A 71,856-nucleotide genomic window follows, 5' to 3' on the forward strand; every position below is an offset into this window, starting at 1 on the left:
TCAACAGCTGTGAAACACTCTGTTAAACAGCTGTCTTTTTTCAATTTCATTCTCTTTCCACCATCATTCATCACGTATTTGACACAATTCCAGCCCAAACACAAACATTATTATGCCAAGAACAACAACAACAACAAAACACACGTTGTTGTGTTTTTGTTATTTTATGTTTTCGAGTTTAGAGTAGATTTCTATAACAACAATTTGACAGTTTAACATTTTCTACGTTACGTTAAGGTTCATTCATAAAATACTTTACCGAATTCAAAATTTCTTTTGTATACATTTCAAATACGATTTGTTTTTTTTTTTCGTTCTTGTTCTTCGTGTTGTTTCCTTTTGAAAGCGAGAGTTTGTGTAACAGTGTGTGTGTGTGTTTTTATTCCTTTTCGTCCTTTTTATTTTTTCTAACTACAAATTGAGTAACGCGTTTTACGGGAAAATCAAAAAACATTTTACTATTATTTATTTATATTTAATAACAAGAACTGTTTTTTACAAAACTTAAGAAATGTATATTTTGTAAATAGTTTCTTAATTTTTTTTGGTGTTGTTATTTTTCCAATACTCAGTGCATTTTTCCCCAAACACATTAAGTAATTAATTATTAAACAACAAAAAGCAAAAAAATATTGTATATGAAAAGAAATATAAAACAAAATTCTCACGAAATTGTGAATTTTTGTAAAATGATGTCATTTGTTTGTTTGTTGTATGAATGATGTAGTGAAAATGTGAATATATAAAAAAAGAATTAAATAAAATTATGAATTTAACAAAGAACCAACAGTGTCTGATTATAAACAAGCTACAATAAAACAAAATAATGTACAAAAATAATAATAAAAAAAAAATAAAAATTGTATAGTAAAAAATTTCTTAGAAGTCGAATCGCAGTTCAGCCATCCAAACAACCAACCCAACATCTGTGAATTCATTTGTTGAGTGTTTGAGAGTTTGTATCTGTGTATATTTTACTGTGTATGTGTGTTTCTAAGAGTGTCTTGTACGTCAAGATTAAATTGAAGTGTTTCTCCTCCGGGCTATACCAGACCATCAACAACATCAGCAGTACTAGGCAGCAGCATCTGCACTACTTCACCATTTCCATCTACATATTTTAAAAATTTGCTTATTAACAATTTAAACACCATTTTTTTCGTACTTTAGTTCAGTTCTAGTTTAGTTCTAGTTCAGTTCTAGTTCAGTTCTAGTTCAGTTCTAGTTCAGTTCTACTTCAGTTCTAGTTCTGTTCTAGTTCAGTTCTAGTTCAGTTCTAGTTCAGTTCTAGTTCAGTTCTAGTTCAGTTCTAGTTCAGTTCTAGTTCAGTTCTAGTTCAGTTCTAGTTCTAGTTCAGTTCTAGTTCTAGTTCAGTTCTAGTTCAGTTCTAGTTCAGTTCTAGTTCAGTTCTAGTTCAGTTCTAGTTCTAGTTCAGTTCTAGTTCAGTTCTAGTTCAGTTCTAGTTCAGTTCTAGTTCAGTTCTAGTTCAGTTCTAGTTCAGTTCTAGTTCAGTTCTAGTTCAGTTCTAGTTCAGTTCTAGTTCAGTTCTAGTTCAGTTCTAGTTCTAGTTCAGTTCTAGTTCAGTTCTAGTTCAGTTTTAGTTCAGTTCTAGTTCAGTTCTAGTTCTAGTTCTAGTTCAGTTCCAGTTCAGTTCTAGTTCAGTTCTAGTTCAGTTCTAGTTCAGTTCTAGTTCAGTTCTAGTTCAGTTCTAGTTCAGTTCTAGTTCAGTTCTAGTTCAGTTCTAGTTCAGTTCTAGTTCAGTTCTAGTTCAGTTCTAGTTCAGTTCTAGTTCAGTTCTAGTTCAGTTCTAGTTCAGTTCTAGTTCAGTTCTAGTTCAGTTCTAGTTCAGTTCTAGTTCAGTTCTAGTTCAGTTCTAGTTCAGTTCTAGTTCAGTTCTAGTTCAGTTCTAGTTCAGTTCTAGTTCAGTTCTAGTTCAGTTCTAGTTCAGTTCAGTTCAGTTCGTTCTAGTTCAGTTCTAGTTCAGTTCGAGTTCAGTTCTAGTTCAGTTCTAGTTCAGTTCTAGTTCAGTTCTAGTTCAGTTCTAGTTCAGTTCTAGTTCAGTTCTAGTTCAGTTCTAGTTCCGTTCTAGTTCAGTTCTAGTTCTCAGTTCTAGTCAGTTCTAGTTCAGTTCTAGTTCAGTTCTCGTAGTTCAGTTCTAGTTCAGTTTAGTTCAGTTCTAGTTCAGTTCTAGTTCAGTTCTAGTTCAGTTCTAGTTCAGTTCTAGTTCTAGTTCAGTCGTGTTCTGTTCTAAATTTGAAAATTTGTGACAAATATTGGAAATGGTGTAAGTTTTAGAATTTCTTTCTACTTCATCGACCTTCAGAATTGAAAATAATTGTCTTTTGTTGTTGTTTCTTTTAGTTTTTACTAAGGTTGCAAGGCAATTGAAATACAATGTAGTTGAAAGTCAACTATGTTTATTACAAAGGGAGGAGCCCCATTCCGATTTGAACGTACAAAGATGCTACGTAGTTACGCATAGTTGGAAATTTGTGTTAAAGTGTATTTAAAGCAACAACCATAAAGAAAATATAACTAAAAATAATTAAAATAGAAAGAGCGGAAAATTAGAAACAATTTCTGATAGAAAGCTTAAAACATAAATAAAATAAAAATCCAACGAAGAATATTTATAAAAAATTACAAAAAACCATCGAAATAATGAAATCTAAATTTTATTATTTTAGTTAAACTAAAAAAGTGTTTTGTTTCCAAAAATATAAAGAAAATAAAAATGCCTGCAGCAAATTCTCAAATATACCAAAAATTTTAATTTTAGATAAAAATCTTGAACTGTAACAGATAAGACAGTCGCACATATCTTAATTTTTAACGGCATTAACAGAACTAAAATTTATAATTTCATATTTTTTTTATTTTCTTCTAAAAATCGTAAGTTTTTGTTTATTCATTTATTTTTTATAATTTATTTCAACAACTAACACATCAAATATTTAAGATAAATAATAAAATAAATGATTAACTTACTAACGAATAGTATTTAACTGCATGTGGGTTTTAATTAATAAAAATGCAAACAACATTTAACTGATTCGTCATCTTTAACCACACATTGTGAACAAATTTTATTAACATTTCGTAAAAAAAAAAATAAGTCATGGCAAATATTTAATTTTTGATATGTGCATAAAATATTTAAATTGAAAAACATTTTAATAAATGCAAATTTAAATGTAAATAACAAATATAATGTTCAAAATCTTAAAAAGTGTTTCCAAACCACTTGAAGTGTTTAATATTAAGGACATTTTTTAGATGTACTTCTTAAAAACATCGTAAATATATCAAACCAGTAAGCAGATTCTCAAATAAAGTCTACTTGATTAAAGAAAAGTAGGCGATCTAATCTCTGAAATACCTATGATAAAAGTTCAGAAGAACCTACTTATTTTTACATTTCACATAAACTGCAGAATCATGGAAATGATTTGTTGTAATTTCAAATGTTCTTCGTTTGTACATACATATTTACAATTTAATTATTTTTCATTTGTTTTCTGCAAATATTTTATTTTTAAATTCGTGCAACAAAATGCTCTTGTTTCTTTATTACTACTGTTGACTGATTGAATTAATGTCTTTAGTTATTTTGTTTCAGTTAACACACTAACCCACTACTGTTAATACTTATCAAAACACAAAAATCTACAGCTTAAGACACTCTCACTTTGGCAAATACTTATGTGGAACTCCCACTATAGCCAATAAAACCTGAGAGGAGTATAAGTATATTATCAAATAGTAAACACCAGAAAATAATGTTATTTAATAATAGTGTAGTACAAAAGTTTATTTGGGAATTTCACAGTTTACTATCACATGTGAATAAAGATGGCCAAATTTAAATTACGTAAAGTAAACTTGTTAAATCCTGTCACTAGTTCAAGTTGAGTTCAAGGTTGAGTTCTAGTTCAATTCTAGTTCAGTTCCAGTTCAGTTCTAGCTCAGTTCTAGATCAGTTCTAGTTCAGTTCTAGTTCAGTTCCAGTTCAGTTCTAGCTCAGTTCTAGATCAGTTCTAGTTCAGTTCTAGTTCAGTTCTAGTTCAGTTCTAGTTCAGTTCTAGTTCAGTTCTAGTTCAGTTCTAGTTCAGTCAGTTCTAGTTCAGTTCTAGTTCAGTTCTAGTTCAGTTCTAGTTCAGTTCTAGTTCAGTTCTAGTTCAGTTCTAGTTCAGTTCTAGTTCAGTTCTAGTTCAGTTCTAGTTCAGTTCTAGTTCAGTTCTAGTTCAGTTCTAGTTCAGTTCTAGTTCAGTTCTAGTTCAGTTCTAGTTCAGTTCAGTTCTAGTTCAGTTCAGTTCTAGTTCAGTTCAAGTTCAGTTCTAGTTCAGTTCTAGTTCAGTTCTAGTTCAGTTCTAGTTCAGTTCTAGTTCAGTTCTAGTTCAGTTCTAGTTCAGTTCTAGTTCAGTTCTAGTTCAGTTCTAGTTCAGTTCTAGTTCAGTTCTAGTTCAGTTCTAGTTCAGTTCTAGTTCAGTTCTAGTTCAGTTCTAGTTCAGTTCTAGTTCAGTTCTAGTTCAGTTCTAGTTCAGTTCTAGTTCAGTTCTAGTTCAGTTCTAGTTCAGTTCTAGTTCAGTTCTAGTTCAGTTCTAGTTCAGTTCTAGTTCAGTTCTAGTTCAGTTCTAGTTCAGTTCTAGTTCAGTTCTAGTTCAGTTCTAGTTCAGTTCTAGTTCAGTTCTAGTTCAGTTCTAGTTCAGTTCTAGTTCAGTTCTAGTTCAGTTCTAGTTCAGTTCTAGTTCAGTTCTAGTTCAGTTCTAGTTCAGTTCTAGTTCAGTTCTAGTTCAGTTAGTTCAGTTCTAGTTCAGTTCTAGTTCAGTTCTAGTTCAGTTCTAGTTCAGTTCTAGTTCAGTTCTAGTTCAGTTCTAGTTCAGTTCTAGTTCAGTTCTAGTTCAGTTCTAGTTCAGTTCTAGTTCAGTTCTAGTTCAGTTCTAGTCAGTTCTAGTTCAGTTCTAGTTCAGTTCTAGTTCAGTTCTAGTTCAGTTCTAGTTTCAGTTCTAGTTCAGTTCTAGTTAGTTCTAGTTCAGTTCTAGTTCGTTCTAGTTCAGTTCTAGTCAGTTCTAGTTCAGTTCTAGTTCAGTTCTAGTTCAGTTCTAGTTCAGTTCTAGTTCAGTTCTAGTTCAGTTCTAGTTCAGTTCTAGTCAGTTCTAGTCAGTTCTAGTTCAGTTCTAGTTCAGTTCTAGTTCAGTTCTAGTTCAGTTCTAGTTCAGTTCTAGTTCAGTTCTAGTTCAGTTCTAGTTCAGTTCTAGTTCAGTTCTAGTTCAGTTCTAGTTCAGTTCTAGTTCAGTTCTAGTTCAGTTCTAGTTCAGTTCTAGTTCAGTTCTAGTTCAGTTCTAGTTCAGTTCTAGTTCAGTTCTAGTTCAGTTCTAGTTCAGTTCTAGTTCAGTTCTAGTTAGTTCAGTTCTAGTTTCAGGTTCTAGTTCAGTTCTAGTTCAGTTCTTAGTTCAGTTCTAGTTCAGTTCTAGTTCAGTTCTAGGTCTAGTTCGTTCTAGTTCAGTTCTAGTTCAGTTCTAGTTCAGTTTTCTAGTTCAGTTCTAGTTCAGTTTCTAGTTCGTTCAGTTGTTCTAGTTCAGTTTCCTAGTTCAGTTCTAGTTCAGTTCTAGTTCAGTTCTAGTTCAGTTCTAGTCAGTTCTAGTTCAGTTCTAGTTCAGTTCTAGTTCAGTTCTAGTTCAGTTCTAGTTCAGTTTTCTTAGCATTTCTAGTTCTAGTTCTAGTTCTTAGTTCAGTTCAGTTCTAGTTCAGTTCTAGTTCAGTTCTAGTTTCAGTTCTAGTTCAGGTTCTAGTTCAGTTCTAGTTTCAGTTTCTAGTTCCGTTCTAGTTCAGTTCTAGTTCAGTTCTAGTTCAGTTCTAGTTCAGTTCTAGTTCAGTTCTAGTTCAGTTCTAGTTCAGTTCTAGTTCATTTCTTAGTTCAGTTCTAGTTCAGTTTAGTTCAGTTTAGTTCAGTTCTAGTCAGTTCTAGTTTCAGTTCTAGTTCAGTTCTAGTTCAGTTTTCTAGTCCTTCAGTTCTAGTTCAGTTCTAGTTCAGTTCTAGTTCAGTTCTAGTTCAGTCTAGTTCAGTTCTAGTTCAGTTCTAGTTCAGTTCTAGTTCAGTTCTAGTTCAGTTCTAGTTCAGTTCTAGTTCAGTTCTAGTTCAGTTCTAGTTCAGTTCTAGTTCAGTTCTAGTTCAGTTCTAGTTCAGTTCTAGTTCAGTTCTAGTTCAGTTCTAGTTCAGCTCTAGTTCAGTTCTAGTTCAGTTCTAGTTCAGTTCTAGTTCAGTTCTAGTTCAGTTCTAGTTCAGTTCTAGTTCAGTTCTAGTTCAGTTCTAGTTCAGTTCTAGTTCAGTTCTAGTTCAGTTCTAGTTCAGTTCTAGTTCAGTTCTAGTTCAGTTCTAGTTCAGTTCTAGTTCAGTTCTAGTTCAGTTCTAGTTCAGTTCTAGTTCAGTTCTAGTTCAGTTCTAGTTCAGTTCTAGTTCAGTTCTAGTTCAGTTCTAGTTCAGTTCTAGTTCAGTTCTATTTCAGTTCCAGTTCAATTCTAGTTCAGTTCTAGTTCAGTTCTAGTGCAGTTCTAGTTCAGTTCTAGTTCAGTTCTAGTTCAGTTCTAGTTCAGTTCTAGTTCAGTTCTAGTTCAGTTCTAGTTCAGTTCTAGTTCAGTTCTAGTTCAGTTCTAGTTCAGTTCTAGTTCAGTTCTAGTTCAGTTCTAGTTCAGTTCTAGTTCAGTTCTAGTTCAGTTCTAGTTCAGTTCTAGTTCAGTTCTAGTTCAGTTCTAGTTCAGTTCTAGTTCAGTTCTAGTTCAGTTCTAGTTCAGTTCTAGTTCAGTTCTAGTTCAGTTCTAGTTCAGTTCTAGTTCAGTTCTAGTTCAGTTCTAGTTCAGTTCTAGTTCAGTTCTAGTTCAGTTCTAGTTCAGTTCTAGTTCAGTTCTAGTTCAGTTCTGGTTCAGTTCTAGTTCAGTTCTAGTTCAGTTCTAGTTCAGTTCTAGTTCAGTTCTAGTTCAGTTCTAGTTCAGTTCTAGTTCAGTTCTAGTTTAGTTCAGTTCTAGTTCAGTTCTAGTTCAGTTCTAGTTCAGTTCTAGTTCGGTTCTTGTTCAGTTCTAGTTCAATTCTAGTTCAGTTCTACTTATGGAACAGTTCTCTTCTATTTAATTCTAGAATAATAACAGTTTTGTCATTTAGATACATTTTATTTCATTTAGAGCTTTGTAGGAAAAACCATTATAGTATATTTCCACAATTTCATTTAGTGTTGTGTCTTCCATACGCATAAAGTTCTTATTATATACGAATATAAATTCAGATTTATGATTATCCTTCTCTTAAAGTATAAAACAGAAAAATCAATGCTTCTCTACTATTAAGAACTTTATTCAATCCTTTTGCAAAGGTGCGGTTTGTAAGCTTAGAAACCTGAAACAATTCAATCTAATTTTAATGAAGTCAATATAAACCAATTTATACTTCCGTTTGCTAGTTGGTTTCTATTTCGTACGCTTTTTTATTGTTCTTTCAGCAATGAAATCTAATAAATATTGAAAATGTGCCATAATAAAAGAACTAATGTTCCACAACACTGCTGTTGTCGTTGTTTTTTTGCTTCTACTTTTATTTGATGTTTTGTAAAACATTTCTAAGTTTTATATATTCGTGAATTCTTTTTTTGTCGTTTTAATTCGAACTTTCTTCTTTTCAAATTGTCATTTGTCACGTTTAAAAAATCTGGTGGCACTTGTTGTGGCTTTTGATTCACAACCTTTACTTGCACAAACAAAACTATTTGTTTGTTTTGTATGCCCGGCAGTTTGAGGAGTTATAATTGTAAAGTTTCTACTCTTCCCTATTTTACATTAAGTCCCCTTGAGACATCAAAAGTAGAGTACTGAGTAATTTTTCTTGTATTGGTTTATTTATACTAGTATCCGCATGACCTGCCGGGTTTTTACATATGCATTTAATTACCATACACACACTTTAACACATAACCTCCGTATAAGTGAGCTTAGGAAATGTTTACATGTGTGTGAGTATAAATATATGTCGGGTATAAGACCATTTGGGAATTCTTGATTTTTAATGTGTTCTTTGACTTTTGTCGAAGGAATGTGTTTTAAGGTTTTATTTTTAAAATGTTCTCTTTTATTTCAGTTCACTCAAGTATTTGCGGTTAGTTTGGTTGTGGTAATGTTAAAATATTGTTGTAGTTGTTGCATTCACTGTAATTTACATTGTCATTATTATGCCTGATTAAATTTCATTATTAAGTGTATGAATTGTGAGAATATTTTTAATTACATGAAAACTAACTAGTGAAGTAAGAAATTGCTACCGTTGTTATAACATTTCCTATATATTTTTATTTCCTACAAGGGTCTTTTGGGTATCATTTAAATTGAATGACATTTATTTAAATGTTGTTTAGAGGTTTCATAAAAAAACAAATAAAATTTGTATTCAGTTTCCTTCATTATTATTGCATGAGGTTTTGCCTTTTAAGAAGATGTAAACAGTTTTTTAACTAAACACTTGTTTAGGAAATCATCAATTTTAAATAGTTGCGGCCTCAAAGTTGCCTATAACATAAAGGCGTCATATTTAGAGTAATTTTGACGTTTATATAGATCCCCTTTATTCCAATGCCAAGAACGCCTTTACCTCAGTTTTTTTCCGAGTTTTTGCCTCTTCGGGCTCATCGGCTTAAACCATTCCATGTAGCACATGTCATAGCGATAAATTTACTAAAATGTCTTTCAAGAACTTGAGCACAGTTGATATGGATAGTTGATAGCTAAGTTGGGCTCGATCATGGGGTTGTTCGCACGATTGACTCGCTATTTATCAGAGTTCCACATAAACCTTTAATAAAGGGTCGTGTGGTGATTTTGGGTCCAGAAGAGATACTTAGATTTTCTTCACTTACGTGATTTACTTCTATATTTCTGGAATTGGACCTAGATGTACATATTTAGGAAAGCATACATATATATCTACCAGAGTATAGTACTAGGGTCGATGTTATTTTATTCATAAATATCAGCCTAAGGTCAAAATCATCACAGGCTCCATCTTATTTAGACAACTTATCCAAATATTTGATTATTATGATGGTCGAAACAAAAGGCTTAACTCCAAATTCTGTCCAGCACTTATTATCTTTAATGAACTCACAATACCATGTACAACCCCGGGGCATGTTTCTTTGATGAAAGACCCTTATCTTGGTGCATTGCAATCCCAGGGTAAAGAGGTGCTACCAGTACCTCTAGTCTGCCGGGATTATAAACTGGTGATGTCATTTCACTCCTCGGCTAGTCCTTGGAATGATTTGACATGGGGTTTTACCAGAGAACCACATAATGTGGTACTACGCGTGGCCAGTTAGTTGCCCGCTGGACTTGTCCTGTCTGGCAAGTTGGTTGAGGTTCCTTCGAGATCCACGTAGTTGCTGTGGTTTAAAGCCAAATTCGCTGGAAGAGTAAGTTGTGGTTAAAAAACTGCTGGATTTATGGATAAGTTCGATGCTGTTGCCGATTGACAATAGATACCCCACAGAGGTGTTACTGTGGGACTAAGCGTTGGAAATGAGTTGGTGTTAATTGTATATGATACAGGATGAATCTAGGGGTATACGGAACTTGCCCGCCCGTATGCCTAGAATGGTTCTGTCGTATGTTGTTCTCTTATGAGTGTGTCTAATAAGTGAGAAGTGTACTGGGTTGGATGAAAGGTATCTTATATAAGTGATACCATTGAATTTTTCTTCCTTGTCCAGGTATGTTCGGAGTAAACTCTGTTCATACCAAAATTACCATACTGTGTCACTGTGAATAAGTATAAGTATCGGCTTATTTCATGGATTTATACTTCGGTTTACCGGTTACATTTCTAGGTGCTGTTGCCAACTCAACAGAGATCTTCCTATCTGTGTCCGGTTGTAAACAGAAGTATTGTTTTTGCATCTCCGAAGTTAAGAAACGGGGCAGCAATTGTCAGAGATTAGATAGCTCAAGTACTTGAGGAAAGTGCACGAAACGGAAATTCCATATACGTAAATTGCCACCTGCGTGTAAGAAGCACAATGGGACGGTGGTGATTAGTTACAAAAGCTGACTGTGAAATAGGTCAACACGGCAGGTGTTCACGTAAAGCACTTCGACATTCAGTTCCATGTATAAGCACTTTTCATGAGTAATTAAGCTTATTTCTCAGATGCTTCAGAAGCATCACTTCCTCTTATAATCGCGCAGATGGAACTGCCTCTGTTGATTCGAAGATATGTTCCGTGGTAAGTCTGGTATGAACAGAGTAAACCCTGAACATACCGTGATATAAAAGGATCATTCTTTAAATCAACATTCTATTCTTGCTGTTTAGGTTGGGGATACTCTTTTAAGCAATTTGTCACCATATGAGATAAACTATTTTTTTGGATCTCCACTCAATCTCTCCAATACTTTCCAGTCCTCACTGGTTCATTTATAAATATGAAATTGAGGCATTTAGTTCTAAGAATATCTTTCAGACTCTTCACCCAATTATGTTTTTTTCTAACTATTCTTCATTATCTTGCAAAAATTGACAGATATTTATTTTTTTATCATTAATTATTTAGTATTACCATTGAATTTAAATTCTTTTGGCTTCAAAAGGGCTTAGGAACACATCCACTCCAAAGTTAATTGACTTTTATTTAGCATTATACAAATTTATAGCCATGCAAAACTCATAAATTATTATTAGGCCTCTTGATACACATAATGAGTCAAGAGATCACTATACAAAGTTATAGCAGGTTTTCTATATAAAAACAAAAACTATTTGATCTTGATCTTACCACAACAGAATACAAACAGCAACTCACGTATTATATTAATATGAATGAATGTGTTTAGAAATTAAGAGAAATATATATGGAATATACACTTGACTCTAGAAAAAAAAAGTAAAAACTAAAAGCAAAATAAACAAGTTAATGATCAAACCATACGTGTGCACACTATCACACACACGTACAAAGCAATAAACATGAATGAAAAAATTGTGACAGGTGTATAGAGAATTTGTTATGCCTTACGTGTTCCAAAATAAAAACGATATCTGGTAGAACTATTTTAAGGGTATTAAGATCGTGCGTGTCGTGTTTTAAACCACAATCGACCATGATCTAAAACATAAGTTATCCTAGAGGCCAATGCTAAAGTTTATGCGGATATTTGGGGGCTATTTAAGCGATTTTATAAATGCATCTTAATTAAAATATGATTTCTGAAAAATGGTCCTAGACTGAATATGGTGCAATCAGATTAATTAGTAAAATTTTTAATTTCGCAGATATATCGTTGATCGTGCGATCTATTAATTCGCACTATTCGAGTAATTTAAAAAGAAAACTTCATTACTGATTAATATATGAAGTGAAAATAAGGAATCATTCCTGAAATGCGATCTGTTAAGAGTGTTTCCCCATTTTGCTTAAATTGCGTATAAAGAATGTGAAGATCACAAAGTGCTACTGACAGTTTTGTAATAATATTCATATTCAACAACAAATTTTAACTAACAGACGGTGCCCATAAAATGCTCTGATGACGTTATCATTAACAATTTGATAAAGCTTTAGGCGTTCGCCAGAACAAAAAGAGCGAGAGAGGGAGAATAAACAATGTAGCTGGATCATTAAGAGTCTACGATTCACTGAAGGCCGGTAAAAATTCTTACTCATTTTTTGGCTGTTTTCTAATAAAACAACAAAAACATCACATAAAAACGAAAAAAAAAATTAAGTGATACAAACCATAAACGTCCAAAGAGGTGTAATAAACAAAATTCTCCATGAGAGCACTTTAGTTCATATTTTTTTTTTTCATTTGTGGTATTGAAATATGGGAGGGAATTGAAACATTTGAAATATTTTTGTTTGTTTGTTTTCAATATTTTAGTCTAATTCTAAACGTGAACGTGTGAACGCACTTTTTAAATGATTAACGAAAGCGATATGTTTAATACGAAGCGAATTAATTTATAACAAAAAAAGTAAAAAAAAAAATTATTAAAAAATAAATTAGTATCAACTGGTCTGCATACGTCAGAAAAAAATATATAAAAAAAAATCAAACAAGATTTGATAACGTGGGAGAGCTAAAAGTTCAGTGTTTAAATAAATATTAAAAAAAGTGCTAATAATGATAATTTGTTTATAATAAAAATTTTTGCCTAAAATTTTATATAAAAATAAAAAGAAATTTAATTATTTGAATAAAGTAAAAATAAGTTTATTGGGTCATGCATTTACTCAGCAACAAAGTTACTGACCCTTTAACACCAACAACAGAAACCATCTGTTATGATTAAATAACGGTATACATTTCAAAAAAATATACACAGATACTAATGGAAACCTACTTACTGATGGCATAAAGTGTAAATTGTCTATTTAGATTTCATTTCCGTTGCAAACTGTTACAAAAATAGAGAGCAAGTAGCAGCAACATTATTTGTGTGGCATGATAATGATGATGATGATTACAAAATTACTGACACTTAGTGATGTTTATTGTACATAATATTAAAACAAAAGAAAAGAGTAAAAAAAAAATACCAAACAACTACATCAAACAACAATCAACCTAAAATTTTAGTATTTTTTATAGAAAAAAAAAAAAAAAAAAACAAAATAATTTTATTTACAACATTGTATTTCTCTTCTTTTTTTCCCTTATATACAACAGCACGTTTTATATCAAAAAGAAGTAACAAAAACTGTAAAATAGTTATAAAAAAATATATAGAAAAAGTTTCACAGTATTTAAGTTCCAGTTTTAGTTTTAAACTTTTTTTGTTTAATTTCTTTTCTACCAAAATTCTACCACCAAAAGAAAACCACTGCTTTTTTTATATTTCTTTTAACAAATACTTGACTACATCATCACTTCTTAAAAAAGACTACCAAAAAAAAAAAAAAAATCTAAATAAATTTATTTTAAACAGCCGAAATAAAAAACAATATAATCAAACATGTATTCAGCCGGTAATTAATGCATAAATATAAATATATTTTATTTTTCTGTATTGTATTGTATTCATTCTAATACTAAATTTAATATTTGTACGAGAAGTGTGTGTTTGTCTACGAGTATTAAACACTTTAGATGTTCGAATTTGTTATTGTCTGACACCAAATCATTTTATTTTTTGCATTTATTTTTTTATTATTTATAACTCTTAATAGTCGATTGTTTATAGCTACATACATACATATGTATGTTTGTATGTAAGAATATATTATAATCTTGCGGTTATACTAGCAGATGTGTTGGAAAAGGTAGCACATTTGATTTATTAGTAGATAAATTTTTATATATTGATAGACTGATATGTTTTCCAGACTATAGATTTATTTAGTCCACACTAAAAACTACAGTCTCGATAACCTATAACCTGTAACATAGATTAGTCTATAGTCTGGACTATTGATTAGTTCATAGTTTAGGCTATAGATTAGACAATAATCCGGAATATAGACAAGTCTAGGGTTTGCAGTATGCACTATACATCAATCTGTAATCTGCACTATAAATCAGTCTACATTCTACACTAAAGATCGGTTAGTAGTCAGTCTATAGATCGGCACTTGGTCTACACTGCAGATTAGCTAGAACATGTATCTGTCTGTAGTCTTCAGTCTAGACTAAAGATCATTATACAGTTTGACTGTAGATTAGTATATTGTTTATAAATCAATTTTTATATAAGTCCATAGTCTATATAGGCCACAGATTCAGAACCTATACTGACGTTTGACTGATCAATATGATAGATCAGTCTATCGACAGGACTATAGTTCAGTTTATACTCTGGACTACAGTTCAGTTTATACTCTGGACTATAGTTCAGTTTCTAATCTGGATTATAGCTCAGCATCTAGTCTGGGCTATAGTTCAGTCTAAAGTCAGTCTAAAACTATAGTCTGGACTATAGTTTTGTCCATAGATCAGTCTATAGTCTGGACTATAGATAAGTCTATAGTTTAGACTATAAATCAGTCCATAGTGTGGATTATAAATCAGTCCATAGATTGGACTATAGATCATTCTATAGTCTAGATATAGAATAGTCAATAGTCAGTTTACGATAGATTTATAGTCTAGTTTTAGTTTATAGTCTGAACTATAGTACAGTCTATAGTCTGGACTTTAGTTCAGTCTGGAATATAGTTAAGTCTATAGTCTGGACAATAGTTCTGTCGATAGTCTGGAATATAGATCAGTCGATAGTCTGGAATATAGATAAGTCTATAGTCTAGACTATAAATCAGTCCATAGTCTGGACTATAAATCAGTCGATATATTGGACTATATATCATTCTATAGTCTAGATAAAGAATAGTCAATAGTCAGTTTGTGATAGACCAGTTCTACAGACTACAGTTTATTCTATAGACTGGAATATAGTTCAGTCTATAGTCTAAACTATAGTTCTGTCGATAGTCTTGATAATAGTTCTATCGATAATCTGGACTATAGATCTGTTCATAAATTGGACTATAGATCATTCTATAGTCTAGATATAGAATAGTCAATAGTCAGTTTACGATTGATCAGTCTATAGGCATAGTCCTGCCAATGTTTAGTTTATAGTTCATAGTCAGAACTATAGTTCAGTCTATAGTCTGGACTATTGTTCAGTCTATAGTCTGCATTTCAGTTCAGTCTGGAATATAGTTAAGTCTATAGTCTGGACTATAGTTCTGTAGATATTCTGGACAATAGTTCTGTCGATTGTCTGGAATATAGTACAGTCTATAGTCGGGACTATAGATAAGTCTATAGTCTAGACTATAAATCAGTCCATAGTCTGGACTATAAATCAGTCCATAGATTGGACTGTATATCATTCTATAGTCTAGATAAAGAATAGTCAATAGTCAGTTTGTGATAGACCAGTTCTACAGACTACAGTTCAGTATATAGACTGCAATATAGTACAGTATATAGTCTGGACTATAGATCAGTTGAAGTCTGGATTGTAGTTCTAGATCAGTCTATTGGCAGGACTTTAGCTTAGTTTATAGTCTGGACTATAGTCTCTAGTATGGATTGTAGTTCAGACCATAAGTCTGCTCTAGAGTTCAGTTTATAGTTTAGACTATGGTTGAGTAGTATGGACTATAGTTCATTTTATAATCTGAACCATAGCACTGTCTATAGTCTGAACTACAGATCAGTCTGTAGTCTAGACTGTCAGTCTATCGACAGGACTTTAGTACAGTTTATAATCTGGACTATAACTCAGTCTGTAGTCTGGTCTGTAGTTCAGTCTAAAGTCTGCTCTATAGTTCAGTCTATAGTTGTGTCCATAGTTCTGTCTATATAAAAACACGTGCTTTTCGGAGAATTTTTTGAAACGCTGCTACTTTTAGCAACACAATAAATATATTTAAATTATTTCTATAAATCACGTCATCCAATTTACTATTGCATTATTTTAATTAATTTTTTCTTGTTTTATTTTAAAAATCGATTGCATATTTTCTACACTTTTGTTTTTATAACATTTTAATCAAGCAAAGCGATGCATTGCCATTAATTTACTTTAAAAAAATATGTATTACCATATATATAGAAAATTTACACATTACAACAAAAAGTGAAATCTATTAATTAAAGACAAGCTTATTTCAAGTTCATGAATGTTACTTAAATTTAAAATATCTATGAATTAAGTTCTCTTTTGCAATTTGCCTCTATAAAGAAAGAACTTTGCTCTTATAATTTTTTCATTTTTTTTTATTTATGAAATACTAATAAACATTTGTATGTATGTGTGTTTTTTAAATATATCCATGTCTGTGTTTTTTGTTTTAAAAGCTGCTTATCACACATATGTTTCACCATTTTAGTTAAAAATAAGTTTCATTTTTTATTAATTAAATTGAATTTAGCTAAATTTATTTTATCAACTGCATATAGTAAATAATTATTTACTTTAAGTGAGATTTACCGCCTGGTTATCAATTTTAATTTATGTGGGTTTCTTTAATAACAAATTCTTAAATGGGAAAATTTGTAATAACTGTTAAGTAATAGATTTAATTATATATAAAGTAAACAAAATGGTATTCTCTGCACCTAAGGTTTAAGATTTCTTTAAATGTATGCACTTGTTTGATACTCTTTGGACTACAATATGTTATTGTGTTTTTTTCTTATGTATGACAAAATCAAGCATTTCGCCAGCAATATTAGACTTTTTAATTTAAATTAATATTTCAATTTAGTGCAAAATATCATTCAATTTTCTCACAGAAAAAAGGTAATTGAACAAATTTTACATTTATGTCATTACCACATGTGAATTTAAAAAATATATATATTTTGTATTTACATACTTAGGTAGAAATCCCCATATACATTGATAAACAATAGATACATTATCAATAATTATTTATTAACAATTATAAATACTTACCAACCAATTGGTTAAATAATATAAATTGTCAATGCAAAATCTTGAAAAAGCGGTAGCTAATTACAAGAGTTGTTGTAAAATTTATTATTTGTTTATACTCGTATATGTATAGTTGTAAACAATAAATTGTTGTACAATAAACTAGCAAACAATTCTATAGCTTTCGACGTTTGCAGATAATGATCTAGCAAAATTGCAATGATCTTGCAAAACTACATAACGAACTGTTTTGCAATTGTCATATCAATTTACGTTCGCAATATGCTAAAGGTTTCATCGTTTTTGCAATATCCAATCTAATCTACCTATTTGTCTATATTCCAGACCGTGCACAGTTCTATATTTCAGGTTAAATATAGATCAGTATTTCACACTTTAAATAGATTAATATTTCGTACTATATAAAAATGTAATATATAGTATATTTTAGACTAAAAATTAATGTATATTCCAGACTATGAAATGGTCTATAGTTCAAACTCCAAAGTGATCTAGTCTTCACTATAAAGTGATCTTTAATCAAGCCTATAAAATGATCTCTAGTCCATACTATAGAGTGATCTATAGTCAATCCTATAGACTGGTCTATAGCCAAACCTATAGACTGATCTATAGGCCAGAATATAGACTGATCTGTTGTCAAGTTCTATAGTTCAGATTATAGACGGAGCTAAGTTAGGACCTATAGAGTGATTTATAATCCAAACCTCATACTATAGACTAATATTTGGATTATAGACTGATCTAAGTCAGGACCTATAGAGTGATTTATAATCCAGACTTCATATTATAGACTAATATATAATAAGTACTACAGGCTAATCTATAGTTCAGACTGAATTATAATTATATCCGGATCTATAGTCTGAACCTTAAATAGTTATATGATCCGACTTGATCTATAGTCAAACTTTAGAGTGATCTATAGTCCAGACTATAGAATGATAGTCCCGACTAAAGACTTATTTATAATCCGAACAATAAATCAAACGGTAATCAACAATATAAAATGTATATATATAGACTAATTTATAGGAATGACTATAAATTGGTTTATGACTATGGACTGATCTGACTAAAGACAAAACTATTTATATACAGCACTATAGACAGACGGATATATTGACCAGATGGTAGAGAGATCCAAAATCCACATTTATTTTAGTCTAAGAAGTAGATATATACCAAACAATAGACAGGTCAGACTATAATATGGTCTACATTTTGATCTCTAGTCCACACTATAGACTAGACTATAGTCCAGTTTAAACATTGATCTGTAGTCTAAATTTTAAAATACCTTTTGATATTCGATAAATTTTTTTTTAAATGATTTCATTAAATAAAATTTTTCATGAAAAATTTTCCTTGCATTCCCATTGCATTCGTATTGTTTGTACTAATATTTACTTTTAATTTAATTATATAATCATTTATTACTAAAAATCAATGGTATTTTCTGTTCGTAGAATGTAGCTAATAATTTTAAATGTACCCTTTTTTGAAAAAGGTTAATTTCTTGTATAAAATCTTTATTATTCAAATAAAAAGCTTCTATAAATATTGTTTTCTCTCTTCTCTTTTACAGTACGAACACACGATTACGATTATCCCGAATCCGAAATGGATGATCGCGAAAGTTTATATTTTGATACAATATCATTAGCCGACTCAGAAGCGGCAGCAGCAGCTGCTGCCCATCGTAAATCTTTATCGCAATCCCGCAATACAATCTATCATTCTGCGGTAGATTTAGCTGGTGATGAAACACCCTCCCGCAGGACGGGTAGTATGCGTGAAAATGGTCACAAAGCAAGATCTTCATGGAATCCAAATTATAGACACTCCACACCACTGGATCAATATCTGCCACCAAATATGAATGGTGGTCTTGCTGGCGGTGGAGGTATAGCTGGTGGTGGTGGAGGAGGAGGAGCAGGTCTTTTGGGGGGTGGTGATTATACAGATGCTGTTTTAGCTGCACAGGTAATGGCTCTACAGAATGGTCGTGCTAATTATAGTGCTGGTAATGGTGCCGGTGATACATCACTACAAATGGCCAATGATATGGAAGTCTCTAGGCGACTCTTACAGAATAGTACACAAACTAGTAAAGATAAGAAATTGCCAATTACGTACTCCCAGTGGAAATTTAGGGTAAAGATTTTCTAAAAAATCAAAACTTTTCTAATTCCATTTTATCTTCTATACGATTATAATATTGAGCTTCTATTCCACAAAAAATATAAATTTTAATTTATTGCTTTTGGCTGTAATTATCTTTTCAAAACACACACAAACACACTCTCTAAAAACACCAACCAAATTATCACTTTTAATAAATTGGAATTTTGAAAACTTTTCTACACTTAACTCTTCACCTCTATATCTGCACTATTACATATTTCAATTACAAAAACAAACACTTAAGTTAATAAAAATAGCAGTTTTTGTATAAAATTTAAATAACAATTACTTAAATGTTTTAATGCAATTTTAAAGTAATAGGTGCTATTTTTATTAACTCCACTGTTTTAACTTGTAATCTATATCTCTTCTAACTGCCTTTATTATTTAAATACTTTTTTTATTTATTTATAACATTTTTACCTTATTTTTTTCTTATTCTATGCAATGAATTGTGTTGTTAAAAAAAATTAAAATAAAGATTAATTAAAACTGCTTGCGGGAACGGGTAATGGCAATTTTTTTCCCCCTATAATTAGTTTAGCTTATTTTTAGATTTATGACATTATTGTTTTCTATTATATAATTTAGCTAATTTTGTATGGCTTTAAAACGTTATTTTATTAGATTGATTTTGATATATAACGCTTGATTGCATGTGGGTTTATTTAATTTAAACATTTTTTTCCACACAATAGATCATGTTACCGGACCTTTTTTATGTACATAAACATTTAATGACAGTTTTGATTAGTTGTAATTGATTATAGAACATCTATCTTATTTAAGTTTGTTTTAACTTTTTCTTAAAATTACGAAGACACCGTAGTCCAGACTATGAATCTATTTATAAACTATAATAAAACTAATATGAGGATCATACGACGTATACATCTATTGTCCAGAATGCACACGAATTTATAAAGTTCCACCCCATAGAGAGATCAGCAGTCGTGACTAATTGTTTATGAAGGATTAGTATTATAATAACTATTTTGATTAGTATTATAATAACTATTCCAGATAATATATTGATCTATATTCCGACTAATAGATTGACCTGTAGTACAGACTATAGATTGACCTATAGTGCAGACTACAGATTGATTTATATCGCAGACTATAGATTAATCTTTAGTCCAGACTATATATTAATCTTTAGTCTATACTACTGACTGATATACAGTTCAGACTATAGACTGATCTATAGTTCAGACTATATACCGATATATAGTCCAGACTATAGACTGATCTATAGTCCAGACTATAGACTGATCTATAGCCCAGACTATAGACTGACCCATAGTCAAGACTATGGACTGATCTATAGTCCAGACTATAGACTGATCTATAGTCCAGACTATAGACTGATCTATAGTCCAGACTATAGACTGATCTATAGTCCAGACTATAGACTGATCTATAGTCCAGACTATAGACTGATCTATAGTCCTGACTATAGACCGATCTATAGTCCTGACTATAGACTGATCTATAGTCCTGACTATAGACTGATCTATAGTCCTGACTATAGACTGATCTATAGTCCTGACTATAGACCGATCTATAGTCCTGACTATAGACCGATCTATAGTCCAGACTATAGACTGATCTATAGTCCAGACTATAGACTGATCTATAGTCCAGACTATAGACTGATCTATAGTCCAGACTATAGACTGATCTATAGTCCAGACTATAGACTGATTTATAGTCCAGACTATAGACTGATCTATAGTCCTGACTATAGACCGACCTATAGTCCTGACTATAGACCGATTTATAGTCTTGACTATAGACCGATCTATAGTCCAGACTATAGACTGATCTGTAGTCCAGACTATAGACTGATCTATAGTCCAGACTATAGACTGATCTATAGTCCAGACTATAGACTGATCTATAGTCCAGACTATAGACTGATCTATAGTCCAGACTATAGACTGATCTATAGTCCAGACTATAGACTGATCTATAGTCCAGACTATAGACTGATCTATAGTCCAGACTATAGACTGATCTATAGTCCAGACTATAGCCTGATCTGTAGTCCAGACTATAGACTGATCTATAGTCCAGACTATAAACTGATCTATAGTCCAGACTATAAACTGATCTATAGTCCAGACTATAGACTGATCTATAGTCCAGACTATAGACTGATCTATAGTCCAGACTATAGACTGATCTATAGTCCAGATTATAGACTGATCTTTAGTTCAGACTATAGACTGATCTATAGTCCAGACTATAGACTGATCTATAGTCCAGACTATAGACTGATCTATAGTCCAGACTACAGACTGATCTATAGTCCAGACTACAGACTGATCTATAGTCCAGACTACTAGACTGATCTATAGTCCAGACTATAGACTGATCTATAGTCCAGACTATAGACTGATCTATAGTCCAGACTATAGACTGATCTATAGTACAGACTATAGACTGATCTATAGTCCTGACTATAGACCGATCTATAGTCCTGACTATAGACCGATCTATAGTCCAGACTATAGAATGATCTTTAGTCCAGACTATAGACTGATTTATAGTCCAGACTATAGACTGATCTATAGTCTTGACTATAGACTGATCTATAGTCCTGACTATAGACCGATCTATAGTCCTGACTATAGACGGATCTATAGTCCTGACTATTGACCGATCTATAGTCCTGACTATAGACGGATCTATAGTCCAGACCATAGAATGATCTATAGTCCAGACTATAGAATGATCTATAGTCCAGACTATAGACTGATCTATAGTCCAGACTATAGACTGATCTATAGTCCAGACTATAGACTGATCTATAGTCCAGACTATAGACTGATCTATAGTCCAGACTATAGACTGATCTATAGTCCAGACTATAGACTGATCTATAGTCCAGACTATAGCCTGATCTGTAGTCCAGACTATAGCCTGATCTGTAGTCCAGACTATAGCCTGATCTGTAGTCCAGACTATAGACTGATCTATAGTCCAGACTATAAACTGATCTATAGTCCAGACTATAAACTGATATATAGTCCAGACTATAGACTGATCTATAGTCCAGACTATAGACTGATCTATAGTCCAGACTATAGACTGATCTATGGTCCAGACTATAGACTGATCTTTAGTCCAGACTATAGACTGATCTATAGTCCAGACTATAGACTGATCTATAGTCCAGACTATAGACTGATCTATAGTCCAGACTATAGGCTGATCTATAGTTCAAACTCTAGACCGATCTATAGTCCTGACTATAGACTGTTCTATAGTCTATCTATAGCTATAGTCCAAACTATAGACTGATCTACATTCCAGACTATAGTTCGATCTATAGTCCTGACTATAGTTCGATTTGTAGTTCGTACTATAGACTAATATCTTGCAGACTAAACTAATCAATAGTACAGTCTTTGCACTGATCGTTATTCATAATTATCCTATCCATTAAATTTTACGCTCAAATTAGTAGCAAACATTTAAAATATTTGAATTATAGTATAAACAAATAGTAAAAACATCAATTGAATTTCAAAAATAATTTTTGTTTATAATAAGAAAACATTGAAACCTGTTAACATACGCCAGAACATCAAAATTTTTGAGAAGTAAATTTAAATGTTTATTCATCAGTTAAAACAAAAGAAAAGAACTTGAGTACATATTTATTAAAATGATGACTCGCGCCCATAACTTAAATTCAAATAATGCTACTTGTTGTTTAAAGCACTCATATTTTCCTATACGATCCACAACAGGGATGGTAAATTAAGTACTATTGTAACCTTTTGAGCAGAACCTTTAAAATACTTTTTTGTTTAGAGTTAATAAGGAATGTAATATTCATAATTTATTAAAGTTTAGAATATCGGGGAAGTATTACGTATACTTCTATATATTATTTTCAAAGTTGACTTATGGTATTAACTTAAATATTTTTGTTACGGAAAAGTACCACTAGCTTTTGAGTGCATTTTCAACTCAATTTACACATTTTCCATCTCTGCTCCACACTATTTTGAGTAACCGGTCTAAAAGAGAGGCCATAAGTTACTTAAAGAACACAATGGGTGATTGTTTCTGTTTGACATTGTAAAGAGAGAAGTTCATATTTAAATGGGAATGTAGGAACAGATATAAATTGTACAGAGTAAGGTGACAGATGAAATGACATTGTGCAGAGAATTTTGCTCAGAATTCATAGGAATATCAGATGTGACTGAGGCATTAAACACAAAGCATACTTAAAATTATTGTGGAGTTTTTATTTCAATTATTTTTTTTATTTTGATGATCTGTGAAATTGTTTTCGGCACAAAAAAATAAATATAATATAAAGTGAATCATATTAAAAAATGTTGGTTTTTTGTTAATAATTTATTATATTGTTTTTTAAATATTATGGCTACGACACAAAAAAATTAGCTAGAACTAAATAAAAATTTCACATGACAAAATATGGGAAATTGTATAGAAAAATTTTTCGATACAGAATTAATACAAATAGATATACAAGTATGAAATAATTTTTTTAATATACATATTTTTATTTTAAAAAATTATTTTTAGATATCATTTTAGCTATTTTTTTAACATTATAGTATTTGATAAATCTTTTTTTAATTTATTAAATTTTAATGAAATTCTAACAATCATAGACAAGACGCCGCTTCCAAGATGGCCAACGTAGTGTTGATTTTGTTTTGGCCTTTAGCGGTGCCGATCACAAGTTGGATAATATTAAGAAACGTGAAATTTTCGAGGCAAATTTAGAGAAAGAAGGCCTTCACCTGGAACGTGATAATACTCAACGTATACATTTCATTAAGATTCATGCCCCCCATGAAGTGTTGTGTCGTTATGCTGAAATTCTTAGAATTAAATTACCAATGAAAAAGGTGAGTATAAAGTGACATCAATTACATTGATTTAAACTTATTAAATTTAATGTGTGTGTGTGTGCGTTTTTTTTTCTTCTAGATACCCGGTCAAGATCAAATCTATGTTGAAGAATTTGAATTGAGTGAGAGTGTAAGATCATGCTGTGCGAAAATATTTAAATCTGTCCAACTGAATCCAGAGAAATTTCCACCTAAACCAAAACGTATTTATTTTGAATTTCAACGTAACTATGAGCATTTGTAAGTGGTTAATTTATGTTTTATATTTAAGTAAAATACTGATTAAGAAGTATCGTTTGAAATCTGACCAAATGTAAAAAGATTTAAATCAAATCTATCCTCATGTCAATATCAATATATTTCCCTAGTTCCAATACAATGCACTGCATTAACAGGGGTTATGCACTGAGTGCTGGTTCAAGAAAAAATTTTTGTCTTTTCATAGGATATAATATTTTTTTCGTCCAAAACACTTAAAAGAACAATTTTTGACTGAAAATAATTAATTCATTGTTTGTCACTGAATGGAAAAATATTAAAACACTCCCTAATTTTTCTACTTTGTTGTCATTGTTTTATGATAATTATCAAAATATGGACTTTTTTACTTGACAATTATTAACTATTCATTATACCGAAATTTTAAAAACATTATGGATCATTTATTGAAAATTAAAACAGATGCATATATAAATCTCGCTTTCATAAAATTTCCTTGGACATTGTTTTAATTCAATTATTATAATTTCTATAAAGCATTTAATTGGTTTATTGTATACAACTTCATTATTTTCATAATACGTTATATTAAAAAAAATTGCTTTGGAATTACAAAATTTTGAAAATATGCTCTTTTATCGCTATATTTCAGTTTTAAGCACCACCCTAATGCGGACTTGTATTATAATTGTGCTACAGCCATGAAGAAAATAATTTTATTATAAGCGATAAGAAAAGTTTCTATATTTAAAAACATAGTTCATATGTAAACTAAAATGAGGCCCTTTTATTATAAAATTCATCAGGGTCATCAAGGCTAGAATAGAACTTGGTTTTGCAGAGATACGAATATACTAAACATAATTATGAACTTAAAAGCCCTATTGGGGGGTTCAGTTGTATGGGGGCTAAATGAAATAATGGACCGATGTTAACCATTTTCAATAGGCTTCGTCCCTGCGACATTAGAAAATCATGTACAAATTTTCACTTCAAAATTATCTTCAAAATTGGAACTTGTAGTTTGATTACAAAGTTTACATGGACGGACGGACATAGCTAAATCGACTCAGAAAACGATTCTAAGCGGATTGGTATACTTTACGGTGGGTATAGGACCACTATTGTTGTGCGTTACAAACATAAGCACAAACCCAATATACCCTCCTCACTAGAGTGGTGTAGGGTATAAAAAGTACCAGAAAGTCCCCTTTTATATGTTCTCACTTACTCCGGGCTCTATATGCATAATATCATACCTCTAGTTTCAATATTATAGACAATACAAATTGTACCTGTTGAAGAAGAAAAAGTACCAAAAAGTTTCATATTAAAGATTCTTTTTTACTCCAAAGTAAGATCTTCAAAAAATACCTTTTGAAGATCGAAAAGTACCAAAAAGTTGAAGATCGAAAGCTTTCTTTTCGAATGCATGTCAGACAGAATTATTGAAGATCCGGATCTCACAGATATCTGGGGTCTTCTAAGCCCTCATTTCAACAGACACACAGACGACCCCCGGGGCATGTTTCCATGATGAAATGTCCCATCATGGTGTATTGCAATCCCGGGGTAAAGAGGTGCTAACAGTACCTCTAGTCTGCCGGGACTATAAACTGGTGATGTCACTTCACTCCTCGGCTAGTCCTTGGTATGATTTGACATGGGGTCTAACCAGAGAACCACATAATCTGGTACTACGGGTGGCCAGTTGCCTGCAGGACTATGTTCTGGCTGTTTAGTTGGTTGAGGTTCCTTCGGGATCCACGTAGTTGCTGTGGTTTAAATCCAAATTCGCGGGGAGAGTAAGTGGCGGTTAAAGGACTGATGTAAGGTAAAGTCAATATTTCGGGATAAGTTCGGTGCTGTTGCCGAAACAACAGTTACTTCACAGGGGAGTGACTGTGGGACTTAGCGTTGGAAATTAGTTGGTGTTAATTATATATGGTACGGGATGAATGTGGGGTATGCGGGCCTCGCCCAACTGTTTACCTAGAATAAGTGTGTCGTATGTTTTTTCTTATGAATGTGTCGGATGAATGAGAAGTTTGCTGGGTTGAATGATGATGGATGAAAGGTATCATATACAAATGATACCATTGAATTTTCCTTCCTTGTCCAGATATGTCAGAGTAAACTCTGTTCATATCAGAATTACCACAGTGTGTCACTGTGAGTAATAACAAAGTCTACGCTAATTTGATGGATTCGTACTTCGGTCTACCGGTTACGTCTCTATGTGCTGTTGCCGAATCAACAGAGGACATCCCATCTGCGTGGTTGTAAACGGAAATGATGAAAGCATTGGTCAGAGATTAGATAGCTCAATGTACCAGCACAGTACTTGTACATGGACCGGCTTAGCCATGTATAAAAATTGCCACCTGATTTCTTCATTGAAGATTGAAGGGCGGTGGTGAGTCGCCACAAAAAGATCACCGTGAGATAGGCCAACACGGCAGGTACTCACGTAAAGCACTTCGGCATTAATTAGACACCCAGACGGACAGACAGATATTTCAATATTCGTTCGTTATTCAAAATTTCTAAAACTCAATCTCATTTGTGATCAAAATAAAAATGTCTTGTTATATTAAACATAGCATTTTCATATTATAATCGAATTTATGGGCTTATTCTACTGATTCCAATAAAAAGACTAAGGTTGTTTCGAGTTTTATGAACATTGAAGATCCAAGATTATTTGAAAGAGAACATAAAACTTTGAATTTTTACGAACTATTTTTTATATTTTACAGATTCGATTTCGAACAACCAAATTTCTTTGATGCGGGTACCCGGAATTATATTATTAATTTTATATTGGAACGACAAAATTTCATAGAAGGTGAAGAGACGCCGGATAATTTAGGCATAGAGAAGTTATTGGCCGATGGTGTTTATGAGTCGGCCTACACATTACATGATGTAAGTAACTCTGAAGAAGTGAAATATTAAAGAAACAAAATAAATAATAACCGTATATTAACAGGATACTGATCGTGATTTATTGTTAAGTGAGTGGGCCAATTTAAAGAAATGGAAACAGTAAGTAATAACATGAAATAAAATTTATATTTTTAATCATATTTAACATTACATTTCTGTATTCTGTAGTTTACAACCTTTGGATAGTATAAAGGAGTATTTTGGTGCCAAGGTAGCATTATATTTTGCCTGGTTGGGATTTTATACACACATGCTGATACCAGTTAGTATAATTGGTATTTTATTTTTTATATACGGTTTTGTAACTTGGAACTCAGATCCAATAAGGTAGGCATTTATAGAATATTTTATAAAATTTAATACAAAAAATTTAATATTTTCTAAATTATAGTCGAGAAATTTGTAATGATAACAATGCAACCTTAATGTGTCCACAATGCGATCGTAATTGTGACTATTGGCAGTTGAAGGCCACCTGTAATTCATCCAAAATAAATTATTTAATAGACAACAATATTACAGTGGTATTTGCTTTTGTAATGTCTATATGGGGTAAGTCAACCTTTTTTGTAAAGATCTTACTTTTTAAATTGCAGTAAATTTCTATAAATGTTTGATTCGAACCTTGTTCTTTCAGCCGTTTTATATCTTGAACTTTGGAAACGTTATTCGGCTAGACTGGTGCATAGATGGGGTCTTACCGGCTACACACACGATGTAGAGCATCCTAGACCTCAATATTTAGCTAAACTACGTAAAAATAAGAAGCTTGCAGATAAACTGGAGCATGAGAACAGTGTATTTGAGCCAGATGTGCCTTTTTGGACCACAAAGTTCCTTCCCAGTTTTACAAGTTACAGCATCATGGTTTTATTTGTAAGTCCTAAACACATTTTAATTTGTATAAAATATTATGTATCTAAACTTAAATCTTTTCCAGATATGCATATCAATAATTGGCATCTTCTCCATGGTGGTCTATCGCATGGCTCAGCGTGCTTCGCACAGCATCTTTGGCAATGAGGATTCCATGACCTATAAAATTATGTTCTTACCCATGACGGCTGGTGTTATCGATCTAATACTGATTTCCATACTCGACTATATTTATGGTTCCTTGGCGGTAACGCTCACAAATTGGGAGTATTGTCGCACCAAAACCGAATACGACGAAAGTTTGACCATCAAGAATTATGTTTTCCAATTTGTAAATTACTACTCTTCGCTCTTCTATATTGCTTTCCTTAAGGGAAAATTTGTGGGTTATCCTGCAAAATATAATCGCATACTGGGCTTCCGTCAGGAGGAATGCAATCCAGGAGGTTGTCTCATGGAACTGTGCATGCAATTGGTCATTATTATGGTGGGTAAACAGGCTGTGAATGCAATTGTGGAAATGCTGATACCATATTTGACCAAGACTTTTAAGAAATTCGGTACTCGTTGTGGTATGCGTAAGAAGAATAATGAGGAGAAATTGGTGTCGTGCAATCAATGGACGGAGGATTATCATTTGATACCGTGGACGGATCATTCGATGTTTCTGGAATACTTGGAAATGGGTGAGTAGATGAAGAAATAAAATTGATCAGATAATGTATCCATTGTTCTAGTTTAGTTATAGATCCCCTTTTAGTTCAGTTCTAGTTCAGAACTAGTTTAGTTCTAGTTCAATTCTAGTTCAGTTTTAGTTCAGTTCTAATTCAGTTCTAGTTCAGTTCTAGTTCAGTTCTAGTTCAGTTCCAGTTCTAGTTTAGTTCTAGTTCTAGTTCTAGTTCAGTTCTAGTTTAGTTCTAGTTCAGTTCTAGTTCAGTTCAAGTTCAGTTCTAGTTCAGTTTTAGTTCTAGTTCTGTTCTAGTTCTGTTCTAGTTCTGTTCTAGTTCTGTTCTAGTTCTGTTCTAGTTCTGTTCTAGTTCTGTTCTAGTTCTGTTCTAGTTCTGTTCTAGTTCTGTTCTAGTTCTGTTCTAGTTCTGTTCTAGTTCTGTTCTAGTTCTGTTCTAGTTCTGTTCTAGATCAGTTCTAGTTCAGTTCTAGTTCAGTTCTCGTTCAGTTCTAGTTCAGTTCTAGTTCAGTTCTCGTTCAGTTCTAGTTCAGTTCTAGTTCAGTTCTAGTTCAGTTCTAGTTCAGTTCTAGTTCAGTTCTAGTTCAGTTTTAGTTCAGTTCTAGTTCTGTTCTAGTTCAGTTCTAGTTCAGTTCTAGTTCAGTTCTAGTTCAGTTCTAGTTCAGTTCTAGTTCAGTTCTAGTTCAGTTCTAGTTCAGTTCTAGTTCAGTCTAGTTCAGTTCTAGTTCAGTTCTAGTTCAGTTCTAGTTCAGTTCTAGTTCAGTTCTAGTTCAGTTCTGGTTCAGTTCTAGTTCAGTTCTAGTGCAGTTCTAGTTCAGTTCTAGTTCAGTTCTAGTTCAGTTCTAGTTCAGTTCTAGTTCAGTTCTAGTTCAGTTCTAGTTCAGTTCTAGTTCAGTTCTAGTTCAGTTCTAGTCCAGTTCTAGTCCAGTTCTAGTTCAGTTCTAGCTCAGTTCTAGTTCAGTTCTAGTTCAGTTCTAGTTCTAGTTTAGTTCTAGTTTAGTTCTAGTTCAGTTCTAGTTTAGTTCTAGTTCAGTTCTAGTTCAGTTTTAGTTCAGTTCTAGTTCAGTTCTAGTTCAGTTCTAGTTCAGTTTTAGTTCAGTTCTAGTTCAGTTCTAGTTCAGTTCTAGTTCAGTTCTAGTTCAGTTCTAGTTCAGTTCTAGTTCAGTTCTAGTTCAATTCTAGTTCAGTTCTAGTTCAGTTCTATTTCAGTTCTAGTTCAGTTCTAGTTCAGTTCTAGTTCAGTTCTAGTTCAGTTCTATTTCAGTTCTAGTTCAGTTCTAGTTCAGTTCTAGTTCAGTTCTAGTTCAGTTCTAGTTCAGTTGTAGTTCAGTTCTAGTTCAGTTCTAGTTCAGTTCTAGTTCAGTTCTAGTTCAGTTCTAGTTCAGTTCTAGTTCAGTTGTAGTTCAGTTCTAGTTCAGTTCTAGTTCAGTTCTATTTCAGTTCTAGTTCAGTTCTAGTTCAGTTCTTGTTCAGTTCTAGTCCAGTTCTAGTTCAGTTCTAGTCCAGTTCTAGTTCAGTTCTAGTCCAGTTCTAGTCCAGTTCTAGTCCAGTTCTAGTTCAGTTCTAGTTCAGTTCTATTTTAGTTCTAGTTCAGTTCTAGTTCAGTTCTAGTTCAGTTCTAGTTCAGTTCTAGTTCAGTTCTAGTTCAGTTCTAGTTCAGTTCTAGTTCAGTTCTAGTTCAGTTCTAGTTCAGTTCTAGTTCAGTTCTAGTTCAGTTCTAGTTCAGTTCTAGTTCAGTTCTAGTTCAGTTCTAGTTCAGTTCTAGTTCAGTTCTAGTTCAGTTCTAGTTCAGTTCTAGTTCAGTTCTAGTTCAGTTCTAGTTCAGTTCTAGTTCAGTTCTAGTTCAGTTCTAGTTCAGTTCTAGTTCAGTTCTAGTTCAGTTCTAGTTCAGTTCTAGTTCAGTTCTAGTTCAGTTCTAGTTCAGTTCTAGTTCAGTTCTAGTTCAGTCTAGTTCAGTTCTAGTTCAGTTCTAGTTCAGTTCTAGTTCAGTTCTAGTTCAGTTCTAGTTCAGTTCTAGTTCAGTTCTAGTTCAGTTCTAGTTCAGTTCTAGTTCAGTTCTAGTTCAGTTCTAGTTCAGTTCTAGTTCAGTTCTAGTTCAGTTCTAGTTCAGTTCTAGTTCAGTTCTAGTTCAGTTCTAGTTCAGTTCTAGTTCAGTTCTAGTTCAGTTCTAGTTCAGTTCTAGTTCAGTTCTAGTTCAGTTCTAGTTCAGTTCTAGTTCAGTTCTAGTTCAGTTCTAGTTCAGTTCTAGTTCAGTTCTAGTTCAGTTCTAGTTCAGTTCTAGTTCAGTTCTAGTTCAGTTCTAGTTCAGTTCTAGTTCAGTTCTAGTTCAGTTCTAGTTCAGTTCTAGTTCAGTTCTAGTTCAGTTCTAGTTCAGTTCTAGTTCAGTTCTAGTTCAGTTCTAGATCAGTTCTAGTTCAGTTCTAGTTCAGTTCTAGTTCAGTTCTAGTTCAGTTCTAGTTCAGTTCTAGTTCAGTTCTAGTTCAGTTCTAGTTCAGTTCTAGTTCCAGTTCTAGTTCAGTTCTAGTTCAGTTCTAGTTCAGTTCTAGTTCAGTTCTAGTTCAGTTCTAGTTCAGTTCTAGTTCAGTTCTAGTTCAGTTCTAGTTCAATTCTAGTTCAGTTCTAGTTCAGTTCTAGTTCAGTTCTAGTCAGTTCTAGTCCAGTTCTAGTTCAGTTCTAGTTCAGTTCTAGTTCAGTTCTAGTTCAGTTCTAGTTCAGTTCTAGTTCAGTTCTAGTTCAGTTCTAGTTCAGTTCTAGTTCAGTTCTAGTTCAGTTCTAGTTCAGTTCTAGTTCAGTTCTAGTTCAGTTCTAGTTCAGTTCTAGTTCAGTTCTAGTTCAATTCTAGTTTAGTTCTAGTTCAGTTCTAGTTCAGTTAAGTTAATTTTCATTATTAAAGCTCAGCTTTACCTTCTTTTCTCGATATGTAGAATATTTCAATAACAAATAAACGCTTTCTTTAATTTTTCAGTACTCCAATACGGCTTTATAACCCTATTCGGTTTAGCCTTTCCCCTGGCGCCTCTATTAGCCCTTATCAATAACGTCATTGAAGTGCGATTGGATGCCATTAAAATGTTGAAATTCATACGTAGACCCGTTGCTCAAAGGGCTCATGATATCGGTGTCTGGTTTGGTATTATGACTGTGGTAACAAAAATTGCCGTAGCTTCATGTGCCATGATTATTGCATTCTCAACAAATCTTATACCAAAACTAGTCTACAAAACTGCCACACATGATGAGACGCTTGAAGGCTACCTAAACTTTACCTTGGCCTATTTTAATACCAAAGATTTTCAAATTCAGCCGCTGATAGTGGGATCGCCCTATACGAATGTGACTTCTTGTCGTTATACAGAATTTAGAAATCCACCATGGGATGAACATCCCTATAAACGGCCCATGATATATTGGAAAATTTTGACGGCTAGATTGGCATTTATAGTGGTGTTTCAGGTAATTTAAATTTAAACTGTTAATGAGAACTTTTCAAATATTTGTCTGTTTTTAGAATATTATTGGTGTGTTACAAACTATTATAGCTTGGGCTATACCCGATGTTTCGGGTAAGCTATTGAAACGTATTAAGCGGGAAAACTTTTTGTTGCGTGAGCATATTATTGAATATGAAAAGATTATGGCCCAAAAAGCAGCTGCCAAAAAACTTGTAGATAAAGCACACAACGTGGCTTCCAACATATTAAAAGGTGTCCATAATACATTAAATAATAGTGGATTTTCAGATCCCATCGAAGAGGAAGAAGATGAAGGAGTACAGCTACGTAAACGTAATGCCAATACCAACAACAATGCAAGTGATCATGTTTCAGATCATGATCACATAACACCAGTGTAGTTTTAGTGTAGTGGAAGTAGTTAATAAGTCACAAGTTTTATAATTTTATTTAAAGGATTTAAAATTGTTAAACATTATTTGTTTGCTATAATTTTATAAGAATTAATGTAAAAAACTGTAATTTATTTTAAAAACATACAAAAGTGTTGTAAGCGTAACAAATTCTAAATATCTTTTTGTATTTTATGTTTTTTTTACATATGTTTAAGTTTTAAATATTTTATTTATTTTGTAAAATATTTTTCTTTAGTATGTACTTAAAGTACTAAAATTAAACGTTAACATAAGAATACAGAATTGTTATTTAATTATAAACAAAATATTAAAAACACGTATTTATTTTAATTTGCCTTGAAGATACAGTACGAACAAATTTTGTACACATACACAATTTGCCTTATTTTTGTATTTAACAAAAGAAAAGAACACTATTATTATTATTAAAAAACGATAACAACTAATGAAAAACAGAAACAGTCCATTTTAAATTAGTTTTATAGTGCAATAGTTTTTATAAATTTCAAAATATTTTTTTAGATACAAACATAGTTAAAAACATCTTTTTTAAATAATGGATTAAAATGCTATTCAAAAACTATGGTATTGAGAGTCAGAATGTTCTAAATATATTTTCTATCTAACTTTTTAAAAATATACATTAATTTTCAATTTAATGATAAACAATGTTTTCGAAAATCATTTTCAGAGCCATATCGCCCTAATTTTTTCAAGAATGCATTTTTTCTATCTTAAAGTATAAGTCTAGAGGGAACTTTTGTAAAATTACGGAAATGAATATTTGTTACGGAATTGTATGTTGAGAATTGATGGGTAATACGAACATTTCAATGTTATTTTCGAATTCGGCACATCAAATTATGATGTAATTAATAAAAAATATATCTATGGGATATAATTAAAAAAAATAAATTTCCAAATCTACCAGGTGAAAAAGTAATTACATAAAAAAGTAATTACGTAAAACGCCAACTTTTTTCATAATAGGTGTGACATTAGGGAACAAATTTCGGATCCATATAATAGCACAGTTCGTATGCTGTTAGATGCCGAAAACAAAGTTTAGTTATCTGCATTAGTTTTAGAGTTATAGATACGACAAATCCATTCATTTAAAAAATTTGACAATGTTCCTCAATCTCCAGTTTTATACATATAAAGTTAAAAACGCAAAATGGGAGTGAAAGTTTAAAAATATTGCATAGCATATAAAAGTCGAACTAAAAATCTAGCTTACAGTGAAGAAATTTTGGAAAAAGCTTCGCCGGTTTGGAAGTTATTACACATTAAAGATACTGTTAAGTTTCGGGAGCGTTTTAAAACCTAAAATTTAAGTATTTTGGAGGAGGCGAACCTGCAGGATGATATTTTTGCATGTATACAAACTAGATTTCCAAACCTATCCTATGAAGAAGAAATGGCTTAAAACGCTTCAATAGTTTATGAGTTAAACCGCTTGAAACTTCTTAATGATGAAGTAGAAAAAATGCTTGTTTTTGTTAACTTTTAAAAGCACAGTTTTGTCCATAGTATGCCCAAACATGGGGCTATCAACTTCAAATTTGGTACGTTTATAGAAAGAGATATTGCCTACAAGATGACCCCATTAACAATTCAAAAAGCTTCTTTGTTATGTAAGTATAAGCGTTTTAAAGTACAACGTCTACTTTTTTCATAATGGGCGTGGCAGTTTGACAAATATTTGTAATCCGTGTAAAAGTCCATTTCCTTAGCTTTTAAATGAAAAAGAAATCATGAGAATCGCTTCGCTAGTTTTAGAGTTATAAAGTTTGTAAGAAAATGTGATAAAGCAACGTAAACAGCTTTTTTGTGGAAAAATCATGAAATCATAGATTTGATCAAAGTTTTACCAATATTGGAGCTATAACTATAAAATTTGACATGTTCATAGAAAAAGATATCGCCTAAAAGATGCCATCATTAATTTTTAAAAACGCTTATAATTACCGATTTTACAAAAGTTTTAAAGTAAAGCGCCCACATTTTTCATAATGGGCGCGGCAGTCTAACAAATATTTGTGTTCCATATAGAAGTCCATTTTCTAAACTTTTACATGAAAAAGAAATCATGTGAATCGCTTCGCTAGTTTCAGAGTTATAAAGTTTGTAAAAAAAATGTGAAAAAGCAGCGTAAACAGCATTTTTGTGGAAAAATAATGAAATCAAAGATTTGATCAAGGTTTAACTAATATTGAAGCTATGACTATAAAATTTGACATGTCTATAGACAAAGATATCGCCTAAAAGATGCCATCATTAATTTTTAAAAACGCTTATAATTAACGATTTTACAAACGTTTTAAAGTAAAACGCCCACATTTTTCATAATGGGCGTGGCAATTGAGAAAAAAAATTTTATCCAAATTATAGCTCAATTCCTAAGTTATTATCTGCAAGAAAAAAATGTCGGTTATCTTCATTAGTTTTCGAGTTATAGCGTTTTAAAGAAAAGTTCGACGTGAAATCCACCTACTGTTCGATTATGTTTTCCTAGTAGTTCACAAAAAAAATTGAGCTTTTGAAAAATCACTTTTTGTGGAATAATCAAAAATTCAGAAAATTGCTTATAACTGCTACAGAATTTAAGCAATATGGATGAAATTTGGCACGGATCTGGAAAAAGACATGACAAATCCGATCTTACCAAAAAATTTGACAACGCTCCTCAATCTCAAGTATTATAAGCATTTAAAGATAAAATGTATAAAGCGGTAAATGGGGGTGAAATTTTCCACAAAAATTGCATAGCATATGAAAGTCGAATTAAAAGTCTAGCCTACAGTGAAGAAATTTTGGAAAAAGCTTCACCGGTTTGGAAGTTATTACACATTAAAGATACTGTTAAGTTTCGGGAGCGTTTTAAAACCTAAAACTTAAGTATTTTGAAGGAGGTGAACCTGCAGGATGATATTTTTGCATGTATACAAACTAGATTTCCAAACCTATCCTATGAAGAAGAAATGGCTTAAAACGCTTCAATAGTTTATGAGTTAAACCGCTTGAAACTTCTTAATGATGAAGTAGAAAAAATGCTTGTTTTTGTTAACTTTTAAAAGCACAGTTTTGTCCATAGTATGCCCAAACATGGGGCTATCAACTTCAAATTTGGTACGTTTATAGAAAGAGATATTGCCTACAAGATGACCCCATTAACAATTCAAAAAGCTTCTTTGTTATGTAAGTATAAGCGTTTTAAAGTACAACGTCTACTTTTTTCATAATGGGCGTGGCAGTTTGACAAATATTTGTAATCCGTGTAAAAGTCCATTTCCTAAGCTTTTAAATGAAAAAGAAATCATGAGAATCGCTTCGCTAGTTTTAGAGTTATAAAGTTTGTAAGAAAATGTGATAAAGCAACGTAAACAGCTTTTTTGTGGAAAAATCATGAAATCATAGATTTGATCAAAGTTTTACCAATATTGGAGCTATAACTATAAAATTTGACATGTTCATAGAAAAAGATATCGCCTAAAAGATGCCATCATTAATTTTTAAAAACGCTTATAATTACCGATTTTACAAAAGTTTTAAAGTAAAGCGCCCACATTTTTCATAATGGGCGTGGCAGTCTAACAAATATTTGTGTTCCATATAGAAGTCCATTTTCTAAACTTTTACATGAAAAAGAAATCATGTGAATTGCTTCGCTAGTTTCAGAGTTATAAAGTTTGTAAAAAAAATGTGAAAAAGCAGCGTAAACAGCATTTTTGTGGAAAAATAATGAAATCAAAGATTTGATCAAGGTTTAACTAATATTGAAGCTATGACTATAAAATTTGACATGTCTATAGACAAAGATATCGCCTAAAAGATGCCATCATTAATTTTTAAAAACGCTTATAATTAACGATTTTACAAACGTTTTAAAGTAAAACGCCCACATTTTTCATAATGGGCGTGGCAATTGAGAAAAAAAATTTTATCCAAATTATAGCTCAATTCCTAAGCTATTATCTGCAAGAAAAAAATGTAGGTTATCTTCATTAGTTTTCGAGTTATAGCGTTTTAAAGAAAAGTTCGACGTGAAATCCACCTACTGTTCGATTATGTTTTCCTAGTAGTTCACAAAAAAAATTGAGCTTTTGAAAAATCACTTTTTGTGGAATAATCAAAAATTCAGAAAATTGCTTATAACTGCTACAGATATCAAGCCACATGGATGAAATTTAACATGGATGTAGAGAAAGATATGAGGAATCCGATCTTACCAAAACTTTTGACAACGCTCCTCAATCTCAAGTATTATAAGCATTTAAAGATAAAATGTATAAAGCGGAAAATGGGCGTGGAATTTTCACAAAAATTGCATAGCATATGAAAGTCGAATTAAAAGTCTAGCCTACAGTGAAGAAATTTTGGAAAAAGCTTCGCCGGTTTGGAAGTTATTACACTTTAAAGATACTGTTAAGTTTCGGGAGCGTTTTAAAACCTAAAATTTAAGTATTTTGGAGGAGGTGAACCTGTAGGATAAAATTTTTGCATGTATACAAAACTAGATTTTCAAGCCTATCCTATGAAGAAGAAATAGTTTGAAACGCTTCAATAGTTTCTGAGTTAAAGCGCTTGAAACTTCTTTATGATGAAGCGGAAAAAATGTTTGCTTTTTTTGAATCTTAAAATCATACTTTTGACCATAGCTTGCCCAACATTGAAGCTATCAACTTCAAATTTTGTATGTTCATAGAAGAAGATATTGCCTACAAGTTGTTGTTATTATTAGCTTTTGAAAAAGCTTTATCATTATGCCCATTATGAAAAATGTGGGCGTTTTACTTTAAAACGCTTATACTTATATAACAAAGAAGCGTTTTCAAAAGCTAATGGTAACATCATGTAGGCAATATCTCTTTCTATAAATGTACCAAATTTGAAGGTGATAACTCCAATTTTGGGCATGCTATGGCCAAAACTGTGATTTTAAGATTTAACAAAAGCAAGCTTTTTTTCTGCTTCATCATAAAGAAGTTTCAAGCGCTTTAACTCAGAAACTATTGAAGCGTTTTAAGCTATTTCTTCTTCATAGAATAGGTTTGGAAATCTAGTTTTGTATACATGCAAAAATTTCATCCTACAGGTTCACCTCCTCCAAAATACTTAAATTTTAGGTTTTAAAACGCTCCCGAAACTTAACAGTATCTTTAATGTGTAATAACTTCCAAACCGGTGAAGCTTTTTCCAAAATTTCTTCACTGTAGGCTAGACTTTTAATTCGACTTTCATATGCTATGCAATTTTTGTGAAAATTCCACGACCATTTTCCGCTTTAGACATTTTATCTTTAAATGCTTATAATACTTGAGATTGAGGAGCGTTGTCAAAAGTTTTGGTAAGATCGGATTCCTCATATCTTTCTCTACATCCATGTTAAATTTCATCCATGTGGCTTGATATCTGTAGCAGTTATAAGCAATTTTCTGAATTTTTGATTATTCCACAAAAAGTGATTTTTCAAAAGCTCAATTTTTTTTGTGAAGTACTAGGAAAACATAATCGAACAGTAGGTGGATTTCACGTCGAACTTTTCTTTAAAACGCTATAACTCGAAAACTAATGAAGATAACCTACATTTTTTTCTTGCAGATAATAGCTTAGGAATTGAGCTATAATTTGGATAAAATTTTTTTTCTCAATTGCCACGCCCATTATGAAAAATGTGGGCGTTTTACTTTAAAACGTTTGTAAAATCGTTAATTATAAGCGTTTTTAAAAATTAATGATGGCATCTTTTAGGCGATATCTTTGTCTATGGACGTGTCAAATTTTATAGTCATAGCTCAAATATTGGTTAAACTTTGATCAAATCTTTGATTTCATTATTTTTCCACAAAAATGCTATTTACGCTGCTTTTTCACATTTTCTTACAAACTTTATAACTCTGAAACTAGCAAAGCGATTCACATGATTTTTGTTTCATGTAAAAGCTCAGAAAGTGGACTTTTACATGGAGCACAAATATTTGTTATACTGTCACGCCCATTATGAAAAATGTGGGCATTTTACTTTTAAACGTTTGTAAAAACGTTAATTATAAGCGTTTTTAAAAATTAATGATGACATCTTTTAGGCGATATCTTTGTCTGTGAACATGTAAAATTTTATAGTCATAGCTCCAATATTGGCTAAACTTTGCACAAATCTGTGATTTCATTATATTTCCACAAGAAAGCTGTTTACGTTGCCTTATCACATTTTCTTACAAACTTTATAACTCTGAAACTAGCGAAGCGATTCTCATGATTTCTTTTTCATGTAAAAGCTTAGAAAATGGACTTTTACACGGATTACAAATATTTGTTAAACTGCCACGCCCATTATGAAAAAAGTAGGCGTTGTTCTTTAAAACGCTTATACTTACATAACAAAGAAACGTTTTCAAAAGTTAATGGTACGATCTTGTAGACAATATCTCTTTCTATAAATGTACCAAATTTGAAGTTGATAGCTCCAATTTTGGGCATTCTATGGACAAAACTGTGATTTTAAGATTTAACAAAAGCAAGCTTTTTTTATGCTTCATCATAAAGAAGTTTCAAGCGCTTTAACTCAGAAACTATTGAAGCGTTTTAAGCCATTTCTTCTTCATAGGATAGGTTTGGAAATCTAGTTTTGTATACATGCAAAAATTTCATCCTACAGGTTCACCTCCTCCAAAATACTTAAATTTTAGGTTTAAAAACGCTCCCGAAACTTAACAGTATCTTTAATGTGTAATAACTTCCAAACCGGTGAAGCTTTTTCCAAAATTTCTTCACTGTAGGCTAGACTTTTAATTCGACTTTCATATGCTATGCAATTTTTGTGGAAAATTCCATGCCCATTTGCGCTTTATACATTTTATCTTTAAATGCTTATAATACTTGAGATTGAGGAGCGTTGTCAAAAGTTTTGGTAAGATCGGATTCCTCATATCTTTCTCTACATCCATGTTAAATTTCATCCATGTGGCTTGATATCTGTAGCAGTTATAAGCAATTTTCTGAATTTTTGATTATTCCACAAAAAGTGATTTTTCAAAAGCTCAATTTTTTTTGTGAACTACTAGGAAAACATAATCGAACAGTAGGTGGATTTCACGTCGAACTTTTCTTTAAAACGCTATAACTCGAAAACTAATGAAGATAACCGACATTTTTTTCTTGCAGATGATAGCTTAGGAATTGAGCTATAATTTGGATAAAATTTTTTTTCTCAATTGCCACGCCCATTATGAAAAATGTGGGCGTTTTACTTTAAAACGTTTGTAAAAACGTTAATTATAAGCGTTTTTAAAAATTAATGATGACATCTTTTAGGCGATATCTTTGTCTGTGAACATGTAAAATTTTATAGTCGTAGCTCCAATATTGGCTAAACTTTGCACAAATCTGTGATTTCATCATATTTCCACAAAAAAGCTGTTTACGTTGCCTTATCACATTTTCTTACAAACTTTATAACTCTGAAACTAGCGAAGCGATTCTCATGATTTCTTTTTCATGTAAAAGCTTAGAAAATGGACTTTTACACGGATTACAAATATTTGTTAAACTGCCACGCCCATTATGAAAAAAGTAGGCGTTGTACTTTAAAACGCTTATACTTACATAACAAAGAAACGTTTTCAAAAGTTAATGGTACGATCTTGTAGACAATATCTCTTTCTATAAATGTACCAAATTTGAAGTTGATAGCTCCAATTTTGGGCATTCTATGGACAAAACTGTGATTTTAAGATTTAACAAAAGCAAGCTTTTTTTATGCTTCATCATAAAGAAGTTTCAAGCGCTTTAACTCAGAAACTATTGAAGCGTTTTAAGCCATTTCTACTTCATAGGATAGGTTTGGAAATCTAGTTTTGTATACATGCAAAAATTTCATCCTACAGGTTCACCTCCTCCAAAATACTTAAATTTTAGGTTTAAAAACGCTCCCGAAACTTAACAGTATCTTTAATGTGTAATAACTTCCAAACCGGTGAAGCTTTTTCCAAAATTTCTTCACTGTAGGCTAGACTTTTAATTCGACTTTCATATGCTATGCAATTTTTGTGGAAAATTCCATGCCCATTTGCGCTTTATACATTTTATCTTTAAATGCTTATAATACTTGAGATTGAGGAGCGTTGTCAAAAGTTTTGGTAAGATCGGATTCCTCATATCTTTCTCTACATCCATGTTAAATTTCATCCATGTGGCTTGATATCTGTAGCAGTTATAAGCAATTTTCTGAATTTTTGATTATTCCACAAAAAGTGATTTTTCAAAAACTCAATTTTTTTTGTGAACTACTAGGAAAACATAATCGAACAGTAGGTGGATTTCACGTCGAACTTTTCTTTAAAACGCTATAACTCGAAAACTAATGAAGATAACCTACATTTTTTTCTTGCAGATAATAGTTTAGGAATTGAGCTATAATTTGGATAAATTTTTTTTTTCTCAATTGCCACGCCCATTATGAAAAATGTGGGCGTTTTACTTTAAAACGTTTGTAAAATCGTTAATTATAAGCGTTTTTAAAAATTAATGATGGCATCTTTTAGGCGATATCTTTGTCTATGGACGTGTCAAATTTTATAGTCATAGCTCCAATATTGGTTAAACTTTGATCAAATCTTTGATTTCATTATTTTTCCACAAAAATGCTATTTACGCTGTTTTTTCACATTTTCTTACAAACTTTATAACTCTGAAACTAGCGAAGCGATTCACATGATTTCATTTTCATGTAAAAGTTTAGAAAATGCGCTTTTACACGGATCACAAATATTTGTTAGACTGCCACTCCCATTATGAAAAAAGTGGGCGTTTTACTTTAAAACGTTTGTAAAAACGTTAATTATAAGCGTTTTTAAAAATTAATGATGGCATCTTTTAGGTGATATCTTTGTCTATGATCATGAAAAATTTTATAGTTATAGCTCCAATATTGGTAAAACTTTGATCAAATCTATGATTTCATGATATTTCCACAAAAATGCTGTTTACGTTGCTTTATCACATTTTCTTACAAACTTTATAACTCTAAAACTAGCGAAGCGATTCTCATGATTTCTTTTTCATTTAAAAGCTTAGGAAATGGGCTTTTACACGGATTACAAATATTTGTTAAACGGCCACTCCCATTATGAAAAATGTGGGCGTTTTATTTTAAAACGCTTGTAATAACATAAAGTACAAACGTTTTTGAAAAGGAATGATAAAATCTTTTAGATAATATTTTTTGCTATATGTATACCAATTTTGGTAGTCATAGCTGCAATAGTAAGCATGCTATTGACAAAATTGAGATTTTAAGGTTCAACAAAAACAAGCTGTTTTTACTGCTTTATCATAAATTAGTTCCAGGCTTTATAACTCAGAAACTATTGAGAATTTTCACATTATATATTAAACATTTGAAAGTTGTTGAAATATAGATTTGTGTACATTTAAAACTTTCATCTTACAGATACATCTGATCTTAGATACTTTAAATTTACGTTTTAAAATGTAACAACTTCCGAGCCAGAGAAGATTTTACCAAAATTTCTTCATTATATTAGAGATTTTTTTAATTGCTTTTCAACTGGTTTAGTAGGCTGCCTATATTTTTTTTTATTTCTGAACAGCATTACTGTAAATATAATAAACGAGCTTTTTTTAAATAAAATGCCAATAGCAAACTTTTTCACAATATTAGTTTTTATTTGTTTAATTTAAGCTACCAAGAACAATATAACATAAACTTAAATTTAAAACTAAAACCAAAATGAAAGAAAGATTGTGAAATGTAACCTACAAAACTGACTTGTTTTTACTTAATTATATATTTTCCATGAAAACAAGAAATACAATTATAAATACACATCACTAAAATCAAACTATTTACTAATTAATAAAAACCAAACACTGAACAAAAATAACACAATAAAATACAATCTTTTAAGTACCTTAAAACAAACCTTTTTTAAAATAATACAAAAAAATTGAATGTAAACGGATAAATTAAATTAAGCAAACTGTTATTTAACTGCTTTTCTAAAAATCAACATAATTAATTTAATTAAGTGAATTATAAATACAAACTAAATTTGTTTTGAAAAATAATTATGAAAACATTATAAAATATAAACTATAATTTTGCTATAATTTGCATTTAAAACAAAAATGTGTTGTTAAAGTTTTGTAATTTAAAACGAATAAAAACAAATGAATAAGTTTAAAAATTAACATTGACACAAATAAAAAACAATGATATATTTTTTATAAGTAGTATAATTAAATTAAATAGAATTATAATAAAAAAACTAATAATAAAAATAAAAGTTATAATAAACAGAGAAAATTGTTATCATATAAAAAATTATAAGAAATGAAAGTGTTTTTGTTTGAATATAATGAATGTTTAGATAATATCATTTTACTCTCTAAAGCGAATATCATTAAATATATAGGTGTTTTTAACTTAATTCTCAGATTTAAGGTGGCTTATAGTTGATGAAAATTCTTGCCTAGAAAAAGCTCTGCGAGTTTGGTAATTGATTTCAATTGGGTAGACACCAAATTACGTTGTATTTGTAGACTTCAATATATGCAAAAGTGTAGATGACTTAAGACTTAACTCAAAGGTTCATCTTGCGGCCGTAAATTCTTGACTGGGGAATGGTCATCCTGAAAGAGACGAAAAATAAGGTTTTTAGTACAAGCAAATATGGAATTTATATAATATATTCTTTTTAATCTAAATATTGTCTGAAAAATATATTTGGTATATATATTAAGGTTTAAACATTAACAGTCTGTGTTAAAGTTTTCCAAGTTTTTCGAAATTTAATCTAAATATTGTCTGGATAAATAAGAAATTATAGTCGGGCGAGGCCGATCATATAATACCCCACACCTGTTACAAAAATAAAATGTGATTTAGTTTTCATAATAAAGCATTTAAGTTGAATTGTACCTTGCTTGTATTTAAGCCATTTTTTTGTTGAATAAAATTGTGGACATTTAAGGTCCAATGAGGCCCTATAATTATAAAATTCATGAGGGTCATTAAGGCTGGTATAGAACTTGGTTTTACAGCTTTTTGTCGAGATATGAGTATATTAGACATAATTATGAACTTAAAAGGCCTTTTCGGGGGTTCAGTTATATGGGGGCTAGGTGAAATAATGGACCGATCTTAACCATTTTCAATAGGCTTCGTCCCTGGGACAACAGAAGATCATGTACCAAATTTCATTGAAGTATCTTCAAAATTGCGACCTGTAGTTCGATTACAAGGTTTACATGGACGGACAGACGAACGGACGGACATAGCTATATCGACTCAGAAAATGATTAAGGTGGGTATAGGACTAATATTATTGTGCGTTACAAACATCAGCACAAACCCAATATACCCTCCCCACTAAAGTGGTGTAGGGTATAAAAATATATTTGGTATATATGAAGATTTAAACATTAGTCTGTGTTAAAGTTTTCCAAGTTTATCGAAATCTTACAAAATTTTCAGTGGATTGCAAGTTACTATATAGTGCAAGTTACCTAAGTGATATTCAATTCCGCGCGACCTCATTATTTTCTATATTTTTTGAAGAAATTTTCCACGTAAACAAGTGCTTAAACTTTGAAGATTGCATTTTCTATAAAATTTTTTAATTTCTAGGATTTTTTTCATATTTTTTACATTTAGTTTATTTTTGTATGAACGTATACTTAATATTAGAAAATTAAATAATAATCATACGCACCCTGAAACATTAAACATCCTGTATAATGGAGCGTATACTTATTATTCGTAATTGCAAAGTAAGTATACGTTTGTATATTTCATATTAAATATATTTTGGAAAAAAATACAAATTATTGTGAATGATTTGAAAAAATGTAGGCATTACTGAAAATTTGTTTTATTTTCTGACAACTTCAAATAAATGAAAAATAAAATATCAAAAAGAAGAACCAAAAATAAAATTGAAAAATAATTCTAGCTAAAAATTGCAAATTTAATTTAATATTTGTTAGTAATGAATTTTTACTTATAAAAGTTAATGAGTGAAAGAAATCTCTAAAAAAAAATCTAATGGGAAATTGTTGCAAGAGTTCAGTTAAACCGGTCGTTTGTAGAAAGGTCAATTTTGTATAGTTTTAACAGATTTTGGTATTAATAACTTAAAAAAGTTTTTCTTTAAATTATCTTTTAGACCCAACGACACTTTGAGGATGGTATACGTGAAGTTGATTTTGTTATAGGTTTTCATCATTTCGATATACAATTTGATCATGTTAAGAAACGTCATATATTCGAAAGAAATCTAGCTAAAGAGGGTTTGCAAGTGGAATTGGACTTTACACAATGTATACATTTTATAAAAATTCATGCTCCCCTAGAAGTCTTGTATAGTTATGCGGAAATACTGAAAATAAAAATGCCAATGAAAAAGGTAAACATAAATAAAAATTACCTTTTCTAAATTTTATATTAAAAATGTAATATTTATAGCTTCCCGGTCAAGAATTTCTTTATGATAATCCTTATGAAACATGCATAAGTTTAGAGCAGATTTACGAGCAGAAGGATGACAAAGTACCCACATGTTCTGAAAGGATGTGTAAACCATTACTTAGATGTCTTAAATTAAATCCTACAAAATTTCCCCCCAAACAAAAGCGCATATATTCAGAATTTCAAATTAATCATAAAAGTTTGTAAGTTTGTAAAACTCAACTATCATTTAGAAACAAAATATTCGATAATCGATTTTTAATTCTATTAATATAGATACGATACCCAACAATCGAGTTTTTTTGATGCTGGAACCAGAAATAGTATTGTTTATTTTATATTAGAACGTTTACATTTTAGCGATGACGAGAATACACAGGATAATGTGGGCATTGAAAAGTTGCTAGCAGAAGGAGCCTATATCTGTGCCTATACACTACACGATGTAAGTACTAATAGTGGTTAGTTTGTCCATTCACCCAAAGGAATGCAATGTAACTTAAGTTAAGTTTTAAACTTAATACAATTTCATTTCTTGTGGAATATATAATTAACCACAAAATTTCATATTGATGGTAATGAAACTTTAAAAAAGTTATTCTTATTTAATAAAGGAAACAGATCGTTATTTATTATTAAATGAATGGGCTACTGTGAATCGTTTGTTACAGTAAGTTTCTAAAGTAAATTTCAAAATAGTTGCACTAAGTAATATTTCCCATTAAAGCAACCAACCTTTGGATCAAATTAAAGAGTATTTTGGTGCTAAAATAGCCATATATTTTGCCTGGTTGGGTTTCTATACTAATATGTTAATACCTCTAAGCCTTATAGGTTTATTATATTTATTTTTTGGTTACCTAACTAGATCTTGGGATATCGTGAGGTGAATATTTTACAAATAGTGATATAGTCGATAATTATTTAATGATAACTTTAGTACAGAGATTTGTGATCAGACGAGAACAATAATTATGTGTCCTTCCTGTGATCGCCTGTGTGATTATTGGGAACTTAAGGAAATTTGCATAGCAGCTAAAGTTAACTATTTAATTGATAATTATGGCACAGTGGGTTATGCTTTTATAACATCTATATGGGGTATGTTAAATTAAAATATATATTTTTAAATATTTTTAATCGAAGATAAAAAATTTTGCTAGCTGTTTTATTTTTAGAGTTATGGAAACGTTATGTTGCTAAATTAGTTCATAAATGGGGCCTTACCGGTTATACTCAAGAACTAGAGCATGCTCGTCCTCAGTTTTTGGCTAAATTGAAAAAGAATAAAAAGTTGGCATCAAAAATGAATCATTTCTTTGAGCCTGATATACCTTTCTGGTTTACGAAGTGTCTACCTAGTATCACTAATTACAGTATATTACTGTTGTTTGTAAGTTTGCAATATAATATTTTTGAAATTTTTATAGAACCTATTAACTAAAAACGTAGTAAGAGATTTATTTTAAAAGGTCTTCATTTTTTTATAAATAGCTCAGCTTTTGAAAGTAAAAAGTTCAAATATCTTAAAGTAATGGTAGCTGTCTATGGATAAAAGTTCAGACACACATTAAAACGAAATGAAGGCAAATTTTATACATTAACTGTATCATTTTATACTTTCACATCTTTAAGAAAATAGACAGATAAACAAATAAACAAAGAGACGAACGAACAGACAATACCTTTCGTGCAAGTATTATCAAGCTTTTAATTTAACAGACGTACGGCAAGATAGTTTTATTCATCCAGATGCTTTCCTTTAATCCCTACCACGCCTTCAACACGTAATATAGTCTCATAAGGACACACATTATAAAGTCTCCAATATTTGGAAGTATTACAAACGGAAATTTACAGACTGACAGACATTCATACAAACAAACGGGCCTAAAGGCAGAGAATTTATACACTTTAGTTCCATCGTGCTTTAAACTAAGAAGATAGACAGGTAGACAAATAGAAAATTTCAGAGCTCGATATTTTTATGTAAATCCTATCGCAACAACAATGACACAAATGGACGGACGGACATAGGGAGATCGTTCTAGAATATACAATCTGCACCCAATCTTTTTAATGCTTTCCAAATGGAATTACAAAAACATATCTATCTTCTCTGATCCCATTATTTCCAGGCACAGACCTCATTAATGTGGAAATATTACTAAGAAAGATACTTTGAATCGATTGCTGGTCTCTCACTTCCACAAAAATATTAAGTCCTGAAACAGTACGAGATGAATCTCGAGTGATTTAATTGAACGCCTGCCGTGTTGGCTTAATTCACGGTGGCCTTTTTCAACCACTGGGTGAGCTTCTGTGTTCACTCAGCACCTTCCCATTATGTATCTTACACGCAGGTGGCATGAACTATCTAATCAATGACCGTTGCTTAACAAGCACGCAGATTGAATGGCCTCTGTTGAGTCGGCAACAGCAATATATAAGCCCAAGACTTTGTTCTTTCTCACAGACTTCACCACACACTGTGGTAAATCTGGTATGAAGAGATTTGGTATGAACAGATTTGGTATGAACAGATTTGGTATGAACAGATTTGGTATGAACAGATTATAGATTTCACCGTGCATCAGTCTTTTAAACTCAACTTTGCCTTTTCGCGTATTTGGGCTCAAACCACAGCCACAACGTGGATCCCGAAGGAACCTCAACCAACTGACCAGTCAGGACAAGTCCTGCGGACAACTGGCCATCCGTAGTACCGGATTATGTTGTTCTCTGGCTCGACCTCATGTCAAATCATTTCAAGGAAAGTTCGAAGAGTGAATTGATATCACCAGTTTATAGCCTCGTTAGACTAGGGGTAATAGTAACACCTCTTTAGCCCGGGATTGCAATACACCAAGATGAGGGTCTTTCATCAAGGTAACATGCCCCGGGGGGAACAGTACGAGATATTTAAATAATTCGTATTACATATTTGCATCTCCCTAATGGTGGTAGCCATTACCACGATTATTTTTCGCATAATAGAACGTACAGCCTTGCTGTATATAAGCCCAACCTCTACATCAACAAGACAGATGGACAGACAGAAATACATACTAACAGATGGACGAACATAGCCAAATCGTTCTAGAATCTTACCCAGAATTTACATACGGTCTCTCCCCAATATTTCACTGTGTTATAAATGAATATAGATAGACATATACATAGGAGCATAGAAAATTTCAGTCCTCAACATCTTCACGCTAAAGCACTATCACGCACAGGCCTCATTTAACAAAAAGGACAGATGGACAGACATATCAACATTAAAACGGATTTACAAAATTTATCCCAATTTTTCTAGTCTGATGGCAAAAAAAGGCTATTGTTTTCTTATATAAGTCCCACAAGTGCCGATAGATAAGAAACAAAACGTTGACTAGACTTTGGTAATTTCTCTGCCACTAAAATGAGCTATAAATAGAAATGTGTAATATTCCGGTTTTTCTTCAGATTTATTGAGAGAAACTTAATATAATCCGATACTTTTAATATGAATTATATAAGAACTATTCTATTTAGATTTGCATCTCCCTAATGGTAACCATTTCCATGATAGTTTATCGCATGGCCCAACGTGCAGCCCAAAACATAGTTGGCACTGATACACCGGTAGTCTATACTGTTTTCTACTTTCCCATGGCCTCAACTGTTATAGAACTCAGTATGATCACAGCCTTAGCCAATATATACAATAGCCTGGCCGTTGTCTTAACCAACTGGGAATATTGTCGCACACAAAAGGAATACGATGAAAGTGTTACCACAAAAAATTTCATATTCCATTTTATCAATTATTATTCTTCGCTATTCTATATAGCGTTTATCAAAGGTAAACTAGTGGGTTATCCCGGAAAATATAATAGATTTTTTGGTTGGCGTCGCGAAGAATGTCATCATGGTGGTTGTTTGTTGGAATTAGCCATACAACTGACAATTATAATGTTGGGTAAACAAGTATTTTTTGGTATGCTGGAAATGTTAATGCCACCTTTGAAAATTTGTCTAAGTTTAATTAGCTCTAGAAGGGGCGAGTCATTGCAGAGTAACAGTCAATGGTGCAAGGATTATTATTTATTAGCATGGTCTAATAATATGATGTATTTGGAATATTTAGAAATGGGTAAGGGGTTCTTAATGTAAAATGGAGAAAATTGGTGGCATTTGTAAGAATTTTTACTTTAATAGTTATACAGTATGGCTTTGTTACCTTATTTGGTTTGGCGTTTCCTTTGGCTCCCCTATTGGCTTTAATCAACAACCTGTTTGAAACTCGTTTGGATGCCTATAAAATGCTTATGTACTTACGTAGACCAGTGGCTCAGAGAGCTTGTGATATTGGTGTTTGGTTGGGATTTCTTAATATGATTACCAAACTTGCGGTGGCTTCTTGTGCTGTTCTAATTGCCTTTTCCACCAATTTTATAACTAAACTTGTATACATTTCCATCATTAGTAAAGATGGCAGTTTAAAAGGTTACACTGATTTTGTTTTATCACATTTCAATACTAAAGACTTCGAACTACAACCTTTATTAACTAATTCATCGGAATACTTAAATGTGGAGGTGTGTAGATATTGGGATTTTCGTAATCCTCCTTCGTCGCAGAGGCCTTTTGAAAGGCCTATGATATATTGGCAAATTTTGGCGGCAAAATTAGTGTTTATTGTTTTGTATCAGGTTGGTGAAAAATATTGAATTATTTTTAAAGTTTTTTTTTTCTAAATTGTAGCTTGTTTTAGAATTTTATAGGTTTAATTCAAAATATCATATCCTGGTCTATACCTGATGTCTCACGAGATTTACAAAAACGTATAGATCGTGAAAACTATTTGTTACGTGAATTTATTATAGAATATGAAAAGTTATTGGCTTTAGAGCAAAATTATGAACTGGAATGAAATTTTGTGGAAATTCAATGGTGGTTAGTCTTGATCAAAGATATGACGCAAAATAAGCCTATAACGAAACGGCTAAATGTATTCAAAATAATGATTTCTGTATTATCCTGAAGTTTTTTTTCAGAATCTTTAATTATACATATTCAATTGTTTTTTTCCTGAATGCCTCCATACATACATGCTTATCTTCTTATCTTAAAACACATGAACATTTTATTTATTATTAGAAAAACTACACTCAATTATGCATGTAAGCAAAAGTCAATAGTAAAATCTCTATATCATTTTTCAAATTACTTAAACTGCATGTTCAACAGAGGGAAAATATGATAAAAATGTCTGAATGCAAATTAAAAATTCTTTATCACTAAAAATATGTATAAGTAATTTGTTTGCAGTATTATTTCCTTTTTGGATATCAAATTTTATTTATAAGTATTTTTGTATTTTTGTATTGTAAATTGTATTTATATTTATTTTTGTATTTAATGTCACTTAACAAGATCATTGTCAATGTTTTGCTTATTTGTTTGGTCTAATAAAGCAGTGAGTAGTTTTTTTCTTCTCATCTGATTCATATAATAATTGTTTGTTTTGTTTATTTGGCGTCACATTGCACAGTGGGTAAGTTGAAGTTATGAAAGCAATAAATTTCAATGAGTATATGTGTTGTTTTTAAGTTGCCAAGTTAGATAGTGTGATAAACAAAAATTATTTATAATCTAAATTAAACTAGAAGCCTTGAAAAAAAATTTGAGTAAAAAAACTGCCGCTGTATAGCTATAATCTAGTGAATACAAATTAATGTTTATTATTAAAATGTTTTTGTTTATTTTTTTAATAAAAATCTAGATTTTGTTTGTAGTTTTTAAGTCATAACAATACCAATTAAGATGTATATCTATCATTTTGTATGGTTCTATGGAAGCCCTGTGTTATTCATTCCGAATATATCAGTTTAAATACCTTAAAAATTTTAGAAAAATCATGCGTTATCTCAGATTTTAAATTATATTCCATTATGTATGGACCGATTTTGCTGATTGTAACTGCATAATCTTCCATATTAAAATCTCGTTAAATCTCGAGATATCCATTATAATTACTACGTTGATAGTTTTGCATCTATCAAGACTCTTACTTAGAACGTATTAAAATCGTATAATCATCTAAATTTCACCTCCTGCCCCAATTTAGCCACAATTTGTTGAATTTTTGAGTAAAAGTGCATTTGAAAAAAACCAGCTTGCATTTTTTTTAATTTTTTTATTACATTCGAGTCATTTATAACTCTTCTGCACGATTAAAATGATCATAACTGATATATTCATATTCTGATCATAAATGATACATTAGTCGGGAGAAAATGGTACCCTTACCGCGACTCTCCAAACGAGTCTTTTATGAGCCCAACTTTTGATCAGTTTTGACTGTTTTTATAATCTTTTTTGTGTCATGAGCCGAATTTTTAGAGTTATTTTCGAATCATATTATAGTAATTTTTGAGTATTTTTTGAGTAATACGTATGTTTGTTTCAATACAACAGAAAACAGTTTTTGATCTTCCGACTGCGCGAAATATAACTACAAAATAAATTTATAAACAATCATATTTTGAACACCTAGATGACTTATTTGTGATTGCTGTACATTTTGTTATTTTTTTTCAAATATTTTTGTACCCTACACCACTTTAGTGGGGAGGGTATATTGGGTTTGTGCTGATGTTTGTAACGCACAATAATATTGGTCCTTTACCCACCTTAAAGTATACCAATCGGCTTAGAATCATTTTCTGAGTCGATTTAGCTATGTCCGTCCGTCCATGTAAACCTTGTAATCAAACTACAGGTCGCAGTTTTGAAGATAATTCAATGAAATTTGGTACATGATCTTCTATTGTCCCGGGGATGAAGCCTATTGAAAATGGTTAAGATCGGTCCATTATTTCACCTAGCCTCCATACAACTGAATCCCGGAATAGGGCTTGTAAACCTTGTAATCAAACTACAGATGGTAATTTTCGAGATAATTCAATGAAATGAAATGAGATAAAGCCTATTGAAAATGGTTAACATCGGTCCATTATTTCACCTAGCCCCCATACAATTGAACCCCTGAATAGGGCTTGTAAACCTTGTAATCAAACTACAGGTCGCAATTTTGAAGATAATTCAATGAAATATTGTTCCAGAGACGAAGCCTATTGAAAATGGTTAAGATCGGTCCATTATTTCACCTAGCCCCCATACAACTGAACCCCGGAATAGGGCTTGTAAACCTTGTAATAGCACCTATACAAAGCCCCCTTCAAAATTTGACTTAAATGTCCACAATTTTATTCAACAATAAATGGCTTAAGTATATCTGAGGCAATGTACAATTCAACTACAATGCTTTATTATGAAAACAAAATCACATTTTATTTTTGTAACAGGTGTAGGGTATTATATGGTCGGCCTCGCCCGACTATAATTTCTTACTTGTTTAAATATAAATTTTAATTATTTATACTTAGTTTAGTGATTAGTCACCCAACTATTTTCCGTAAAAGTTCATTACCTACTAAGATATTATAATTAAAGCAATGTAACGTAATTTTAATTTCCTTGACAAAAAATCGGTTTCTTATATATCACACAAATTCAAATACTTATACATTTAATTTTATAAACGAAATGAGAATTATATAAACTCTTTATAGGCCACACACAGTTTTTGGCCATCTCTTCGAAAAGAGTCTTTTCTGAGCCCCTTATCTAATCAGTTTCGACTCCTTTTTGAGTAATTTTTAACTGTAAGTGTTGCTGTTCCATTGCAAACAAAACCAATTACATAAAAAACAATTTTAGATCTTACAACTGCTTGAAATATGATCGCAAAATAAGTTTTTAAAACCATCATATTTTAAACATGAGGATGATCAATTTATGATTGCTATACATTTTGTTATTGTTTTTCATATAATCAGTTTTCAATCATATATATAAAGTAATCGATTATGATTGATGAATGATGGACAGAAGAAAATTACAACTTGAGAAATAACAAGTATGAGAACCGATACACATAAAATTTTAAAGAGGATTTTTCGATCCTACAAAACTTATGTTGAATTTCATTACTATTCATGATTTTTTAAGCAAGTTATGAGCATTTAAAGTGATCTTATATGGCGGCTTGGATCCAATATGGATCGTCTTGTTTAGCTTGAATTTTATTGCTACACTCGTATACCTTATATGGTGTTGGGGTGAATTGGAAGAAGTTCCGAAAAACTTTAAAAAGCATTTATCTTGCTTAGTTTTTTTATGAGTTAAAGGATGAATCAACCTTTTAGTGGATTATGGGATTCTTTAAAGTTATGAACTTTCAAGAAATTGTATTTTAAACATTTCTCAAATAGTTCATAGTTTTAACACGTGAAACACTTAAACAAATTTGTGCTCTATATTATGACGCTATTTTTTTATTGTTTTTAAATTTAGTCATTTGTTTTTAATTGACTATCAAGATCGTGAACAATGATGCCGTCCACGTGAAAGATAACGCTGCAAAGCAAAATATTATTTAGTAAAATTTGATAATTATGTATTAATAATTTTGGAAATTTTAAACTAATATTGGAAATTATTTAAGAAAATGTTATTTTATATAAACTCTTAGGGTCATATTCATAAACTTTTATCAAAGGTTTATAAAACAAGTTTTCATATAAAATTTGTTATATAAACCTTTGATAAATGTTTGTGAATATGCCCCTTATTGTATAAGGGAAAAGTAATGCAATAGTAGTATACTTTGTAAATATTTCTAAGTAATTTCTAACAAAATTTATCACGTGTTAAAATAATTTCTCAAAAGTTATTCTCTCTTATGTACATACATATACATATGAGCAACAACAACTCATGTAACATTACCCGATTGACGTCAGAAAAGAGTAGAACATATAAAACAAATAATGGCTAAAATATTATGTTCGGTCACTTTAACCATATGTTTTAGTTGGACCTAACCATACTCAACTGTTTAAGGGTAAACAAATGATAAACCCAACTAAACAAAAACGCTATTTTGTGCTGACAAAACAACAACAAGTTGGACGTAAGAGTGAAGGCGTTTTTAGAGGTCGAATGTGTTATACCCTACTGAACTACGCCTGCGCTATAGATAAGAGTTTTGGAAATTTTTTTAATGCAAAAGTTTCTTGGATGTGGGTGTGTGGAGCTTTGATAAGGAAATGGAAAATATTTATACAATTTAGGTAATACTTTGATTTATGTTGACTTAAACTTGAAAATAGATAATAGATTTTAATATTATTTAAAATGTTTTATTGGTTCTAGTACTAACCAGCTTTACAGGTTTTTAGTCAAAAATTATAAAATAAACTAAACATTGTTATAAAATGTTTAGCACGGAAATGATTTACTGTAAGATCTAGAAAACTTAAAAGTACTGCAGCGAAGTTATTTATAGTTAATATTTAAAAAAGGTTTTATTTTCATAATGTTTTTATCATACCTATTATTAAACCGAACATACCAACCACCTAATAGTAGCACCCCCTACAAAACTCTACATTTAAATCTCAAATTTTGTCTACACAAACATTTAGTTTAAATTAATTCATACGACGTGCCGGTTGTTCTCTGGCGAAAAGTAATAAAAAAATAAACAGTTGCAAACAAATAGTTTTTGCATATTAATAGTGAAAAAAATCCAAAGTTTAAATTAAGGAAAAAAAAATCTTAAAATGTCTATTAAAGCAACAAAACCCAGACATATACTGGAATTAACTGCCCAGGAAAAACAAAAGTTTTTAGATTCATTCGATACCATCTTATCAGATTGTGATGGTGAGTGTTTGAAAACAAATTACACTAAAAATTCATAAATAGTTCCAATAAATGAATTAAATAATAAAACAAATATAAAAATAATAAATGGAAAATTTTTGTAAAATACAAAATAACTCACGTACCAATTATTTGAATAAACTATTTTTAGAATTTTCTCTAAAAGACATTATATACATTATTCCGAGAAATAATAACAAAAAACTTCCGTCTAGTTAATTAAAATCCACAAAAGCCAAAAAAGTGTCTAGTCATCAAAAAAATTAATATATTCATTTAACCAAATACAAAATAATCAAATTTTATTATATCTGCCAAAAAAACAGAAAAGAAACCCACAACATTATTTATATCATCATCAATCAATAATGTGAGAACACTTATAATGTTCAGTGAAATTTACTAATTATTAACAGAACAATTCTAATAGAAATTACACACAATAAATTGAAATTTATTTCCTCACACTTTATTTAGTCATCCACTTGTGTACAGTGGGTTTCACAAGTATGTATGGCTGGCATTCAATCAGCTGTAATTTATACCCAAAAGACGTTTAAAGGTCAAAATCAACTTTTTAGCCGGTTGTGGGAAAATTATTGATTTTCTTATTTATTTTTGTTGTTCATCCTTTCGGCACACATTTGTTGGGCATGCTGTTTGAGGAAGTGGGTTTTATTTATAAGAGATGTTGTCAACATAAATTACACTGGTCTGCAGAAAATATTTTTTTTCGTTCCTCCAAGTGCTCTTAAATCGAGATTTAATTTTAAAGTATACATATCTAGCAAGTAGAACTATTAAGCTATATCCATTTTAAATAATCTAAACTCCTGGCGCGCTGCTGTTTCTAGTAATATTTTTTAATTTTTTCATCCTTAAGTGAATCCCATCATTAATTCAAAGAAATATATAATATATATTTATACCCTACACCACTTTAGTGGGGAGGGTATATTGGGTTTGTGCTGATGTTTGTAACACACATTAATATTTTTCCTACACCCACCTTAAAGTAGGTATACTAATCGGTTTAGAATCATTTTCTGAGTCGATTTAGCTATGTCCATCTGTCCGTCCGTCTGTCCGTCCTTCCGTCTGTCTGTCCATCTGTCCTTCCGTCTGTCCGTCCGTCCATGTAAACCTTTTAATCAAACTACAGGTCGCAATTTTGAAGATAATTCAATGAAATTTGGAACATGATATTCTATTATCCCAGGGATGAAGCCTATTGAAAATAGTTAAGTTCGGTCCATTATTTCACCTAGCCCCCATACAACTGAACCCCAGAATAGGGCTTGTAAACCTTGTAATCAAACTACAGATGGTAATTTTGGAGATAATTCAATGAAATTTTGCACATGATCTTCTATGGTACCGGAGGCGAAGTCTATAATCTAAAATGGTTAACATCGGTCCATTATTTCACCTAGCCCCCATTCAACTGAGCCCGCCGAATAGGACTTTTAAGTTCATAATTATGTTAAATATACTCCTATCTCGACAAAAGGCTGTAAAACAAGTTTTATACTAGCCTTAATTACCCTCATGAATTTTATAATTATAGGGCCTCATAATATGACATCAAAGACATATATTTTGAAAAAAAATTGTAGTGTGATGGGATGAAAGAAGGGTTAATGCATAAATTTTAATATTTCAAAAACTCGACTTGATGGAAAAGAATGAAAAGCAGATATAGATTTTGAATATTAATGTCTTTAATTCTGTTATAATTTTTCTTAAAATAGGATTTCATTGCAGACCAGTGTTATTCATACAATTTGCAAGCATGTGTAAATTCAAGTGTAATGTACACAATTACAGCATTTATACCCAATAAACAAATTTAGGTATAATGAAAAAATATTTAAGACTTTTATTTTAGTTTATAAATTGTTCGACCTTTAACATAAAACGTTTTGAAAATATGCCCAAAATTTCGAAACAACATACAAATTTTTTGACATTACATAGTGAACAGATTGATTGTATATATGTTTTTGTTGTTTTGCTTTTATTCGTCTCAAGATATGTCACAGTTAATATAAAAAATATTTCGCAGGAAAAATTTTAGAACTTAATCTTAAACAATAACCTTGGAACTAGTGGTGTCACCATTACTTCTGGAACCCGTTCCTCGGAACATTAATGTGGTTCTTAAATACTTCTAAATAGTTTTCAAGGAACTAGTTCTTTGAAATTAGTTATACTTTGCTACTACACTAGTTTCGTTACAACTTCTTGGAATCAGTTGAAAACATGAGATTTTATTTGATACCGCGCTAGTTGTGTTGCGACTAAGACAGCGAACTTACAGCCTAGGCACCGTGCTTTTTAACTCATTACTTTTCAATAGAAGTTTTTGCTGGGATAGTCCGAGAGATTTTTGGGTGATAAAAACCAAAATCAGATTTGGTTTAGCACCTAAATATACATGAAATCTCGTCAAATTAGTTTTAAAAGTTTTTACAAACCTTACTTTCGTTGGCCTGTGGAATCAGTCTGTAGGAATGATTGCTTTTCTGAATAGTCTAATCTAATCTATATCAATTTATTTTCATTTTCAGGAGTTGTTTGGATGCTACTTGAGGGTATACCGAATGCAGGACAAGCCATCAATTTACTTAAAAATGAAGGGAAAAAATATAAATTTATCTCTAATAATAGTATGCGTACCGATGAACAGTATTTACAGAAATTTAAAGAAACTGGAGTACAAAATGTAAACAAGGTAAAAACATAAAAATTATCACAACACTAAAGTTCAGAAATTAATTTAAAAATTTTTAATTTTAGGAAGATTTAGTTTATCCCGTTAAAGCCATTGTTAAGCACATAAATCAAAACTTTCCACAACAGCCCTGTTTGGTTTTAGGTTCTAAAGCTTTTAATTCAACACTCAGGGAAAATGGTGTCAATGTTAAAACGGTGGTATGTAAAAATAAAAATTATGGATTACTTTAAGACTACATGCGATATTTATATTTCATTTTATTTTTCTAGGTAACTCCCCCCAACATTGAACTAGAGGATCTCCCAGCTCTCATTAAACCCACCGATAAAGTGGCCGCTGTCATTTTTGACATTCATGTCAATATGACCTTTACCGAATTGGCATTGGCTCAACAATATCTAATGCATAAAGACTGTCAACTTATTGTGGGAGCTTTCGATGACAGTATCCCCATATCGAAGAATTTCTCTACATTAGGACCTGCCGGTGTAATCAAAATCCTAGCTGAAACTTGTCACAAAGAAATACAATTATTTGGTAAACCTGGTCACTTTTTGGGTCAATATCTATTACAACATTTCCATATTAATCAACCGAAACGCGTTTTATTTGTCGGTGATAATTTGGATATGGATATTAAATTTGGTCTCAATTTGGGTTTTCAAACTTTGTTTGTGTTGAGTGGTGCTCATTCCATGGAGGATATGTTGGCAAAACCTTTAGAGTCACAGCCAGATTTCTATGCTGATAGTATGGGAGATTTTTTGCCATTTTTCAATGATTTAAAGTAAATATATTTATTGTATGAATGTTTCTTTATGTGTGTGTAAATAATTTAGTGAAAATTAAATAAATGTATGTTTGTATGTTATTGTCAAAGCGTTGTAGCTAAAGAAATTGTAATTATTTTGTGGACGGCAAATTTAAAAGCAATTGAGGTAATTGCGTTTTTATATATGTGTGAAAATGGTAATGCAACTCATATTTTAGGCATAAACATTATAACCCACTAATGCAGTAGAGAACGAATTGATTTTTTTAATTTTAAAATTGGATCAAAAAAATTAGGTTCATATTAAACAAAGTTAGTTTGAAAGGAGGAGTTATGTTAGATCAGAGCCGAAGTCGGACCTGTTATGAACCACTATCGGACCTGTTATGAGCTCGTTTTCCGGAGACTCTAGTGTGAATCGCACCCAGGACCTTCGGACTGACAGACTAGTGAAAGTGATTTTCAGACACTGAACTAGAACTGAACGGGAAATGAACTAGAACTGAACTAGAACTGAACTAGAACTGAACTAGAACTGAACTAGAATTGAACTAGAACTGAACTAGAACTGAACTAGAACTGAACTAGAACTGAACTAGAACTGAACTAGAACTGAACTAGAACTGAACTAGAACTGAACTAGAACTGAACTAGAACTGAACTAGAACTGAACTAGAACTGAACTAGAACTGAACTAGAACTGAACTAGAACTGAACTAGAACTGAACTAGAACTGAACTAGAACTGAACTAGAACTGAACTAGAACTGAACTAGAACTGAACTAGAACTGAACTAGAACTGAACTAGAACTGAACTAGAACTGAACTAGAACTGAACTAGAACTGAACTAGAACTGAACTAGAACTGAACTAGAACTGAACTAGAACTGAACTAGAACTGAACTAGAACTGAACTAGAACTGAACTAGAACTGAACTAGAACTGAACTAGAACTGAACTAGAACTGAACTAGAACTGAACTAGAACTGAACTAGAACTGAACTAGAACTGAACTAGAACTGAACTAGAACTGAACTAGAACTGAACTAGAACTGAACTAGAACTGAACTAGAACTGAACTAGAACTGAACTAGAACTGAACTAGAACTGAACTAGAACTGAACTAGAACTGAACTAGAACTGAACTAGAACTGAACTAGAACTAGAACTGAACTAGAACTGAACTAGAACTGAACTAGAACTGAACTAGAACTGAACTAGAACTGAACTAGAACTGAACTAGAACTGAACTAGAACTGAACTAGAACTGAACTAGAACTGAACTAGAACTGAACTAGAACTGAACTAGAACTGAACTAGAACTGAACTAGAACTGAACTAGAACTGAACTAGAACTGAACTAGAACTGAACTAGAACTGAACTAGAACTGAACTAGAACTGAACTAGAACTGAACTAGAACTGAACTAGAACTGAACTAGAACTGAACTAGAACTGAACTAGAACTGAACTAGAACTGAACTAGAACTGAACTAGAACTGAACTAGAACTGAACTAGAACTGAACTAGAACTGAACTAGAACTGAACTAGAACTGAACTAGAACTGAACTAGAACTGAACTAGAACTGAACTGAACTAGAACTGAACTAGAACTGAACTAGAACTGAACTAGAACTGAACTAGAACTGAACTAGAACTGAACTAGAACTGAACTAGAACTGAACTAGAACTGAACTAGAACTGAACTAGAACTGAACTAGAACTGAACTAGAACTGAACTAGAAATGAACTAGAACTGAACTAGAATTGAACTAGAACTGAACTAGAACTGAACTAGAACTGAACTAGAACTCAACTAGAACTGAACTAGAACTGAACGGGTTAATTATAAGCTGACCAGTCTCCAGCTAATTAAATGTAAAATTAGCACGTGCTAAATTTGTCTAAACAATTTGTTGCATACTAATATGTAAAAATTAACTACATAATTGAAATTGCGATAACGATCAATCTTGTACCAATTAATTAAAATGCTTGTGGCATCTTAATGTCATCAAGAAAATCTAAATAAATTTAGATGCTTCTTTCTATGTCTCAGTTATTGAAACTGTATGTAAACAAATATCAATTGTTTTAAGAATAAGTATACTTCAAGAATATATACACATACATAAATAAACATTAGGGTGTCACATTTAGTAAGGTTTCTAAAAATTCTGTGTTTCAACTAAGTAAAAAAAATATATGATATGACAATATTATTATTAAAGCCAGTGGTATAAAATCCAGTGATAATGATGGAAAATTTAATGGAGTTAATTTTGAGGTAATTTTTTGGCCCATCCTAATAGATATGTTTATAGATATTTTCCACCATTTATTATGTGAAACCTGGCAGAGAAAACTACAAACATTCGCAGTAATTGATACATACATTGAAGTAAAATACACACAATCTCAAAACTCAATAAAAAAAATTTAGTTGCATTTCAGACGCCCATCTATAGAGAACTAAGCTCATAATAACCTCTAAACCTTTAAATCAAAGTGAAAACAAAAACTATTTTTTTCAATATTTTAATTAAATAATTCAACTGTTAATAATTCACATAAAATAACAATATACAAAGAAACAATATGTCTTGTCAATTAAAGTCAACAGATTTTTTAAATAATTTAACGCTAGAGGAAAAACAAAATTTTCTCGATTCATTTGATTTGGTATTTTGTGATTGTGATGGTGCGAGTGTGTGTGTGTCAAATCAAAATTATACTATTTTAATTTAATTTTACAAATTTCAGGTGTTATTTGGCAAAATTTTTATGATGAAATACCTGGTTCATCGGATGCTGTTAAATATTTACGTAATATTGGCAAACATGTAGCTTTTGTTACAAATAATAGTATTATTTCAACGAAAGATCAATTGAGTAAATTTGCCAGCTGCGGTTTGGAAATTGAAGAGGTAGGTTGGAGGTTATTCGAGTAACATTTCTAATTAAAATGTATTCGGAATAATCGGTGTTACCATTATGGGTTTATTGCAAATAATTATAGATAACAAAATCAACCTTGTTATGTATTTCTTTAGTATTATATATTATTGTTTTTAGTATTATATGAATATTTATAAAATATTTAATTTTATAAAATTGACTTTAATGAAATAAAGGCTTAACACATTTGTCCTCTAGTTAAAATTGCATTTATCGGTCAAAGTGTCTAAGAATTTAATCTTAGGACAAATTTCATTTAATTTTTTTTACAGAGTGATTTAATACATCCCGCCAAAACCATCTGTGATTATTTGAAAATGGAAAATTTTGAAGGCCTTATATTGTGTTTCGCCTCCAGAGTATTTAAAGAACATTTGCGTGAAAATGGATTTCTGATTGTGGAAGAGGTTTGTTAAGTATTTATAAAAGATTTTCTAATAAGTGAATTACGTATGCAAGTTAATATAGCTTTGATGTAAAGCCCGGTTGCGTTCGATCAATATATTGGGTCCGAACAATATGAAGTCATCGAAAAATTTTATTAAACTACTTATAGGAAATCGAGAATTTTTGTAAAAATTCATTAAAGGGCTAAATAAGCCAATTAAGTAAAAAAATATGTAAAGGACGAGTAAGTTAAACAAGTACGTTAAAGTCGAAATCGTAGTCTTACTCGAAAGTCAATCGAAATTGAAAATAAATAAGGAAGTCAGAAAATATCCTCAAAAAGTCAAAGAAGAAATTATAAGCTGCTTTTATTAGAAAATCTTTTATTTCATTTTGTTTTGGACATTTTTATACCCTACACCATTTTAGTGGGGAGGGTATATTGGGTTTGTGCTGATGTTTGTAACGCACAATATTATTGGTCCTATACCCACCTTAAAGAATACCAATCGGCTTAGAATCATTTTCTGAGTAGATTTAGCTATGTCCGTCCGTCTGTCCATGTAAACCTTGTAATAAAAATACAGGTCGCAATTTTGAAGATAATTCAATGAAATTTGGTTCATGATCTTCTATTGTCCCAGGGACGTAGCTTAGTGAAAATTGTTCAGATCGGTCCATTATTTCTCCCAGCCCCCATACAACTGAACCCCCGAATAGGGCTTGTAAACCTTGTAATCAAACTGGAGGTCGCAATTTTGAAGATAATTCAATAAAATTTGGCACATGATCTTCAAAGCCTATTGAAAATGGTTAACATCGGTCCATTATTTCACCTAGCCCCATACAACTGAACCCGACGAATACAGCTTTTAAGTTCATAAATATGTTTAATATACTCATATCTCGACGAAAAGCTGCAAAACCAAGTACTATACTAGCCTTGATGACCCTCATGAATTTTATAATTATAGGGTCTCATTTTACCATAGCCCCTATTCAAAGTCCCCTTCAAAATTTGACTTAAATGTCCACAATTTTATTCAACAATAAATGTTTTAAGTATATCTGAGGCAAGGTACAATTCAACTTAAATGCTTTATTATGGAAACTAAATCACATTTTATTTTTGTAACAGGTGTAGGGTATTATATGGTCGGCCTCGCCCGACTATAATTTCTTACTTGTTTTAATTTATGTTTTTCCCATCGCTAGGATGAACGTTTTATTAAAAATGGCTCACTTTCCGATTTGTATCACGCTATATACACTCAAGAACCAGTACATGCTGTTATTATTGATGTGGATTTTAACTTAACAGCCTGGAAGCTAATGAGAGCTCAAGTACATTTAAAAAATTCACAATGTTTATTTATAGCCGGTGCTGCAGATCCACAAATACCGTTTGGAGGTAATGAACTCATAGGACCAGGGGCTTATATAAAAATCGTCGAAGAAGCTAATCAATGTAAAGCGAAAATATTTGGCAAACCTGGTGTAGAACTGGGAGAACTATTGCTAAAGACATTCAACATTGAAAATCCGCAAAGAGTGCTAATGTTGGGCGATAGTTTGAAGAGTGATATACAATTTGGTAAAATGTGTGGCTTTCAAACTTTATTAGTGCTAACGGGGGGAACAAAACCAGAAGATTTGAATAGTTTACTAACTGAAGAAAATAAACCCGATTATATACTAGAAAAGCTAGCAGATTTAAATGAGTTTTTTTAGTTTAATTTTTAAGAATTAAGAAAGAGAACAATTTACTATTATTATAAAAATTATTAAATATTAAAGATAATTAAATATGTATAAATAAACTTAAACATTACTTTTATTTACATCTTTCATAAATTCCACAAAATCAGCAACACTTTGGGCATAATAATTTGGTATAACATTCTCATCTATTTGAGATATTAACTCCTCATAGGAAGTGCCACCACTGAGCACTAACAGCGACTGAAAACCACATGATGTGGCGAAACGTATGTCCTGTTCCAGCATATCACCAATCATGAGAACTCGATCTGATGTGGGTATATGGGAACGTTGCATTAATACCTCAGCCAATGCTCTGCCAGGTTTACCAAATGTTAACATTTCCTTACGGCTCGTTTGTTCCAACATCTTGACAAACGGTCCAGGACCCATAACAGATAAGTCTTTGGTAACAGGTAAAACAAAATCAGTGGCTCCTCCAATTAACAGGCAGTCAGGTTGACGTAAATACATATTGGCCTTCATTAATTTAAGAAAAGATAAATTAAAATCGAAATCTATAATCACAGCTTTAACTGGCTGACTATCTACGACATGACCAATGGCTTCAGTAAACGATTCCTTAACAATAACATTGGGCTGCAATGAACAAATTATATATATAAACTTTTACAATTACTACTTAAATTTTCTTAAGTACTAACCCCTTCCAATAAATCGTAACCAGCTCGTTTTAATACATTTTTAAATTCCTCTGATGCTAGAATATAAATTAGTCCCTTAAACTTAATGCTATTTAAATACTCAACTATACTTTTGGCAGGATGCATGATATTTTCCTAGGAATAAAATAAATTTAATTATATTCAACAATAGATTTATTTCAAAAACTTACCGCTTTTATCTCAATATTTTTTTTAATCAATTTTTGTATACACTGCTCTTCGGGTCTTACACTGTTGTTGGTAATGAAGGTTAGGTGTTTGCCAGCTTGTCGTAGTGCATTAAATCCGTCGGCTGAACCTTCAATGATATGTGACATATTCCAAACAACACCTAAAATATTTAGCAATAAAATTGTTGTAAAATGTTATAATAAATTGTGAAATTTTTCACTTACCATCAATATCGGAGAATACATGATCAAATGAATCCAAAAATTTACGTTTTTCTTCGCTAGAAAGTGTTAAAATATTTCGAGGAGTCATAGTCTTGAATTAGAAATAAAAATGATTTTATATATTTGTAGACGATTAATTACACTGCGTGACAAAATTAACAAAAAGTGAATATAGTCTCCACGTAATCTAGTGTAGATCTAGTAAAGTAGTTCACAACATCATATTCAAAATTTTAATATACCCCGAAAATTGGGAGTTTTAACCAATATATTGGGTTTGTGCTGATGTTTGTAACATATAAAAATATTCGTCCTATACCCACTTTAAAGTATACCAATCGGCTTAGAATCGTTTTCTGAGTCGATTAAGCTATGTCCATCCGTCTGGCTGGCTGTCCATGTAAACCTTGTGCGCAAGATACAGACTGTCTCAAGTCTACCCAGTGGATGAAAAAGACCACAGTGAAATAAGTCTTAACTATGTTGTTTAGACAGAAATCGTTATGAAATTTTGTACAAATTTGTTTTTTGTGCCTAAAAATAATATTTTAAAGTATGACTGACATCGTGTTATATTATACCAGTTCAGACAATGGCTTTAATCTTCACAACTGACTGAAAAACAAGTATAATTATGATCTTTTTGATATCTCGAAATTAAAAGAAAATGTAACAGGTTAAACCTTTATTTTAAAAGATTAGACTTTCAGATGACATAACATATTTCGTAAATTAAGTTGACTTCGCGCTGTTATAACGTTTTAAGTATGGCCAAAACCTTAGTGATATGATATCTCGAAAAAGTGATGTGATTTACGTTAATTGGAATTTTTTTTTTATTATAAAATCATTATTTTTTAGCGTAGACTCATAAAATTTTGTAAGAAGATAGTGAATCAATTGTCGACTTTTTTTTTGAGATTATTCAAATGTTATATTGCATTTCAGGTTAACGATATCTGAGGGTATATTAAAAATGTACTTATGATTCATATTAGACACTTAACTCGACAACTCATTTTATAATTTTCTTATCAGCAGTTTAGAAATTACAGAAAAACCCTTTTTTCCAAAATTACATCATCATTCGTGTATTTCTAGAATCAATACATTATTGTAAAAGCAAAATATAGATCAAAGTTCACAAAAAAACCCAAATTCTATCAATAAATACAGTCAAACTCGCTTATAACGAATTCTCGGTTATTACGAACAAGTTTTCAAGTCCCGCTATTTTGGTAACTATTTTCATACAAAAAACATATCTTATAACGAACTCGGTTATTACGAATCCTCGTATAAAACGCACTACTTTTTCCGTTATAAACGAGTTTGACTGTAAATATTTTTAAATTTATGTCAAGCAACCTAAGATTATCAAATAGACGATCTGTAGAGTCTGAATATATGTGCATATTTAGATTTTTGTCAATGAACTCAAAAATTTCCCTGTTTTTGGCAAAACAAATACAAAATTTAGATGTTAGTATTGATAAGATTATATTACTTATTTTTAAATTCAACAAACAAATATTTTTTAGAAATACTTTATAACTTCTTATCAGTGTTTTTTTATTGTATTTTTAACTAAAAAACGAGTTTAAATTATTCACGTTTAAATTGTAAAATTTGACAAGTCATGCACGTGAATAAGAAATTTTAATCTATTTCTCTTCAGAGTTTTTATAGCTCTATATGGCTGTACACGAAAATATACTTATTTTTTAAGAAATGTCAATTCCTTTCACTTAGATCCTCTACACTAGGTCATTTCATAGTGGACAGATGGACGGTAAGTTGTCTTTTATTTTAGAAGAAACGATATAACGATTTGTTGCAAATATAATGATTTGAATAATATCAAAATGTTATACAATTTTTAATACCGTTTAATTTGAAACTATATTTTTGATATATAACCTTTTAGCAGGAAATGAGCTATATGTTTATTTATTTCTTTCTGCTTTGTTTTTCAAAAGTCTACAACTAGTATTTAATAAAAAACAAAGTACTTTTAAATCTTAACAAGATTAGATAAGAATTTAAAATAAATAAAAGATACAAAAGATTAAAGGTTTTATTCGTAGACAAATCTTTGATTTTACGTTTATAAAAAATTTTCACTTTAATTTTAAATTGTATATTTTTTAATATTTTTTAAACTCACTTTATTAACTTGTAAATAAGTTTTTAAAAGTTTTAACATATAAAGAATATATTTAATTTTTACACTCTATTTTCAGTTTGAAGTTAAGAACGTTTTTCTTTATAAAACAATTCCGTTCGAAAATTAAAGTGCAACTGAAATAAAAAAGCGAGAGTTAAAAGTATTTGTTTTGTGAAATAAATAAAAGAATTTTTTTGCGAAATTTAATATTGAATATTTTGGTTTGTCATTCATAATCTTATCGCCTGCAGTTTTCTAATGTTATTTGTTGTTATATGTTTTTGTTTTGTTTGTATTTGATTCTTAAACACCTATAACTCAATTTACAAGATTTATTTTATTATTCAATATTATAAAGATAAAATATAAATATAAAATTTCACGATCTTCGATATACATTTTTCTAAATTCTAAATATTTTTTTCTTCAATAATATATTCATAACGTTAAAAGAAGGATAGATGTATTCATAACTCATTTTACACACATTTGCTTTGTATATAGTTTGTTTGTATCTATATCTTTTGCTGGGGGTCTTACCGTTTCAATTATAATAATAATTGAATTCATATACACTGTGCTACATAAATTAAGTTGTAAAATCAGATTTCCATAATTATTTAAATTAACAATAGAGTGACTTTTAGAAGAATTCCTCATTTCTTTAGGATTTCAAGAAAACATAAAGTTTTTTCCTCAACATAATTAAATTTTGAAAATTTTTTGTTATCTAGTGTTTCATCATAGTTATAATATTACCAATATCAAACATGTGGTTCCAGCAGCAGATAATATAGAAATTTAATTTATTTTTTGTAATTAATAGACACGTATAAAAATGTGAAGAAATTGTAACAATTATTTAAATTTAATTTAAATGAACATTTATTTATATGAAAACGCAAAACGTGTTATTATTGTTAAATGTTATATTTACTTAAACGATAAATAATTGTAAATTTTTTTTAAGTAAAATTACAATTATAATGAAGTTTTAATAAAAAACAACTAATCATACAGTTTACCATATGATACCCCACACTGGTTATAAGAAAATATAGATTTTCGACATCGGCTTTTATCTATCCTCTGGAAACCCTTTTACTATAAAGGCCTTATTCACAAACATTTATCAAAGGTTTATAGAACAAATTTTGTATGAAAATTTGATTTATAAACCTTTGATAAAAGTTTATGAATAAGGCTGTAAGATTTAATAAAAAGTAAAAAATCTGGGGTATAAATAAATAAATTTTGAATCGAAAATGAAAAAGATTATATATGTTCACAGATTTTTCAATTGGATACTTATTTGCATTTTAAACTTAATTGGCCGCTTACTTAAAGAACTTGAAAGAAAACTTGCAGTTATTTTTTTAATTGAAAGCTTTTTAATGTTTGTTAAAAAAAGGCCCACCTTATTGATGTGTCAGCTTAATAACATTCGGTACTGTAAGGAAATTTATTAAAATACATTGTTCAACAAATTGCCATGCACTGCTTTATCGATATTATGTGCAGTATATTTATGTATTATTTAGCAAAGTGCCAAACCATAACAACTGTTTAATGTTTAAAATAACCGTTAGGACGACACATTTTAAAAGCACACTTTTCATTACTTTTTGTTTCACGATTGGAAGCTGAAAATAGTAATTACTAACAATTAATTATTTTTAGGAATATTTGTATAAAAACCACAATTTTTAAACGGTTTGGTCCGTTCTGACACTAGTCTTCATAATAGAGATAATAGAAATAACATCTTCAGAAAAGACATTACAAAATTTAAAACATTCCAGCAATTCGCATTATTTCAAAAATATAAACACTTCTGCATATATTGCCGTGGACATCAATGTGTTTATAATAAATATATTAAAATCTCATAATTTTCATTTCACACCAAAATTTGATTTTTTTAATCATTTAATAATTTCTTGGCTAACTAAAGGCTTAAAATCTGTGATCACTTTCATTTCCCACTAAAAACGGATTTTTTGAATGAGAACATAAAAGTCTGTTTTTCTCGAAAACTATAAGAGATACAGCAAAAACAAGTGAAATCTGTAATCACTTTTATTTCCCACTGAAAATCGAAAACTATAAGAGATACAGCAAAAATAAGTGAAATCTGTGATCACTTTATTTCCCACTAAAAATCGATTTTTTGAGTGAAAACATAAAAGTGCGTTTTTCTCGAAAACTATAAGAGATACAGCAAAAACAAGTGAAATCTGTGATCACTTTTATTTCCCACTGAATTCGATTTTTTGAGTGAAAACATAAAAGTGCGTTTTTCTCGAGAACTGTAAGAGATACAGCAAAAACAAGTGAAATCTGTGATCATTTTTATTTCCCACTGAAAATCGATTTTTTGAGTGAAAACATAAAAGTGCGTTTTTCTCGAGAACTATAAGAGATACAGCAAAAACAAGTGAAATCTGTAATCACTTTTATTTCCCACTGAAAATCGAAAACTATAAGAGATACAGCAAAAATAAGTGAAATCTGTGATCACTTTATTTCCCACTAAAAATCGATTTTTTGAGTGAAAACATAAAAGTGCGTTTTTCTCGAAAACTATAAGAGATACAGCAAAAACAAGTGAAATCTGTGATCACTTTTATTTCCCACTGAAAATAGATTTTTTGAATGAGAACATAAAAGTCCGTTTTTCTCGAAAACTATAAGAGATACAGCAAAAACAACTGAAATATGTGATCACTTTTATTTCCCACTGAAAATCGAAAACTATAAGAGATACAGCAAAAATAAGTGAAATCTGTGATCACTTTCATTTCCTACTGAAAATCGATTTTTTGAGTGAAAACATAAAAGTGCGTTTTTCTCGAGAACTATAAGAGATACAGCAAAAACAAGTGAAATATGTGATCACTTTTATTTCCCACTGAAAATCGAAAACTATAAGAGATACAGCAAAAATAAGTGAAATCTGTGATCACTTTCATTTCCCACTAAAAATCGATTTTTTGAGTGAAAACATAAAAGTGCGTTTTTCTCGAAAACTATAAGAGATACAGCAAAAACAAGTGAAATCTGCGATCACTTTTATTTCCCACTGAAAATAGATTTTTTGATTGAAAACATAAAAGTGCGTTTTTCTCGAAAACTATAAGAGATACAGCAAAAACAAGTGAAATTTGTGATCACTTTTATTTCCCCCTGAAAATCGATTTTTTGAGTGAAAACATCACTGAAAATCGGTTTTTTGAGTGAAAACATAAAAGTGCTTTTTTCTCGAAAACTATAAGAGATACAGCAAAAACAAGTGAAATCTGTGATCACTTTTATTTCCTACTGAAAATCCATTTTTTGAGTGAAAACATAAAAGTCCGTTTTACCCGAAAACTATAAGAGATACAGCAAAAACAAGTGAAATCTGTGATCACTTTTATTTCCCACTGAAAATCGTTTTTTTTAAATTAAAAACATAAAAGTCCGTTTTTCTCGAAAACTGTAAGAGATACAGCAAAAACAAGTGAAATCTGTGATCACTTTTATTTCCCACTGAAAATCCATTTTTTGAGTGAAAACATAAAAGTGCGTTTTTCTCGAGAACTATAAGAGATACAGCAAAAACAAGTGAAATCTGTGATCACTTTTATTTCCTACTGAAAATCCATTTTTTGAGTGAAAACATAAAAGTGCGTTTTTCTCGAGAACTATAAGAGATACAGCAAAAACAAGTGAAATCTGTGATCACTTTCATTTCCCACTGAAAATCGATTTTTTGAGTGAAAACATTAAAGTGCGTTTTTCTCGAGAACTATAAGAGATACAGCAAAACCAAGTGAAATCTGTGATCACTTTTATTTCCCACAGAAAATCGACTTTTTGAGTGAAAACATAAAAGTCCGTTTTTCTCGAAAACTACAAGAGATACAGCAAAAACAAGTGAAATCTGTGATCACTTTCATTTCCCACTGAAATTCGATTTTTTGAGTGAAAACATAAAAGTGCGTTTTTCTCCAGAACTATAAGAGATACAGCAAAAACAAGTGAAATCTGTGATCACTTTCATTTCCCACTGAAAATCGATTTTTTGAGTGAAAACTAAAAGTCCGTTTTTCTCGAAAACTATAAAAGATACAGCAAAAACAAGTGAAATCTGTGATCACTTTTATTTCCCACTGAAAATCAATTTTTTTGAGTCAAAACATAAAAGTCCGTTTTTCTCGAAAACTATAAGAGATACAGCAAAAACAAGTGAAATCTGTGATCACTTTTTTGAGTGAAAGCTAAAAGTCCGTTTTTCTCGAAAACTATAAGAGATACAGCAAAAACAAGTGAAATCTGTGATCACTTTTATTTCCCACTAAAAATCGATTTTTTGAGTGAAAACATAAAAGTGCGTTTTTCTCGAAAACTATAAGAGATACAGCAAAAACAAGTGAAATCTGTGATCACTTTTATTTCCCACTGAAATTCGATTTTTTGAGTGAAAACATAAAAGTCCGTTTTTCTCGAAAACTATAAGAGATACAGCAAAAACAAGTGAAATCTGTGATCACTTTTATTTCCCACTGAAAATCGATTTTTTGAGTGAAAACATAAAAGTCCATTTTTCTCGAAAACTATAAGAGATACAGCAAAAACAAGTGAAATCTGTGATCACTTTTATTTCCCACTAAAAATCGATTTTTTGAGTCAAAACATAAAAGTCCGTTTTTCTCGAAAACTATAAGAGATACAGCAAAAACAAATGAAATCTGTGATCACTTTTATTTCCCACTGAAATTCGATTTTTTGAGTGAAAACATAAAAGTGCGTTTTTCTCGAGAACTATAAGAGATACAGCAAAAACAAGTGAAATCTGTGATCACTTTTATTTCCTACTGAAATTCGATTTTTTGAGTGAAAACATAAAAGTCCGTTTTGAGTGAAAACATAAAAGTGCGTTTTTCTCGAGAACTATAAGAGATACAGCAAAAACAAGTGAAATCTGTGATCATTTTTATTTCCCACTGAAAATCGATTTTTTGAGTGAAAACATAAAAGTGCGTTTTTCTCGAGAACTATAAGAGATACAGCAAAAACAAGTGAAATCTGTGATCACTTTTATTTCCCACTGAAATTCGATTTTTTGAGTGAAAACATAAAAGTCCGTTTTGAGTGAAAACATAAAAGTGCGTTTTTCTCGAGAACTATAAGAGATACAGCAAGAACAAGTGAAATCTGTGATCACTTTTATTTCCCACTAAAAATCGATTTTTTGAGTGAAAACATAAAAGTCCGTTTTTCTCGAAAACTATAAGAGATACAGCAAAAACAAGTGAAATCTGTGATCACTTTTATTTCCCACTGAAAATCTATTTTTTTAGTGAAAACTAAAAGTCCGTTTTTCTCGAAAACTATAAGAGATACAGCAAAAACAAGTGAAATCTGTAATCACTTTAATTTCCCACTGAAAATCGATTTTTTGAGTGAAAACATAAAAGTCCATTTTTCTCGAAAACTATAAGAGATACAGCAAAAACAAGTGAAATCTGTGATCACTTTTATTTCCCACTGAAAATCGATTTTTTGAGTGAAAACATAAAAGTCCATTTTTCTCGAAAACTATAAGA

At 31.0% G+C, this 71,856-nt stretch overlaps 5 protein-coding genes across 10 annotated transcripts; 4 read left to right on the forward strand and 1 right to left on the reverse strand.

The window, feature by feature from the left end:
- The first annotated feature begins 2,725 nt into the window (after positions 1–2,725).
- Positions 2,726–32,445, forward strand: LOC119606878 (anoctamin-1). Of its 4 annotated transcripts, none has more exons than XM_037960531.1 (12): positions 2,726–2,892; positions 18,030–18,598; positions 23,290–23,529; positions 23,612–23,772; positions 26,511–26,679; positions 26,744–26,799; positions 26,869–27,027; positions 27,092–27,252; positions 27,338–27,576; positions 27,641–28,262; positions 31,227–31,714; positions 31,770–32,445. In XM_037960531.1, exons 2-12 carry the CDS (start codon positions 18,065–18,067, stop codon positions 32,112–32,114), a joined length of 3,174 nt encoding a protein of 1,057 aa, XP_037816459.1. In that variant the 5' UTR covers positions 2,726–2,892; positions 18,030–18,064; the 3' UTR covers positions 32,115–32,445. The 4 variants fall into 4 exon arrangements, with proteins under 4 accessions (XP_037816459.1, XP_037816458.1, XP_037816460.1 ...); XM_037960530.1 differs by lacking the exon at positions 2,726–2,892 and adding an exon at positions 11,877–13,001; XM_037960532.1 differs by lacking the exon at positions 2,726–2,892 and adding an exon at positions 11,886–13,001 and having other exon boundaries at positions 18,030–18,427.
- A 10,012-nt stretch (positions 32,446–42,457) lies between these two features.
- Positions 42,458–66,395, reverse strand: LOC119606868 (pyridoxal phosphate phosphatase). Its single transcript, XM_037960519.1, has 6 exons — positions 66,266–66,395; positions 64,099–64,189; positions 63,874–64,034; positions 63,683–63,817; positions 63,099–63,617; positions 42,458–42,785 (listed from the first exon to the last, which is right to left on the reverse strand). The coding sequence occupies exons 1-6, from the start codon at positions 66,302–66,304 to the stop codon at positions 42,732–42,734; spliced, it is 999 nt and encodes a 332-aa protein (XP_037816447.1). The 5' UTR covers positions 66,305–66,395; the 3' UTR covers positions 42,458–42,731.
- On the forward strand, positions 43,999–50,111 carry LOC119606867 (anoctamin-3-like). 2 transcript variants are annotated; one of them, XM_037960517.1, is made up of 11 exons: positions 43,999–44,247; positions 44,321–44,560; positions 44,620–44,825; positions 44,899–45,067; positions 45,237–45,292; positions 45,350–45,508; positions 45,563–45,723; positions 45,786–46,015; positions 48,160–48,760; positions 48,826–49,319; positions 49,382–50,111. In XM_037960517.1, the coding sequence occupies exons 1-11, from the start codon at positions 44,200–44,202 to the stop codon at positions 49,538–49,540; spliced, it is 2,523 nt and encodes an 840-aa protein (XP_037816445.1). In that variant the 5' UTR covers positions 43,999–44,199; the 3' UTR covers positions 49,541–50,111. The 2 variants fall into 2 exon arrangements, with proteins under 2 accessions (XP_037816445.1, XP_037816446.1); XM_037960518.1 differs by having other exon boundaries at positions 45,801–46,015; positions 49,382–49,855.
- Positions 54,166–58,018, forward strand: LOC119606869 (glycerol-3-phosphate phosphatase-like). Its single transcript, XM_037960520.1, has 4 exons — positions 54,166–54,402; positions 56,973–57,136; positions 57,202–57,336; positions 57,409–58,018. The coding sequence occupies exons 1-4, from the start codon at positions 54,300–54,302 to the stop codon at positions 57,928–57,930; spliced, it is 924 nt and encodes a 307-aa protein (XP_037816448.1). The 5' UTR covers positions 54,166–54,299; the 3' UTR covers positions 57,931–58,018.
- On the forward strand, positions 60,295–63,076 carry LOC119606871 (4-nitrophenylphosphatase). Of its 2 annotated transcripts, none has more exons than XM_037960521.1 (4): positions 60,295–60,618; positions 60,675–60,838; positions 61,142–61,276; positions 62,472–63,076. In XM_037960521.1, the coding sequence occupies exons 1-4, from the start codon at positions 60,510–60,512 to the stop codon at positions 62,985–62,987; spliced, it is 924 nt and encodes a 307-aa protein (XP_037816449.1). In that variant the 5' UTR covers positions 60,295–60,509; the 3' UTR covers positions 62,988–63,076. The 2 variants fall into 2 exon arrangements, with proteins under 2 accessions (XP_037816449.1, XP_037816450.1); XM_037960522.1 differs by having other exon boundaries at positions 60,299–60,612.
- Positions 66,396–71,856: the final 5,461 nt, after the last annotated feature.

This window comes from Lucilia sericata, unplaced genomic scaffold (genome assembly GCF_015586225.1).
Source record: "Lucilia sericata isolate MDLA Ls3-8-SP2 unplaced genomic scaffold, ASM1558622v1 Contig000632F_arrow, whole genome shotgun sequence".
Lineage (NCBI taxonomy): Eukaryota > Metazoa > Arthropoda > Insecta > Diptera > Calliphoridae > Lucilia > Lucilia sericata.

Bases quoted from the DNA above. Each gene is read 5' to 3' on its own strand.
- LOC119606867 (XM_037960517.1), top strand. From the start codon at position 44,200: ATGGGAAATTGTTGCAAGAGTTCAGTTAAACCGGTCGTTTGTAGAAAG. The intron at 44,248-44,320 runs GTCAATTTTGTA...ATTATCTTTTAG, and splicing joins AACCGGTCGTTTGTAGAAAG to ACCCAACGACACTTTGAGGA. The intron at 44,826-44,898 runs GTAAGTTTGTAA...CTATTAATATAG, and splicing joins CAAATTAATCATAAAAGTTT to ATACGATACCCAACAATCGA.
- LOC119606869 (XM_037960520.1), top strand. From the start codon at position 54,300: ATGTCTATTAAAGCAACAAAACCCAGACATATACTGGAATTAACTGCC. The intron at 54,403-56,972 runs GTGAGTGTTTGA...TTTCATTTTCAG, and splicing joins CATCTTATCAGATTGTGATG to GAGTTGTTTGGATGCTACTT. The intron at 57,337-57,408 runs GTATGTAAAAAT...TTATTTTTCTAG, and splicing joins GTGTCAATGTTAAAACGGTG to GTAACTCCCCCCAACATTGA.
- LOC119606871 (XM_037960521.1), top strand. From the start codon at position 60,510: ATGTCTTGTCAATTAAAGTCAACAGATTTTTTAAATAATTTAACGCTA. The intron at 60,839-61,141 runs GTAGGTTGGAGG...TTTTTTTTACAG, and splicing joins GCGGTTTGGAAATTGAAGAG to AGTGATTTAATACATCCCGC. The intron at 61,277-62,471 runs GTTTGTTAAGTA...TCCCATCGCTAG, and splicing joins GATTTCTGATTGTGGAAGAG to GATGAACGTTTTATTAAAAA.
- LOC119606868 (XM_037960519.1), bottom strand. From the start codon at position 66,304: ATGTTAAAACTTTTAAAAACTTATTTACAAGTTAATAAA. The intron at 64,035-64,098 runs GTAAGTGAAAAA...TAAATATTTTAG, and splicing joins TGTATTCTCCGATATTGATG to GTGTTGTTTGGAATATGTCA. The intron at 42,786-63,098 runs GTAAATAAAAGT...CGTCTCTTTCAG, and splicing joins TTGTGGAATTTATGAAAGAT to GATGACCATTCCCCAGTCAA.
- LOC119606878 (XM_037960530.1), top strand. The intron at 26,800-26,868 runs GTAAGTAATAAC...TGTATTCTGTAG, and splicing joins AATTTAAAGAAATGGAAACA to TTTACAACCTTTGGATAGTA. The intron at 28,263-31,226 runs GTGAGTAGATGA...TTAATTTTTCAG, and splicing joins TCTGGAATACTTGGAAATGG to TACTCCAATACGGCTTTATA.